We start from the raw sequence: 71065 nt of genomic DNA, 5'->3' as shown, positions 1-71065 counted from the left end.
GCCCCAGTAGACCTCAGCCAGGCAGGGCCTTGGTTAGCAGATGGTGGGGAGGCCGAGTTAGCGCAGAACTGGGGACGGATCCAACCAGCATCTTCATCACCTACAATAACGTGTTAGGACACAATGTCCAGGGGGAGACTGGGAGACCCCTCCTGCCCCTCTTCAAAGGAGGTGGAAGGGAGCATCATTGGCAATTCCTGTGAATCTATTCCTGACCTTAAAAGCAAGACATTCTGGGAAATGTGGTCTCCATCTGGTGGGCTCTGAGCATCTTGCCCATCTTTGCAGCAGGAATTGGAGGGGTTACGGAGTTTGGCTTTGGGCCAGTTACTTCCCTCTCTGTGTGCCTTGGTTTGCCTATCTGTAAAAGGGGAGTAATGATAGCACATTCCTCACAGGGTTGTTGCGAGAATTGAGCGAGTCAAGGCGGGTAAAGTGTTTATAACAGGGCCTGGTACACAGTAGGTCCTCAACACACAGTAGCCATTGTTATAATTGTTTTCATTATCTGGGCTGGGCCATGGAGGAGCTGCCAGTCGCTCAGCCTGCTGGCGAGCCTCTCCTGGGCTTGCTGTGTCACTGAGGATGCTGGCAGCACTCGAGCCGTTGTGTGCGAGGATGGGTGGCATGTCAGCTCGGCTCGCCTCTGACCTTTGCATCCAGCTGCCTTTCACTCGCCGAGGCTCTTTTCCGAGCCGCTTTCTGCTGCACGCTGTCGGGCAGATGAGTTGTTTTCCAGGCCCGCTGACAGCAGCCTTCAGTTCTCATCTCCTGAGCTGCCCTGAAGTTTGAAAAGGTTAGAGCGAGGAGGCGGGAGATGAGGCGTGTGTAATGGAAACGCCATGAGCCCCAGAGCTGGATGGTAGTGGTCTGACTGCTGTCTTCCCCTCCCAGTACCCATCCTGGAGTAATTATTGCTAAATGGGGTGGCTGTGCCGAGTCTGTCTACAGAGCTCCTTCCCTGTGGGAACCACTCTGCCCTACCCTTGTGGTTCTGGGAGGGACTGTCAATCATGACACTCATGCTCCTGGAAGATGGCCATGTGATCCAGGATGGCCAATCATAGAGCCCCAACCTTCTGGTGACATAATTCTAGAAAAGGGCATGTGATCCAAAGAGGGCCAATCAGATTCTTCTCTGGGATTAGTCTATGGATTTTGAAAGAGGGGTTCTCTTCTTCTCCCAGGCTTTCTAGGCCAGGAGGAAATGAGTTTGGGACCTTTACCCTGTCATGTGGATGGAGCCTGAAAAACAGAAACAAGCAGAGCTAACAGATGGGTAAAGAGAGAGTCCTGATGCTAGATAGCCTTCCAGCTCCTGGATACAGCCATGCCTGGAGCCAGAACCTCCTTTGAACTCCCCAGTTCTGTGGGTTTTTTTTAGCTTTGACTACTTTGGACCAGGTTTCTGCAACTTGAAGCTGAATGAGTACAAACACTGTAAGATTATCGAGCACTTGCCTCATGGCAGAGACTGTGCTAAGAGTTTAACATGCATTGTCTGGTTCATTTTGGAGACTTCATTTGCTGGTATGTCAAATGGGTGTAATATTGTAAGAATAGGATTGTCGTGAGGCTTGAGTGAAGTAAAGCATATGAAGCACCCAGCACATAGTAGGTCCTTATTAAATGTCAGATACTGTTCTTGGACTAGGGAACTCTGTGATGGATATTTTTGTATGTGCTTTTGGGAGCAATTGCCTCTCTACTTCCTAAAGTGGAACTGCAGAATCAAAGGGCTTGCACTTGTTAAGGTCCTCAACACACAGCACTGAAGTGCTCTGTAGGAGCATGCCAATTGTATTAGTTATCTGTTGATGCGTAACAAGCCACCATATATTTAGTGTCTCAAAAGAGCACATATCTATTATCTCAGCATTTCTGTAGGTCGGGAACCCAGTTATGACTTGATTGGGTCCTCTGCTTCACTGTCTTATGAAAGACAGTTGTGGGCTGGGGGCCTCATTTGAAAGCTCGACTGGGGAAGGGTCTGATTCCAAGCTCACTGGGTTGTAGGCAGAATCCAGTTCCTCCAGGGATGTTTACTGAGGGCTTCGTTTCCTCACTCGTGTTGGCCAGAGGGCCAAGCACAGTTCCTGACCATGTTGGCCTTTCCAACATGAAATGTGCAAGCCGAGAAGGCGAATAGAGAAAGTCTGCCAGCAAGACGGAAATTACAATCTCGTGTAATGTGACCACAGACGTGAGCCCCCACCACCTTTGCTGTGTTCTCTTGATTAGAAACAAGTCACGGGTCCCGCCCACACTCACAAAGAGGGGGATTACACAAGGCGTGTGGTTACCAGGAGGTGAGATCACTGGGGACCATCGCTTTTGTCTTTTATGAATTGTGCTCTCTGTGTCCTGCCTGAGAAATCTTGCTTACCCCAAGGCTACAAAGATTTCCTCTTATGTTCTCCCCTAGTCTTACAACTTCAGTTTTCACACTTAGGTCTGTGATCCATTTAGAGTTAATTTTTGCTTGTAGTACAAGGTAAAGATGGAGGTTTATTTTTACTTTTGCATAGGATGCCCGAGTGAGGGATGTAATTACAGTTGAAGTGAAAACTCCACAAGCAGTTTGATTACAATTCTAATAATATCATCTTACATATTGTGGGTGCATACTATGTTTAAGGTTCTAGCTAAGTGTTTACCTGCATTATTTCATTTGCTTCTCGACGACCCGATGGAGGAGGAACTAGTTAATAGTCTTCTCAGTGCTATGCGCCTGATAACTTAGACCCACCCTCGACAGATGTGCAAATATGTCACGGGATATTTTGTTAAATTAACAAAGCAAGGTGTAGAATATACTGGCATTTGTGTAAAAAGGAATGCGCGCACAGACACACGCACACACGTGTACAGAGCCGTATATTATCTTGCACAGAACATCTCTGAAAAGACACAAAGCAATCGCTCAGTGTGATCGCCTGTGGGCACCGGGATCGGGAGAGGAAGGGAGACCTACAGTTGCGCATTCTGTACCTTCCGAATTTTAAAACTTGTGTTGCTTACAACTTGCGTCAACATGACCTATGCAAGGAATACGCAAAGTAAGAGAAAAAGAAAACAGCCCCTGATGGTTTGCCATCAAAGCCAATACTCTTCTGCATCACCTTGGCTTCCACTTCCATTCATCTATGTTTCTATTTATTTATCCTTCTATCACTTCACCTCTCTCTGCCTCCACATTCCCACCTGTTGACTGGGAATGATGACAGCACCTACCTCAGAGAGTCGCTGTGAGGACTGAGACGATGCATGCAAAGCACTCAGTCCAGGGCCACGCCCCCCAGAGAAAGCTCAAAACATGCTATTGTCATCATCTCATTGACAGAAAAAAGAGTAGGAAGCAGTGCACCTGACATGCTAATAGAGGTTTCTCTGGTTGTGAGATAATAGACAACTTTTCTTTTCTTCCTTTTTCCAAGATTAAAAGAAAAAGGTCATGTACTATTATGCTAAATATTTTCCACTGCTTCCCAGCCTGAACCACCCCTGGAGTCTCTGATGGCACATTCTCTGGGGGATTCTATTCAGACTTTAAGTAACGGCCGAGGTTGGGTAAGGCCAGGCCTGTCTGGCCTGTGTCTAGATGTCTTATTTCCCTTGGCTGTTGTAGAAATGAGACACTTCTTAACACTGGAAGAATGTTTCTGAATAAACCTCGAAGCCCAGGGAGAAGACTGGAAGGAGATAAGGATGTGCTTAATGCTCTTCCATTAACAGGCATCAATTATGCCCATTTTTCGGATGAGAGACAGATGCTCATAGAGGCTTCAGACATTCAAACGAGTTGCGGAGTGGAGACGACTGGCTGAATCGTTGAAGCTTGCACCTAAGCTGCTATTTTTGTCTCGATGATATGAAACTACGGGGGAAATGGGTCTGGCATATTTTGGGGACATCAGCCATCCAGCTTCTTTCCCCCTACATCGCATGCATAGATGACACTCTGGGGAGCAGCAGTGGAGAGCGTAGCTAGGTGTCCTGCAGGCCAGCCCCAGAATGCCCAACATGCCCCAATTGCAAATGCAGTTTGGCCTGGGGCCTCCTCTTCCGGGAAGCCTTCTCTCACTGGCCTGCTCTGGCCTTCTTCCCACTGTCTTTTGTGGCAGAGTGGAGACCAGACCCTGCTCTTAGGGGTCGGGTAAACCTGGGTTCAAATCTCTGCTTTTCTTGTGACTTTGGGTAAGTTGCTTCACCTTTCTAAGTTTCCTCATCTCTAACTTGGGGGTGATAGTGAGTACCTACCTTATTAGGGTTTGTGCTGGGCAGAATCATGGCCCCCCAAAGATGTCCACATATTAATCTCTGAAACCTGTGACTACATCATTTTCCGTGGGAAAGGGGACTTTGCGCATGTGATTAAGTTAAGGATCTTGAGAACTGGAGATTCTCCTGGATTGTCTGGGTGGGCTCACTGTGATCACAGGGTCCCCATAAGAGGGAGGTGAGAGGGTCAGCCAGAAGGTATAAGGGGGAAGCAGAGGTCAGTGGGGAGAGAAGATGCTATGCTGCTGGTTTTGAAGATGGAGGGAGGGGCCACAAGCCAAGGAATGCAGGCGACCTCTGGAAGCTGGGAAAGGCAAGGAATTGGACGTCCCCGGGAGCCTCCAGAAGGAGCGCAGCCCTTCAGACAACTTGACTGTAGCCCAGGGAAACTGACTTCAGGACTGAAAGAGAAAAAACCCTTCTTATTTTAAGCCACTCAATTCACGATAATTTGGCACAGCAGCCACGGCAAACTCATGCCCGTGGGCTGCTGTGAAGATGAAATCTAATCAGCGTGACAAGCTGTGAGGGAGAGCCATTGGGGTGGAGGTGGTGGGGGGGGGGGCTATCTGAATACCCTGTTATGGGAGGGGCTTTTTTTCTTCTTTTTTTGGTGAGGAAGATCGGTAAGGAGAAGGACCAAATCTGTCTCTCATGGTCTCTCCTGGCAGGTCCCAGCCGGGAAAGGGAGTGACAGCAGCCCCAGCAGTAGGCAGTTTCAAGGAACATGATGACCTCGGAGGTCTGGCTGGGTGCAGACCCACCCCTTGCGATGTTCAGAATCTCTATCAGCCAATTTATAGCATGGCCTTTGCCTGCCCCAGCCTCGGAGGGCTGTGGGGAGCTGGCTGAAGGCTGGCACTGGGCACTGAGGTGGCAATTCTGGTATTAACAGCCTGGAGAGATGCTGTCTCCTTGGGGGCTGCAAACTCCTGCTTTCAGGAGGAAGTCTGGGGCAGGCTGGCTGCTGTCTGCAGCACTGGGGCCGGCCAAGAGGTCAGACCCAACTGTCTAGATTCATAACCAGGTAGTGGCAACAGCCCAGAGTTTGGAGCTGGGCCTGGGTTTGAAGGCCAAGTCCGTGCCTTGTTAGCTGTGTGACCTTGCTGGGTCAAACACAGAGCCGCTGTGTTCTGTTTTATAAAACAGAGACCCACGCTAATAGCCAGAGCTAATGTTTACTGGTTGCTTCTGTGGGTTGCCTGGGACTCAGGCTTAGTGAGGCTTTGGACCTTGGCCCAGGTCTCAGGCTAGGAAGGGTTGCAGGTACAGTTTGAACCAGCCTGCCTCCAGAGCCCACGTGCCGATTGGAGACCCCCAGCCTCTCTTAACGGCAGCCACCTCCCAGGATTACTGCATGAATGAAGTGAGGTGATGGATGCCACAGTGTGTGGCACATAGCAGGCATCCACTTTTAGTAACCAGTGCTGTTGTGATTACTGTCATCCTTGTCACCTCCACCACATTCCATCATAACCATTTTTTTCTTTTTTTTTTGGTGAGGAAGACTGGCCCTGAGCTAACATCCATGCCCATCTTTCTCTATTTTGTGTGTGGGATGCCACCACAGCATGGCTCGACTAGTGGTGCTAGGTCTGCACCTGGGATCTGAACCCGTGAACTCTGGGCTGCTGAAGCGGAGTGCGTGAACTTAACCACTACGCCACTGTATCACCATTTCATCAGCCCTGAGCTCTTCCCTTCCCCTTCCTTTTGTTCAGTCCTGGGCAAGTCTGACCTAAACTTTTACAAATTTGAATATATATATATTTGCATATATGTATATATAAATTCAATGGTTTTTAGCATATTTACAGAGTTCTGCAACCATCATCATCATCTAATTTTAGATCACTTGTTTCAGCTCCGAAAGCAACCTCACGCCTGTTTATAGTCATTCCTCATGTGATGGTGAATTTTGTGTCAAGCTGATTGGCTGTGGGGCGTCCAGATTCGACGTTCTCTCTGGGGGTGTCTGTGAGGGTGTTCTCGGAGGAGATTAGCATTTGTTAAGAGGGAAGATCTCAGGTTAAGCATTCTTACCACAAAACAAAGCCAAAATGCCAACCACAAAACAACAAAGGGGCACGAGGAAACTTTTGGCGGTGATGAATATGTTTATTACCTGTATCGTGGTGACAGATCGTGGTGATGGTAACACAAGTGTATATGTGTGTCCAAATTCACAAAATTGCAGACATTAATTTTGTGCCATTTTTTTGGTATACCAATTATACCAATTATAAGACTGGGAGGAAAAGCGTCTTTCTCTCAAAGAATTGGTGGGAAGACTCAAAATGGAAACACTCCTGCTGCACCTGCCACATTGATCCAGCAGGGCAGCTGTCGCCAGAGTAGATTCCCAGAAGGGGACTTGGACCAGCCCTTTTTACAAACGAGGAAAGCAAGGCTCAGAGAGGGCAAGTAACCAGTTCTGGATCTATCCGCAGGCTAGAGGTGCCGGAACCAGGCGCGCTGGCTCCTGGTCCTAGCTCTTTCCTTTGCCACATTGCTGCTGGGAGCAGCCTCTCTCTGGCTGAGAGATTTTTATTCCAATGTGGGAAGAGGTTTCCTGAAACAGAGCGAGGGGCAGCTCAGCCTTCATCTCTTGGCATCACGCCAGGCGTGTAATGGGAACATCAGACCAGTGGGTTACTGATCCCTTTTCATTCTAAACTAATTACGTCGTATGGGATATGAAGAATGGCAGCCAGCTCTCTAGAAGTCTCTAATGGACACATGGAGGCTGTGCACTTAGATGGTTATGCGCAGGTCACGCCCATGGAGACCGAATGGCCAGCAGAACATCATGACCTCACGAGGCTTAATAAACAGAGGCCGTTTCTCGCTAGTGCAACAATCCTAATCACTGAACAGATATCCTGGCCGTATGGTTGAGCTCTGACTTGGTTCCTCACGGTTTTGCCACACAAAATAAGCTCTGCGCTTGCAAGAAGAGACTTTTGGGGAGGATTTGCTTATTAAATCAACACATCTTTATTACGCATCTACTGTGTATCAGGCACTAACCTCAAAGCCAATGATATGCACTGGATAGGACCAACATCATCCCTGTCTGCATCAGTTCGCCGTGCATTCAGTCGCAAACACAGACAGCCATAGGGTGGTGGCTTAAACAGATAGGGGCTTATTTTTATCTTCCACCAAGAATTCCGGAGGTAGGAAATTTAAGCATTGGGCAGCCGTCCAACGATGCTGTCAGAGCTTCAGACTCTGCATCTTTTTGTTTTTGCCACAAACCCAGGAGGAGGTTTGTCCTCATGGTTGCAAGATGGCTACACTGCTTTCAGAGATCACATCTACATTCCAGGTGAACCAAATGCCTTCTCCTCCCAAGGTCTTGTCTTTTTTCTTGAGGGCTCCCTTCTCAGCAGATCCTGCTTCTACGTCATTGGTCTGAATTATGTCACGTGGATGCTGTTGGCTGAAAGGTGTCTAGCAATGTGAAAGGGAAGGTGGGTCAGAATGGTGTTGAATGAGCCATCCTATATTATCTATCATCGCGCTTGGATGGCAGGTCGGGAGCCAAGAACTTCATCAGTCAATTGTCCTTAAGTATTGTTAGCAGAGTCTCTGCGAAGAAGAAAGAGGGCTAAGATAGCACAAGTCTTAGCTTGGGTTTCTCTTCAAGCAGACCCTGAGATAAGGACTTTAGGGGAAGATTTTATTTGAGGGGTGATTGTGGGACTTACTGATGCAGGAGTGGGCAATCGAGATGCAGAAGGAAGAAAGCCAACATAAGGTGTGCCTTGGAGCAGGTCACTGCGGTGGGCAGCTGGGCTCAGTGCCCCTGGGGACTCTGGGAGACAGAGGAGAACTCGTCTCAGAGCTCTCCCCTCCTCTAAGGGCTGAGACAGCTGGGCGGGGCTGTTTACCCTCCAACCCCGTCCATCCTTGGCTGTTACACTCTAGTCACTCCAGCCCCCGCACTCAGAGAGGAAAGTCCATATGTAGAGAGTCACAGGTGTGTGTAGTAGGACGCTGTAGGCATGGGCTGGAGAACTGAGTGCCTGAGTGGATGCGGCGGGGCATTAACCACACCTGAATCAGCATCTTGCGCTCCCATCAGAGCCTTTAACCTAAGTTGGGGTGTCAGCTAAGCCCTTTCTGAAGAAGTAATTTTTAAGTTGAGATTAAAAAAAAAAAAAGTGGGGATAAGAGTGTTCCAGATAAAGTGAACAGCATGTGTGAAGACTCAGAGGCAGGAAAGAACCAAACGTGTTCAAGGAGCAGAAAGGCCTGGGAGTGTGAGGCTGGCGAGGCAAGCAGACCTGAGCGCTGCAGAGCTGTGAAAATCCAGGTCTCACCAATTACAAAAAATATCGCTTTTTCCACGATACCCCTATGCTTTGTAGTGAGAGGTAAACTTTCTTCCTGATATCCTGACATTTCCCCTCCCTTCTGCTCTCTTCCTCTTTCTTTTAAAATATTTCCTCTTTCCATTCTTAACATGCACCTCTCCCCACTTCTCAAAGCGTTTTCTACATGTTTTAATGATAACGTCGGTACCCTCTTCACACTCTTGTCCCACCTTCATAGAGCCCTTCTGGGATTCTTAGGTCTGAGTACCCCCATTTTGCAGTTGAGCAAGTGAAGCTCAGAGAAGAGAGGCGACTTTTCTGGGCTCACACAGCCTGAAAGATGCCAATTTAAGACTCAAAAGCAGCCTCTGGAATCCCCATTGATGTTGTTCTCTGTCACATCAGTACCCAGCCCGGTGCCTGGTGTGGCTTTCATTCTAGATGTCGTGGCTCATTTGGATTCTGCCCCAGGAGCCTTCAGGCTTCATCCTGCCTCTTCAATTGACCGGCTGAGTTATAAGGTCATCTGATGTTTAATGCGCTCCACCCCTGCCCAGATTCATTGAAAAACATTACTTTCTGTTCTTTTTAGAGTGACTGAGCATGATTCAGGTAGATTATATTAAAATCCTCAAGACAAATAGAAGGATCAGAACTACAAGAACTATCTTTGCAAAAAGTGCCTGGAAGAAGGTCTCCTTATGTAGATGAGGAAAGTGGGACCAGTGAAGGGACACACACGCTGGGTGTAGGGGCATCTGTGTTTGTGTCTGCCACCGTCCTCTCTCCTGGTTCTGGTAATAACACCTTGGTTTTCCTTTGGGGAGCCAGCTAGCTTTGCCAGATAAAATGCAGGAGACTCAGTTAAATGTGAACTTCAGATTAAACAACAACAATTTTTTTTTAGTATAAGTATATCCCAAACATTGCATGGGACATACCTATACTAAAAAATGATTCATTGTTTATCTGAAATTCAAATTTAACTGGGCATCCTGTATTTTCCTTTGCTACTTCTGGCAGCCATGACACCTCTTAGCTCAAACGGTTGGCATGGGACTGATCCACCATACCTTGGCTCCAGGAGCCGGCAGGTGATCCAGGCTCAGCCAATCGGCGCATTCTATCCCTCTCACCCTTAGGGATTATTTCAGAGATAGGGATATGAGCTTCAGTTCTGGAAATCTGGCTTGCACCATTGAAAAAGAGATTCTTTCTTTTTCTTGAGGTTGCTAAGCTGTGAACGGCAGCCCTTGGAGTCCAACAAATGAGAATCTGCTTAAGAATGAAGCCAAGAGAGAGGAAAACAGTCGAGAGATGGAGAGAAAGAGAGAGGAGATTAAACCTTAAAGACATCATTGGGGGTCCTGGGAACAGCCTCACTGAATTTTACCTTCATCTAGGTCCCTACTGTTGATGGAACAGTTAAGGACTGTTTCGTGAAGATAATAGCAATAGTGTGATGGAGTTGAAAGCAAAGCCATCAGTGGGGATGGCTGTGGGAAAGATCACTCTTAATCAAGATGGCGGCTGAAGGAGTGATGGAGTAGGATGGTGTGCAGAATCAAGGGGAGGCTGCGTTCTTGCTGGTCATAGCTCTGTTCCGGGTGCTGATGCTGCTAATAACAAAGATGAGGATGCCAATGATGAGGATTAAGATGGCGTTGGTAAGGGGGAATGAAGTAATAAGGAAAAGAATAATTCTCAACCCCAGTCTATCAACCAGGTCCTATCAATTCTGCCCCACTCAATTTTTAAAAATATCTATTCACTCCACTTCCTACCCACCGCTGTCACCACCCCAGCCCAAGCCACCGGTATCTCTTGCTGTGTCTACTGTCATGTCCTCCTAACTGGCCTCCTGGCGTCCCTGCCTGTCCCCTACAGTCCATGCTCCACACTGAAGCCAGTCAGGGGAGTGAGATTTTTAGAATGTAAATTAGAGCCTTTCACTTCTCTGCTCAAAACCATTCCGGGGCTTAGACTAGAATCCAAACCCTTTATCATGGACCTCAAGACCTCCAAGATCTGTACCCCCATCTCATTCCCTCTGCTCGCTCCTCTCTCACTGTCTTCTAGCCTCATTACTCTCCTTTCAGTTTTTCTAGAATGTACCAAACCCTTCATGTAAGCCATCCCCTAGGCATGAACTGCCTTTATATCCTTCATGTCTCAGCATCAAAGTCACCTCCTGGATTCTGAGTCCAAGTGAGACCTCCGCTCTGTTACTTTCTCCGACAGCACCCTGTTCTAGGCAAACTTTGTTGAATGCTTCCCTCTCCAGTTCAACTTTTGGGTCTTGGCACAATGTTTCCTTAAGAGTGTGTCAAAGGAATGCCAAGATTTTGAACTTTCGGCTGTAAGGGCAGCTCCAGGGGCTTTTGGTAGCTGCAGCTCCTGAGGCTGGTCATCTCCAGCATCTAGAAGCCTCTTCCATTTACGCCTGTGTGCCATACAAATATGATTATTTTCTCCAGGTGCCTTGCTTTGAAAAGCTGGGAGTCTTACACTATATACTTCTTAACAGCAGGGGCTGTGTTTGGGTTGTTCACGGCTATAGTCTTAACACACGCTATAGTGTCTGGCACAGAGTAGGTGCTCAAGAAGTATTTCTTGAAAGAAGGAAAGGTTTTATGGTGGTAAAGAAGGTGGTGGAATTGATAAGGGTGATGGTAAAGATGAGTATGGTGATGCGGCCGTCCTGATGGTGGTGGTGGTGACGATGATGATGATGATGGTGATGGTGGTAATGGTAGTAGTGCTGGTGATGATGATAATGGTTGTGATGATGATGGTAGTGGTGGTGGTGATGGTGGTGATGATGATGATGGTGGCAACGGTAGTAGTGCTGGTGATGATGATAATGGTTGTGATGGTGATGGTAGTAGTGGTGGTGATGGTGGTGATGCTGATAATGGTGGTGGTAATGGTGATGATGTTAATGATGGTGATGGTGTTGGTGGTAATGATGGTGGTGCTGGTGAAGATGATGATGGTTGTGATGATGATGGTGGTAGTGGTGGTGATGATGATTGTGATGGTGATGGTGATGATGATGGTGGTGGGGGTGATGGTGGCGGTGATAATGACAAGGAAAGTCTTCCCTGGTAGAAAGGATAGACTCAGAGGACCTGGTCTAGCTCATCGCTTTAAAGAACTTTTATAAAAAACAGATCTGCCTTTTCCTTCTGTAGCCAGCCTTGGAAAATCAACGGAAGATGGATTTTGGAGGAAGGGGAACTGAGGCTGGAGGGACAGGGGCTATTGAAGATTATCTGCAAACCCTGGGCAGGACTGTGAGGCGCCCCTCCTCCTCCTCCCTCAGCGCCTGTGAAGGCCGCCCTCCCTCCCTCACACACCCGGCCTCCCGCGCTGGGCTGGGCGCTGGGCACCACGGGGAGGGGCGCACTGTGCGCTGCGCCCGGGCGCGGAGCCGGAGCCGTGGGAAGGGCCGGCGAGGAAGACTCCTGGCGCCCAGGGTGGGAAGTGGGGAGTTGAGGCGGTGATGTGGGGATAGCAAGGAGGGCTGCGCGGAAAGGGAGCGGCAGGGCACAGCGGGCAACAGCTGGGCGTTGTGGAGGGTGAAGGAAGGGATCCGAGGGAAAGGGGTCTGGGGGAAAGTGAGGCGCGGGAGTGAGAGGGTGCGCTTGGGCTGGGAGCGGAGGGCTGCCGCGTGCTTCTAGGGGTGGGGTCCGAGGGCGCAGGTGAGGGGGTCTGAGGGGCGGAGCTGGGGTCGGAGGGAGGCATCGAGGCCCTAAGCCCGGGTTCCAGGTCCCTGCTCCAGTCTCCGGAGGCGAAGCCGGGAGCTCCGGGCTCGGCGATGCGGGTGCCCCTGGGCGGGCTGGCCGGCGCGGCGGCGCTGACCGGGGCGCTCAGCTTCGTGCTCCTGGCGGCCGCCATCGGCACGGACTTCTGGTACATCATCGACACCGAGCGGCTGGAGCAGAGCGGCCGGGGGGCGCAGGACCCCGCGGGGGCCGCCAACCGCAGCCAGCTGGAGCCTCTGAGCTCGCACTCCGGCCTCTGGCGGACCTGCCGGGGTAAGGGCGCACGCGGGGACCCGGGGCGGTGGCTGCCAACGCCCCCCGCGCGGTGCTCTGCTCTCTGGGGACCTGTTGCTTGGCGCGCACCCCTCCCCCAAACCCCAAAGCACCAAACGTGGTGCCTGGGGGCCGGGGGAAGATCGCCGAGGGCCGGGGCTGCCAACGCCCTTCTGAGAGGCGCCCAGCTCAGCCCGGGGCCGCTCCAGCTCTCCGCGCGCCCTCCCGGGTGGGGCATCTAGGGCGGGAGTGGGGCCGAAGCCGCGGGCCGGGACCCAAACTCCAGGGCCCCGCCCGGTGATTCCTCCACCCGGTCCAGTCCAGAGCCCGTGCGCGCCGCTGATGAACCCCTTCTGGCAGGAGAATGTGACGGTCAGCGACTCCAGCCGACAACTCCTCAGTGAGTCCAAGGAGGATGGGATGGGGGGGAACCCCGGGTCTGGCCACCACTTGTGGAGCTCTTCCTCAAACATCGGGTCGGGGCACTGCGGAGGGGGCGGCCCGGGTGGCCTCTGACCCCGGGCGGGAGAAGGGAGCGGGGTTAGGAGCAGGGGGCGGGGCCTCTCTTGCTCCACCTGTAACGTTGTGTGGTTTAGGATTCATTCGACAAACGTTGACTGCAGGCTTTCTGTGCGCCAGGCACCGTGCTGGTGCTTAAGACCCAGGCCATGCCCTCAGGGAGCTCACAGACTAGCCGGGGTGGAAATACGCAGCTATATTTCGGAGTGACAAGCAGTGTGAAGGAGGGTGGGCGGCACCCCAAGGAGACCCCCAAACCAGACTGGGAAGTGAATGTTGAAAAGAGAGGAGGTCTTATCCTATAGACCAGAAGGCACGCCCCAGGCCGGCTTTATTTTTATCCTCTCTGTTGAGAACAAGCGCTGGGCGGTAGCAGGGTTGTAATAAATATTTGTTGAATGGTTCAAGGAAGGCAATTAGGAGGCAGAGAAGGGCTCCCTCTCCCAGGAGCCTTCGTGTCTGCCTGGGTGACGGCTGATTTCCCAGGTGCCTAGGGCAGTGCTCGGACCTCCCTCGAGGTGTGAGGACCAGATGCAAGAAAGCAAACCCCGGCTGAAGGAACCTTTGAGGCAGGAGGGAAATAAACGTAATCGTTTAGTTCACTGAGGCTCGTGGTGGACCAGAGCTGGAGCTAAATGCTTTTCATCTGTGTCTCCACTGAATCCCCCCACGGCCTCCCTCTGAAGTTATCATCATCTCCATTTTTATCTTCATTTTCCAGTGAGGAAACGGAGGTCCAGAAAGCTACCCTAGAAAGCCCCTGAGGAGGGAATGAGGGCTGAGTTCCATAGGCCTGGAAAAATGTGGGCAGTTTTTGATAAACTTGCTGAGGTTTGTCCCTGGCACAGCCCCTAAGAGCTGCCAGGGCCCCTCTCCAACTCCATCCTCCCCTTTGCTCGCTCTCTCTCTCCAGTTCCTGGAAGATGCCAGGTTTCCTTCTGCCACAGGGACTTTGCACATGCCATTCCCTTTACTGGAGTCTCCCTGCTCCCATCCCGCCAGCTTGACTTGATCAGCTTCTACTCCTGTTACACGATGTGTGACATTTAGGGGGTTGAAATCGGCCTCCCTCATTAGACTGTGAGCTTCATGAGGGCAGGGACCACATCTGTCTTGCCACGGCTGAATTCCCAACATTTAGCACAGAGTCTGGCACAGAGCAGGCCGTGACGGGGCATGACTATATTATGTGAGAGGTGGAGCTTGATAAATCTTTGTGAATGAATGGATGAGGAAATGAATGAACCAGAACTGTTTCTCTGAAGTCCAGTGGCGTACTGGGAAACGTTTAACCACTGGCTCTCTGGGAGAGGGCGAAATCTTGACTTGTAGCGTTTGCTGATTTCCGTGGTATAAATCTTCCCGCTGTGGTCAATTTCAAGCTATCACCATGATGTCAGGTGGCTCACAAAATTACTAAATTCCTAACCCTTGGCTCTTGTGAGCTGATGCAATCCGGCTCCAGCGCAGGGAGTTGCACTGAAGGAGCCGTCCCCTAGATACCTGGGATGGCGGGAGGCAAGGAAAGGTGGAGGTACCAGGGACCGCCTCCTGAGCCCCAAGCTGCCCTGGGAGGAACCTTGGGTGTTCTCAGAGCATTGTTTCCAGAATAATCAAGCGTTCCTGCCTGTGAAGTGAGGGAGACATGGGTCAAATCCCGGCTTGGAGCCTTCCCAGGATGCTCTGTGATCCTAGGCTAGGATCTTAACCTCTCTGGGCCTCAGTTCCCACGTCTGCTGAAGGGAGATGTCAAAACTGTGAGGGAGTGTGGTCAGGATTCCACGAACTAGCTGGATGAAAGAAGTGGCCTTACGTGGGACCTCGCATAATGCCTGGTTGTGTGGGATCTTGATGTTGCACGAAAGAGTGATTTGATATCAAAGTGCCAGACGCATCGTCCGTGCTCGATAAACGTGGGTCCCTCCACCCTTCCTTCCAGCCTCTTTAGATGCCCTCACAGCTGTGGAGTGCTGACGCTTTGCTGGCCTGGGTGCTGGCTTTCAGCCTCACCACATCGAGGGGAAAGTTGGATGGTTAACTACAGCGGGCACTGGTCTGGCATCTTTGTGAAAGATGATAATGCGACAGCCCTGCGTGCTCCAGGATTTTGAGAACCAGGCAAAACTTACATCCAGAGTCTGTTCCTGTGCTCCCGCATGGGACCTAACCCCCAGCTTCACTGCCTACTAAGCCTGTGGCTTTGGGCAGCTTCCTATACCTCTCTGAGCCTCAGTCCCCTGTTGGGCAAAATGAAGGTCACTGTCATCCCTCTCATCAGGATATTGTGAGGATCCTGGGGGAGTGTATTTAAGGAGCCTCACGCAGTGTCTGACCCCTGTAAGTGTGTCTTAAGGGGTGGCTGCTGTTTTTACCACCATATTATCTGCGAAAGAGAGCAGGCTGTCCCTTCCGACGGGGCGCTCGCTGCAGATCACCCCCGGGGAGAGCTGTTTCCCAGAATCTCTTTATCCCCAGAATGAACTCTGAATTTTGCCCAAGCTCTTTTATCCTGTGAAGATGTCTCAGTCCTCTAAGGACCTGCTGCAGAGACCACAGAGGAGAGAAGCCACTTGACAAGCGGCGTGTTCTCCGAGTCAGCCTCCTAGACAAATCCTCGAGAACCCTTGATTTTTCCTCCAGGAAAACCCAAGCAGGCAGACCACCTTGGTGCCCAATAAAAATCCATCTTGCTGCGATGTGTTGTCTTCCAGATTAGCTCCGGGATGTCACGGGTCTGCCTCCTTGACTAGGGACTGGAATTATTTTTGGTGGAGAGGGGGTCACCAATTTCAGCCCAGTGTAAATAAAAGAGTCACGGTCTAGAGCCAACCAGGCTGCCAGAACCAGCCAGGAATCTTTTGGTGGCAAGTGACAGAAACTCAAATCATGCTTGTTTAAACCGGAAGGAAATCCCGGCCCGTGGAACTGGAAAGCTTGAGTCTGTTGGGATCCAGAGAGCTGAACTCAATTTCTCTCTTCTCCTCTCTGGGCTTGGCTTCTGTTTGGGGTCTGCTTTCACTTAAGTTGTCTCCAGTCTTAGCAACCTGAGCTGATTGAGACTTTCTATCTCCCACTAATTCTGCAAATCCTCCAGAAAGGCCTCTCATTGGACCACATTGGATCCCATGCCCAGGCCTCAGCCAATCACTGAGGCTGAGGGGATGGGATGTGCCGATTGGCCAGGCTGAGTCATGTGGTACTTGTAACAAGGGGTGGGGTGGGGTCAGCCTCATCATAGATAAGGCTTCGCCTCTTACCAGCTGCGTGACTTCTGGCGAGTTCCCTGCCTCCGTAAATGGGCTGCTTTGAGATGAAATGAGATCATATAAGCAAAGCGCGCAGCGTGGGGCACTGCACAAAGTAGGAGGTCCATTAACGTCTCCCCCTCCTGCTCGAAGTCATATTGCTTCCCTGAGCCTCCAGCTTCTCATCTGTAAAATCGAGCTAATCTTCGCCACAATGCCATGAGGCAGGTACTGTTATTATCATCCTCACTTTTCAAAGGAGAAAACCGAGGCACAGAGAGGTTAGGTAAGTTACCAAAGTTTGCACAGTAACTGTTCGATCTGGAATTTGAACCCAGGCAGTTTCTACGTTTTTAGAATGATTCTACCTTGACTATAATTTCAGTATAATGTGAGTGTGCTAAGACCAGAAGCCATGGTAGTCCACAGGAGGAACGCCTAGCCTGCTTCTTGGGTTCGTAGTCCCCCATCCTGCACAGCTTCCTTCGGACAGGGAACCAGAGACCTACACCATGAGGAGGAACAGCAAGTGCAGAGCTGTGAGGCAGGACTGAGCGTGGTGCGTTCCCGAGACAGTGCAAGCCCGGTGTTTCTGCAGCGTAGCACAGAAAGTGCTTCTTAGATGCCCCTCGAGCTCTCCCTGTGCCTTTCTTCAGCTGCCTCTCCCAAGGGCCCAGGGGGAAGGTCAGGCTGGGCATCCCACGCATAAGCACCCCAGACCCGGGGGGTCAAACGCTTGCCCAACACAGCACCCCAGTGGCAGAAGCTGGGCCGGGGGCCAGTGGCCTGGCCTGGCTGTCCTCTGAGGAGGTGAGGTTGGAAAATCACAGGGTTGGGTTTCCAGTCTTTCTGGGTGCCCGGCTGTTGCAGTGGCGTGGAAAACTAAAACCGGCCCTCCCACGAGGCCTGGCGCAGATCGCAAGAGTGGAGGTGACAGGCACAGACATGAAGGGGTAGGGGACAGGATGGCGTGAAGAGGCTGCCTGGGCCCGGGAGGGAGTTCTGGGTGTGGTTTATGCTTAGCTGGGCTGCGGGCCAGCAGGGAGGCAGCAGGTGCCCGGGGTCGCACATCTTCGGAGATGCACGCCTGGGCATCAGGCTGCTACTTGGGGCGCCCATTGAAAGTCAAGTACACACTTCAAACTAAAAAAATAATTATATTCAAAGTAATTCCACTTCTTGGTATCTACCATGTGAGGCTTCTAAGAAGAGATTCACCATGCCATTTTTGTGACAGTGGAGAACAAGATACGACATCAGTGCCCATGGATGGAGATGTGGCTAACCATTTACGTGTGGTCTATGGAATATTACATAGTCTGGAAAAAGAATATACTAATGGATAGAACACAGAGATACACTGTGGAATGAAGACAACAAGTTACAGAGGGTAATGGGCAGTGTGAGGCCATCTGTTATGCTTTCCCCCCAAATTCCCCAAAGTCTGTCTTTTCTACGGGTATATGCCAACATTTGGAGATGCTCCTTTCTTTTAAATGCCATTAAGAAAAAACAACACTGCATATTATAATTGTGAGATGCTGTGGATGGTCAAACATATCCTGTTTTCGGATATGTTGAAGTGTGACCGTGTGCATCTTAGAATTAGAGAAATAGGTAAATATCGAGGAAAAGAGGTAAATATATGGAAAAAAGACTGGAAAGATGTGCCTCCAAGCATTCATGGAGGTTCATTCTGGAGAAAGGGAAGGCTTTGAGATGGTGGGCAAACAGGTCTTGTTTTAACTTTTTTTCCGAGAAGAACGTTCTCGGAACTTCCATGAGGGCTGCCGTTATGGTTAGACTTCTCCTCAGTGTGGCTCAGGGAGCTCTCTGGGACCCTCGCCCACCTCTCCAGCTGCAGGAGCTGAGACCCGCGTGGGCTTCCAGATCCCTCCTGCTTTGGGGTCTTGGCACATTGTATCCCCTCTTTCAGGAACACCCGCCCCCACCTCTCAGCCGTCCAGGTCTCAGCTAAGTGCTCCTCACCCCGCAAGCCCTTTCAAACTTCCAGGCTGGCTTAAACGTCCCTTGTCTGCCGTTCCACCACCTCTTTGTCACCCTCCTTTGTTGTTCCATTCCGGTTCTGACACTCATCGCTGTTCCATCTTGAGCAACTGACGTAAATCCCTTGAACCTCAGTTTTTCCCATCTGGGAAATGGGAATTAAGAACTCCTACCTGGCGGAGCCTAAGGTGTTTGAGGTCAAGAAGTAATTATTCTCACGTTCAGTGCCCACAATGGCTTGGCCAAGTCGGAGCCCAGGTCCCGCTGACAGGTGGGGAAAGAGGCTTTTGCGAGAGATGTGATTTGCGTGGGAAGATGTGAGTCAAGATCTGAACCCAGGGGTTTGCCCGGAGAGGCCTGCTCTCCCCATATCACAACGACGGGTCTTGGAGATCACGATAATCAAGATGCAGCCCCCATCCTCCGGGGGCTATGTTCCAGTGACAACAGACCCAAGAACAAATATTTACAAAGATTTTAAAAATCCCCTTCCTTGCCAGGTGACATAGGACTGAATATCTCTGAGCACTTCCTGAATCTCAAAGTCATGTTGACAAGGTTCGAAAATAGAGACGGTGACATTTTCCCCTTTGCGAAATGGTTCCTGAGACTTTCTCCTTTTGTCAGAGCTTTTGATGTCTCTGAAGAAAGATGGGCCCTGCTGTCTTTAAGAGCAGAACTATTACTTTGCTAACCGTGCCGGGCTCCCTGACCTCGCCAGCGTTCTGGAAGCCTCGTTTTCCATTAGGCAGTTCTTTGAACTGTGTGATAATGGAGCAGCCACAAACACAGTTCTCCTTGGTGTGAACATCTTGGCTTCTCTCTGGGTTTGCTGTTTCATGTACTTGCAACAAAGCGTTTTTTTTTTTTTTTGAGGAAGATTAGCCCTGAGCTGACATCTGCTGCCACCCCTCCTTTTTTTTTTTTTTTCTTTTGCTGAGGAAGACTGGCCCTGAGCTAACATCCATGCCCATCTTCCTCTATTTTATGTGGGACACCTGCCACAGCATGGCTTGATGTGCAGTGCGTAGGTCTCTGCCCTGGATCCAAACTGGCAAACCTGGGCCGCTGAAGTGGAACATGTGAACTTAACCCATATGCCACCTGGGCTGGCCTCTGCAACAAAGCATTTTTGAGTCAAAAAGATCTCTTGGACTTGGATATACATTGCCCTTGATGAAACAACGCCAGGTCAACATTATTATTATTATAAATTCTATATAGTCATCTCGGCTATCATCTGTTGAGAGCCTGCTGTAAGTGCTGTAGTGGATCGGAAGATGTTACCCCCCAAAAGATAGGCCCACGTCCTAACCCCTAGTACCAGTGAATGTGACCTTATTTGGAAAAAGGGTCCTTGCAGACGTGGTTAAGTAAAGATCTTGAGACGAGATTATCTTGGATGAACCAGGTGGGCCCTAAATCCTCTGACAAGTGTCCTTATGAGAAAAATAGAATCTCAGGGGAGTGAAAAGAAGGCCCTGGGAAGATGGAGGCAGAGATTGGAGCGATGCTGTCACAAGCCGAGGAATGTCAAGGATTGCCGGAAACCGCCAGAAGCTGGAAGAGGCAGGAAGCTTTCTCCCCTGGAGCCTCTGGAGGGAGTGCGGTCCTGCCGACACCTTGATGTTGGACTTTTGGGCTCCAGGACTGTGGGAGCAAATTCCTGCTGCTTCGATGCCATTTAGTTTGCCGTAATTTGTTACAGCAGCTGGGGGAAACCGATGCAACCACCTTTTCTGGAGAAGCACCCCCTGCACACTGCTCACCCCGTTCTTCCGCATCCTCATCATTATTTCCTTTGTGACGCATCGTGGTCTATAACGACCTCCTTTCTTTCCTTGCTAGTCCATCTCTTGCCCTGGACTGCGATCCCGTCAGAGCAGGGACCTTGTCCACTGTCGTGTCCCCGGGCTCCGTGTCGGAGCTCGGCCCTCATTGGGGGCCCACAGATACTTGCTTCTGAATGAGATGTCATTGGAGATGGGTACATTTCCAAGGAGAACAGAACTCAGAAGCAATATTCCTGTCCCAAGGCTGCAGTCCTGAAAAATAAAAAAATAACAAAGACTAAGGCACACGCACACGAAAGAAGCGAAAGCAAATTTCAGCAGCAGATTTACAACTCTCCCAAGGGGAGCCTGTTCTTGCCCAGACATTTAATTGAACGTGTAGTCAAGTCAGCTCACAGTGTGTCTGGGGAACTCACAGGCCGGGCCACCAACTCCAGGAAACCTCATTAATTTCTAAATGAGAAATGATTTCATTTCTCAGCGTAGTCTGGAGGCGATGCTATGCAGGGAACAGGTTTTCCAGGACCAGGTCCTCACACCACCTGCCGTGCTTTCTTGACCAAGATTCTTCCTTAATAAAGAAAGGAGGGCAGGCGGGAAGGGAGGAAGGAACGAAGACCACGAGTGTTGTCCCCTGTAACCGCATTTTCTCCTGTGACCGTCCTGGGAGGGAGATCCGTCTTGTTTCCCTGACTCTCCAAGGCTGGTGGCATTTAGCGGGTCGAAGACAAAGTGATTAGGTCACAATGAAAGTCAGACTGAATGATTGTCGTCTCCATCTTTATTATTGGCAGAGCTGTGATTTATTTAGTGCTTGCCCTACAGGACACGACACTGAACGCCTTACCCTGCCCCCTGTTGCCCTGTTGTTTTTACGCATATTGTTCTTATAATTTGGGGAGCCACAACCTCCACCCCATAGACGGGGAAATGGCGGTTCTGCTGGATGAAGCGATGCCAAATGTCCCACAGTCAGAGCCTCAATCCAAACGCAGAGCATCTGGTTCTGAAGCTCATATTTTTAACCACCATGAGGTCATCTCTTAAGCTTCCGTCGTTTCTTGGTTATTTCTTAGGAACTGCCATATTTTTTTTGCCTTGGAGTCACACTGTCTAATTAGTTCTTAATTAGTTAATTAGGTCAACAGATGCCCGTTGAACACTCGCATAACCTCAGAGCTCTACTAGAAACTCAGGGATGCGGTTGTACAAGAGGGGACAAGATGTCCCTCGTCAAGGCTCACGGTTTCACAGTGAGACAGAAAGGTGACCAAGAGGCACCAACGCCAGGGAGCAAATGCCAGGATGGGCTGACCCTGGGGAGCTGAGGGGGCACAGAGCCAGAGCAGACTGTGTGGACTGTGCGGTGGTGGACATGGCCATAAGAAAAGACTTCACAGAAGAAATGATGCTTAGCTTGCTCTGAAGGATGAGGAAAGTATTTGTTTTCATGCCTCTGTTGTTGCCAAAAGGATTTAAAGAGGCTCCGTGCCCAGCTCATGGTAAATGACCGATAAATATTTAGTAAATGAATGACTGGTGAAAAAGAACTTTGTAATTGTTTCCCTTTCTGCTTTGGCTGCCAGGAAGCTCAGAGCCAAAGTGGTGGCAAATGTTGAGACCTTGAGACCCCCAGACTTCCTCCATTCCTCTCCCCTCCCCCTGCCGCTATTGGTCTTGACGTTCTGGTAATTCATCCTTTTCTACGTCCTGATTTTGTAATGTAAGTTCTAATCACGCCTTGTACTGTAATGTACTTCTGACTCACAAGACATCTGTGGTCTGGGGACAGGAGAGAGGGGTAGGGGACCGAATCCAGTTGCAGACTTTTATGAGATGATCTTTCTCTGGCCTTCCTCTCCCCTCACCTGCTCGTCTCTCGCCTATCAGTGTTCTCAGCTCACCCGGGGGAATTGAATTTCAGATATCCATGGAGCAAATATTCCACACCTGAGGGGTGGGTTGCTGTGGAGAGTGATGGGCAGAGGCTGGAGCAGCAGCCTGTGGGGGACGAAGAGACTCAGCCTGGCCCTGCCTGGGATGGGGAGCCCTGGGGAGCTTGGGGCAGGCAGGGGGCGGACCAGGGAGAGATCTGCATGTGGAGGAGGAAAGGCAAGTTGGGTCTTTAGAAAATACCGTCTCTGAAGCAGAGGATGCTTTTAGGAGCTGGGAAGAGAGGGGCCGGGCGTGTTTGGGGCAGCCCCTGATTTTTCTTTGCAGGATATGACCTCCCTGCATCCTTGCTGGCTTTGCTCCCTGCCCAGTCTCTGGAACCGAGAGGTGCTGGGTAAACACTTGTTGCCTGACTCTCGCCTCTGTCCTCTGTGGAAGCCACACCTTTCTTCCTGTCTTGGCTATGGCTCCGCCCCCTCTGAGGGGAATTTCTCAAACACCTGGCTGGGTTAGGGCCAGGCTCTGAGCTCAGTCTCTGCTCCGACCTCTGTAACAATGGTATCATACCGACACCCCCATGGCAGACCTCCCGCCGAGCTCGGGTCTCCCGTGAACCACTGTGTCTGGCGTCTCTGACTGGAGTGCAACTGGCATCTCACACTGAACGAGTCCTGACGTCCCCGCCCTCCGCACCCCTCTTCCCTCATCTTCCCCATCTCGGCAGAGGGCCCCTCATCCGTCCAGGGGCTCAGGCGCCGCATCTCCAGATCTCGCAGCCTCATCAAAGCTGTTGCTTGTTTCATCTTTAACATATGCGTGGCGTCTGCCCACTTCTCCCCACCCCACGGCTGCCGTCCCCGTCCAGGCGGCCCTCGTCCCTTCCTAGGATTAAGGCAATAATCCCCCAGCGGTCTTCACGCTTCCAGCCTGCTCCCTTGGATTTGTTTCCTCGGGCTGGTGAGAAATTACCGCAGGCTTGGTGGTTTAAGACGGCAGAGATTTGTCCTCTCACGGTTCTGCAGGTCCGAAGAAATCGAGGGGTCGGCAGGGTCGGTCCTTCTGGGGGTTCTGAGGGAGAACCCATTCCGTGCCCCTCTGCTGGCTTCCGGCGGCCGCCGTCCACCCTGGGCGTTCCTTGGCTTGTGGACGCATCCCTCCTTTCTGCCTCCATCTTCACCTCGCTCCTCCTCGGTCTCCTTGTTCTCTTCCAAGGACATCAGTCACTCGATGTAGGGCCCACTCCAGTCCAGGGTGATCTCATCTGGACCCCCTTAACCTAATTACATCTGCAAAGAATCTTGTCCCAAGCAAGGTCACGTTCTCAGGTTCCCGCTGGACGTGAATCTTTGAGCCACCATTCCATCTGCTACACCCTCTGCTTGTCGCCTCTCAATACAGCAACCAGCGCGACCTTCACAAACTGAACCTAAACCTGTCATTCTTCGGCCCCTAACTATCTGGTGGCCCCTCTCCTTCCGAGAGCAGGTGAGACTCTTCCTGATGGCTCGTGAGCCCCACACGGTGTGCCGTCAACTCTCTGTCTTCACGTCCTGCATCCTTCCTCTCGCTCTCTCCACGCCACCCTCACCCACCTGCCCAGGTGCCTCCATCTCACCAGGCACAGAATGTTCCTGCTCCTCCCTCGGCCTGTGACATCTCCCTTCTTGCCGCCTCCCTCGCCTCCTTCGGGTCTTCACCGGAACATCCTCAGCGGAGCTCTGGCCTTAGGCCCCCTCTTGGCTTGATTCACTGCCCCATGCGTTTCTCACCATCTCTCAACTTTGTCACTTATTTACTTGTCCACTGCCTGACTCCTCTCACTAGAACATCAACCCCATGAGGGCGGGATTCTGACGTATTTGCCCCTGAGTCCGCCGTGCCGAGAACGCAATAAACATATGCTGAGTCGGTAAGTGAATGAACCGTGATACCCACCTCACAGGGTGCATGAGAATTAAGCGACATGATGCTCAGACAGCCTGACACAGATGAGCCTCCATACTGTTGTTATTAATATTGTTATTATCATTAGAAGTAGTAGCAGTAACAGTAGCATTGATGTTTTCCCCTGGCGTTTGCGTGCTGCCCCCATCGGAGGCGCTCAGGAAATGTTTGTTGATTGACTGAGGAGTGTTAATAACCCTTCTCCGCCTCATGTCTCTTCGAAGCCATGCACGGGACGTTCGTGATTCTGCTGCCGCTCAGCCTGATCCTGATGGTCTTTGCGGGGATGACGGGCTTCCTGAGCTTCCTCCTCCGAGCCTCCATCCCCCTCCTGCTCACGGGAACCCTCTTCCTCTTCGGAGGTGGGTGCCCACCCTGCGCACACACCCTCAGCAAGGGAGGGGGCGGGGGGCCTGTCGCCTCTTGGGGGCTCAGTTTCCCCATCTGTGTTGTCACAGCTGGAAGGGATGAGCGGTTTCCAGCCCGGGCTCCCCGGGTCTGTGGCCCCATGAGAGAAGCAGAGGGCGGGGAGCACGTTCTGAGAATCATTTTCACGATTTCACAAAAGAAGCCACATGGAGATGGGGAGACCCTCCCTCGGCTGCGCTCCCTCCCTCCCTCTGGCCCCCTGCTGTTCTGACCGATTAAAAAACAGGCAATGCCTGGGTTCATACCCTTTATTTGGGGACCACGGTGGCTGTTCTAGGGCCTCTGTCCTTCCTGCGAGCTTGGAACAATCCCTCCTTAAAAAAGAACGAGAACAAGGATGAAGACACTGGGAATCCAGGGAGGGAAAAATACAAGGGATGTCTGGAGGCGGAAATACTGTGAGGCTCTGATTTCCAACCACCACCATTATCATTAATATCGGCACTAGTCATTCACCCTTTCTTGAAACCAGCCCCGCCCAGTTGAACTTTCTGCCGCTGGCGACAAGTTCTCCTATCTGCGCTGTGCCGCGGGGGAGCCACGAACCAGCCTACGGAGCGCTGGCCACGTGGCAGGTGCCCGCGAGGGGCTGAGATGTTCTCTTGAGTTTAAATAGCCACGTGGGACCAGTGGCTCTGGGACTGCGCAGCACAGCTCCAATCCCGTGTCCATGGAGACCTACTATGTGCCGGGTGCTGTTCTGGGGGCTGGGGGATCCAGGTCGAGCGCCCTGGAGCTCACAGCCCGTCTGTCGAGGGAGAGAGACATTAGCTAAGTCCTTTCAGAAAGGAACGCAGAATCGCAGTTCTGAAGGAGCAGGGTGGGGACGGAGGGCAGCATGCTGCTGTGAGGTCATGGGGCATTTGACCTGTTCAGGGAGCTTCCTGGATGACGCACAAGCTGAGATATGAGGATGGCTAAGACTTACCGATGGCAGGAGGGGAAAGGAAAGGAAGGAAGGGTGCACTGGGCAGAGGGGCCAGCTTGGGCAAAGGCCGTGTGGTGGAGGAAGCATGGATGCAGGATGAGGCCAGTGTGGCTGGGCTGGGCTGGGCAAGGAGGGGAGGGCAGTGCTGGGGAGTTTGATCTTCTCTCCTTTTGCCTCCCCTGCAGCCTTGGTGACGCTCGCTGGGATCAGTGTCTATATCGCGTACTCAGCTGCCGCCTTCCACGAGGCGCTGTGTCTCCTGGAGGAGAAGGCCCTGCTGGACCAGGTGGACATCCGCTTTGGCTGGTCCCTGGCGCTGGGCTGGATCAGCTTCACCACCGAGCTGCTCACTGGGGCGGCCTTCCTGGCAGCAGCCCGCATGCTCAGCCTGAGACGGAGGCAGGACCAGGCCGTATGAGCCCAGCGTGGGGTCCTGGTGGGCAGGAGGCGTGTGGCCTGGGGGCTTCATCGACCAATCATGGTGGGCTGCAGCCTCCTGTTCCACAGAGGCTGCCGGTGGAGTCAGGGGTCCAACCTGAGAACCGCTGTGGCCTGAGCTCCTGGCCACTGTCCTCCCAGTGCCATCCGTGCTGCCTGGCGTGCTGTGTGTCATGTCTGTGCACGTGTGTGTCTGTGTGGGCTAGCGGAGGCCCGAGGGAGCACAGAACCCATGAAATAACCAAAACAACCCTTAATCAGAAACAGAACTCACAGATGGCGACCTCCCTGTGCCTCTTCTGGCTTCATCTCCTCCTCACCCCCGCCCTGTGGATTAGCTCTTCTTCTTTGTTAGGGAAATGGAGGACCAGAGAGGTTAGGTAAGTTGCGCAAAGGCGCACAGTGAGCTAGTGGTGTATTCCCTGTTCCAAGAACAGTGCTCTCTCGTTTATCGCAGCTTTTCTGAGCAGGCTCACAGCCAGCTGGCTGCAGTGTGGTTACTGTGAGTGGAGAATGCTCCATCTCAGACGCTGGGCCTCAGGCTTCACATGACCTGGGACCCAGGCCGGAGCGCACAGTGGGAAACCCCGAGGGAAGACGGCAGAATCCAGGCTTCTCAACAATGAGGCGTCGGGAGTTTCCTCCCTCACCTCCAGGCTCATGCTCGTCCGGTCTAGAGTCCCGAAACTCGACAGCAAAGGCTCACTTCTACATTGATTCTCGGTGACCAGGAGCCCAGAGATGAAGGCCGCTCTTGAACACCAGGTGGTCAGCGTGCTGCTCCCCTTAGGTGTCATTTCATGATTGGCAGGAGGCCTCCACAGGGAGAGAAGAGCCATCAGTGTGCTCAGAGTTAGCAGGGAGGGCGTCAGCAGCCTCGCAATTCATGAGACAGAGCAATCAGCAAACTCCTGTGCAGCAGGAGAATTACCAGCACACTCCCTCTGCCCGGGAAGAAGGTCCCCAAGGACATAATCAGAACTCTGACATGCTCATCTCGGCAACGAGTCTGCAATCCGAAAGCCAACTGTTAGCTCACGGCACCCTCCAGCCTCTGATAAAAGTAATTAGCACGGGAAAGTGTTGACTGAGCCTGGTTCCCTGGTGTAAAGTCCAGGCTGATGAGATTCAAACACACGGGGAAATGCGTGAGCAGAGTCATCTGCTAAGTCCTCCAGCATCCCCTGAATAAGGCCTGCGCGCTGGGCTCGGCAGGTCTCAACCCAAACTGCCCGCTGGAGTCACCTGGGGAATTAAAAAAATGCCCGGGTCCCACCCCGGGCCAAGGAAGTCGCAGTTTCTCAGAGTGGGGTCCGAGCGTCATCAGCTTTCGGGAATGCTCTGGTCCAGCCAGAATTGGGATGAGCCACGGGCTGGCTTCGAACCCAGACGGATGCGTGCGTGTGGCTTTATAACCACAGGTTTTCTATATCTTCTGTGTTTCTACTATATATACCCTGTTGTGATTTTCTCGATTCCACAGGAGGTTGCATCTGAAACAATCTTGAGAAGGAGAGTGGCCTGGGGTTTGCTTTGTACCAGGGTGTCTCAAATTCACGGGCATCTTAGCAAATGCAGCCTGTGAGTCGGTAGGTGGGGGGCGGGGCTGGCAATTCTGCATCTCTACCAAGCTTTGAGTAGGGAGGGTTTGTGAAGTACACACACACACACACACCCCATCTTCTGTCCTCCTTCAAAGCAGCAGGGTTTTTAAGTTGCTTTTGCACTGACAAAGGAGGTCTGTACTCAGTCATGGGCCGAGTCCTGGTGACGCTATTACCGTTCTTCTTTTGGGCGATAATGACGCGCCACAGCAGCCGTGTGGCCTCGGTGGCTGTGGGCGGGGAGCGTGCCCCCCTCCTGGCCCTGTGGGCTCTGAGTGCTGTCCAGGGAAGCTGTGGCTGCTTTTGGGCAGAAATAACTCTCGGTGTGACGCAGGCTTTTTGCAGCGTGGGTGGTGGGGGTTGGTCTAGAACCCGAAGCTGACAGATGCCCATGAGTTGGTCAATTGACAGGACGATCATATCCCTCGGCCCTCCTTTCATCCTGGCATTTGGCCCACGGGAATGGGGGTCTCCTAATTGGCTGCACATCTGAACCCCCCCGGGGGGTGCTGCTCTCGCTTCAGGGTGCCAGGACTTCCCGGCTTGCCCAAGCCCACCTGGCTGGACTCCACCCCCAGGGGTCTCCGAGCCAGTAGTTCCAGGTGGGGCCCGGGGACGCCCATTTCTAACCAGCTCCCAGGTGATGCGGAGGCTGCTGGCCCGGGCGTCCCTTTGCATTACGTGACCGGAGGAGCGTGTTAATCCACAGGGGTCGTCGTCACCTTGCTGCACATTAGGATCCCTGGAGTGTCTTTGGAAAATCCTGATGCCCGGGCAGAAGCTCCGATAGTCTCTGGGGTGAAGTCCAGGCATCGGTATTTTTCAAGAGCTCTGCAGGCGATTCCAGTGTGTCGCTGAGGTTGAGAGCTTGTTGCTGTAAGACTCTGAGTTGCGAGATGCGGGGAAGCCTGGGAAGCCTCAAGTTTACTAAACTCCTCAGAAGTACTGACGGCTCAGGAGGCTTGGGGACCACGGGGTGGGTCATGAGATGGTAACACCATTATCAACATCACGACATCCTCACCACGACATCATCATTTTCACCATGACATCACCATCTTCACGAGGGCTTCACTGCCCTCACATGACATCATCTTCTTTACTTTGACGTCATCATCCTCACTATGACATCATCCTCCTCACTTTGACCTCCTCACCCTTACCATGACATCGCCATCCTCACCAGGACATTATTACCTTCACTATGACTTTCTTCTCTTCACCATGGCATCCTCCTCCTCACCATGACATGATCATCACTGTGACATCATCATCCTCGCCATGGCGTGGTCATCATTGCAGCTGACACCCATTCAGTGTTTTCTCTGCTCCTACATTATTTTACATGTGCATCAATCAGTCCTTCAACAAACACCCGATGGGAGGCCATTACTTGCTAGGAGGGACGGGCAGTGACCTCACCAGAGCAAGCCCTTGCTCTCTGAGCTGCCACACGATGGAGGAGACACGTGAGGACTGTGGAGATAAACGAGGCAGGGTCCAGATGAGGAAACTGAGGCACAGACAGGTTGAGTTAACTGGCCCGAGGGCACAAGGAGAGAAAGGGATACAACTGGGACTGGAATTTCGATCGGCGTGATTCCAAGATGATTTTCTTTCCGCTCCAGCCAATACCCACGCCCCTCGGCTGTCTGTCAGCTTGTGGATTCAGGACACTGCCGCCGCCTCCCTTTCTGTCTGTCCTGGAAAAGTGCAGACTGAGTGGGTTGCTCATAAGGCCCCCCGTGGGCAAGTGAGCGCGGTTGCAGAACGTGTTACCAGGCTGGGAAAAGAAAGGAAAAAGTTTTCAGGAAGAGGCTGCCTTGCTGGCGAGAGGGCGGTCTCTGCTGCCACCTGCTGGTCATTTGGTGGAACTGCGTCAGAGGCGGGACTTGATGCTCAGATCAGGCCCAGGACGTCTGTTTTCCGCCCTCCGGGAGCCCAGCAATGGGTTCAACACCGCAGGTCAGGGGCGCTCAGCTAGGGCGATTTGCCGCCCCTCCCCACGTGGGACATTTGGGGATGTCTGTAGACGTATTTGGTTGTCACAACTGGGGATGGGTGCTACTGGCATCTAGTGGGTGGAGGTCAGGGGTTCTGCTCAACATCCTGCGATGCACAGCACAGCTCCACAATGGAGAGTGATCTATCCCACGTGGCAGTGGTGCCCTGGCTGAAAAGCCTGGTTAGGGGACTAATAACAGAAAGGAATAATAGCAGAAGAAAGCTCGTGTGTGCTCCAGGAACCGACAGCGTGGTTGACCAGGATCTCGTTCATTCAATAAATATTATCAAACACCCGCCGTGTGTTCAGACTTGTCCTAGGGCCCGAGGGCACATTAGTGGGAATGGATGACAAGATCCCTGCCCTTCCTAGCTTCCGTGGAAACAGTCGATGAACACATGAACCAATAATACATATGAGAAGTTTAGAGAGTGACTAGTGTTAGTAAGAAGATAGTAAGAAGTTAGTTAGTTAGTTAGTAAGAAGATAAAACAGGATGATGAGCTGGAGTGTGGCTGGGAGAGATGCTCCTCCAGGAAGGACAGTTAGGGAGGGCCTCTTGGAGGTGGTGGCCTGGTGCTGAGACCCGAATGAGGAACCTGCCATGTAGGGAAGCGGCAGAGCAGGCAGATGGCAGCATGTGCAAAGGCCCTGAGGTGGGAACAAGCTTCTTATGTGTTTGAGGGAAAAAAAGAAGAAGAATTGAGGGAGAGAGGTAGGAGGTGAAGTCAGAGAAGTGAGGAGGAGGGAAAGGAGGCCAATGGAATCAAAACCCCAAAAAGTGAGCCTGGCCTCTGGTATTTTTAAAAAGTTTCCCAGGTGACTCTGCTGTGCAGCGGGGGTGAAAACCACTGCTTTGCATCCTTGGGTCTGGGGAGCGGAGAGCAGATGGCTGGAGAGAGAGCACCTCTTTGTCCTACCTGCATATCATGAATCGGTTCGATCAGCATTTTCCGGGCCCTCCTGTGGGCTGGGGGAGGAGGGTCTCCCTGGACTCTCGGGGCTGAGGGAAGACCCAGCCTCAGTCTCCCCAGGCGGACTTTGCTGCCTTTTCCTGGAGATGAACCTCGGCGCTGAGATGGCGTCCGGGATACAGCGAGGGGAGTGAGTCTAGGGGAGCCTGGGAGGGTGCAGAGAAGGCACCATTCCCCTCATTTTGCAGATGAGAAGCCTGAGGCCCCCAGAAGGGTTTGACTTGCTCTGGGGGCGCTGCAGCTGAGGGAACAGGGACCGAGACCCAGGCTCCAGCGTCGTCACTCCGGGTCCCTCCCTCTGACATCCTGGGTTGCTCGCTCCCTCCCCCGAGAGTCAACAGCCTGGATTTCATTTACGGCAAAAAAGGGGAGCAATCCGTGGTCTCTGCTTATCCTCTCAGTGAATTTCCACTTTTCATTTTCCCAGCACATGACACCCAATAGCTGGGACCCTGACAGTGGGCCTCTGTGAATGTTGGAAGCAGATTCATAATCTTGCTCTTGTTCCAACAGCAGCCTCCGCGTTTTCAAATACTTACAAGTTAGGTCCCCTCTGGAGTGTATGGAGGGTGGGGGGTGAGGGAGACACACTCACACAGAGCAAAACCAGAGAGACCCAGAGAGACACGTGGAGGCCCAGGGAAATCTACACACTCAGCGAGAGAGATAAAGACAGAGGTAGAGATGGAGGGAGAGGAGAGAGGGCAGAGGGACACAGAGGAGGAAAGAGCAGTGTGCAGAGAGGAGCAGGAAGAAGAAGCAAGAAGAGAAGGAAGAGACTGAAGGAGGTTCAGAAAACGTGGAAAGAAAGGGATAGAACCCGAGAGAGAAACATAGAGACAGAAAAAGCCAGCAATGCAGGGGAATCGGGTGGCAGAAGAGACCCTCGGAGCCAGGGGGTGGTGGGCAGAAAGGTGGCCATGTGGTCCCTTCCTGGGCTGCAGACAGGAAGGGCACTCCGGGACTGTTTGGGGCCGAGGGAGGGAACTCAGGGCAGGGCCCCGGGTCCCCCCCCCGGACTGAGGGACAGTCGGGGTGCAGGGACAACTCCCTGGTGGGTGAAGGCAGCCCTGAGACAGCAGCGGGCTGGGAGCAGAGCCCGCACCTGCTCCCCACCTCCTCCTGCCCTGGGGATGGAGGCTGGGGGCTTTGGGAAGCTACTGGTGGCCATCTGGTCCTCTACTGGCCGGGGTGGGGGGCGGCATGGACATCATGTAGGCACATCTTAGCTATAAAACGGGGACAATAACTCTCTCGCTTTCCTTCTGAGTTATCTTCGGAAGAGAATGCTCAGAACCCTCGCATGGCTCCCACCTCTCCTGGAGGGAAAATGGAAACCTCACCGTGACCTAGGAGGCCCCCCTGTGATTGGGCTCTGCTTCCCTCCCCAGGGCTGCCAGACAAGATGCAGACGCCCAGTTCAACGGGAATTTCAGAGAAGTGACATACTTATCCCACGCTATAGATGGGACATACTTATCCTGGACAACGGTGTGTTGCTTCTCTGGAATTCCAGTTTCACTGAGCGCCCTGTGTTTTAATTTGCTAACCCTGGCAGCCCTGCCCCTGCTGTCTGACCCCACTGTTCTTCTAGGTGTTCACGCTGCTCCAGCCACACCAGCCTCCTTGCTGTTCCTCAGACGCCTTAGGCACGGACTGTTCCAGAGTCTGGAACATTCTTTTTTTTTTTTTAAAAGATTTTTTTTATTTTTTTCCTTTTTCTCCCCAAAGCCCCCCAGTACATAGTTGTATATTCTTCGTTGTGGGTTCTTCTAGTTGTGGCATGTGGGACTCTGCCTCAGCGTGGTTTGATGAGCAGTGCCATGTCCGCGCCCAGGATTCGAACCAACGAAACACTGGGCCACCTGCAGCGGAGCGCGCGAACTTAACCACTCGGCCACGGGGCCAGCCCCTGGAACATTCTTTACCAGATATTAGGTAGACCGTCCCTGGTGCCCAAGCTCAAAAGGCAAGCCCTTCCCCCAACTCACACTCCCCACTCGGTTCCTCGCTTCCTCCATCTCCTTGGCACTTACTGCTAAGATGCTGTATTCTGTACACACCCTGTTTGTCGCCTCTTTCCCCTCTAGATTCTGCGCTCCGTGCAGATCTGAGTGTTGTCTGCTTTATCCCTTGCTGATTCCTGAGACCACACCCGGCACATAGCAAGTGCTTAAGAACGACTCATTGCGTAAATCTGTAAACCCCAGACTCTGCCCTCCAGCCTCTTCTCTGAGCAAATTTTCCACCCAGCCCCTGTCCCGGGCGCACTGGCTGGCTCACTGCTCTGTCAAAAATTCCAAGACCCAGGCTTTTTTGGTTGTGTTGGGTGTGTCTGCGTCCCTGTGCTCCCTGGTGAAGTCAGACACATGCATCCCTTCATTTCAGTAAGAATTTATGAAGCACCTACTGTGTGCTAGAAACACGTGCATACGGTGGTGAAGGAAACAGACTCCCTGGGACCCCAGCCGAGGAGGGTGCTTCACATGAAATAGGATTGCACTGATCATTTGAGAGAGGCAGGGAGGAAGGAAGAAGGAAGGAAGTGATGCATGAACAGAAGGAAAGATGACATTCAAAACAACAAGGCGACTTCTGTGAACACTGTGTGCAATTCTGTCCTTTAAAGGAAGGGTTGACATGATTCCTGCTGGTGAGGAAATAGATGGGGACCCTGCTGGATTCAGCCAGGATTCGCAGCTGCAAGCGACAGAAACGGATTCTGGCTGATGTCGGCACAAAAGGAGAGACAAGGATGCTGGGTGGCTCTTAAAACCTTTGGGAGGGTTGGGGAACAGGTTTAGGGTTATGAAGATAGGACGATGTCCCAAATCATGCTGTCAAAAGGATGTGCTGAGGGCAGCAGTGCTCAACACCACAGCTTGCCTTGTTGACACTGCCTCTACTGGCTGTCCCCAGCACTTGATCTTGTCCCGTCAGCTGTTGTCAATGTCTTTGTGTCCACGCCCCTCCATGGCAGCTGGATCTGATTGGCTGAGCCTAGGTCATGTGCCCGTGCCCTAGCTGCAGTGGCAGCTGGGAAATCAAGGATCTGGATTTTGAGCTAGCCTGGTGCAATGCGGGTGCCATGCCTCCTCTGGGAGTCACAGAGTGCGCATCCCCTGCCTAGAAAAGAGGTCAGATTCTGGGCAGCCGAAAGGAACGCCAAGTGCCCCAAACAGCACCCCCTTTCCTTCAAAGTCCGTCAGGGGAGGAGAAAGGGTGAGACCTCGAGTCCCGCCCGCCCGTGGTGTAGCACAGCTCGGCAATGACTCCTTGGTGGATGTGGAGAGAAGGATCCAGAGATGAGCTTGGATGTGGGGGATGAATGGAGAACTGAACTGCTCTTAAAAATAGAGCAACTTTTCTTAAGTTTCATGGGGGATGGAGGTGGGCGGGTGACACCACATCCTTGAGGGGCTTTGTGAAGCTGAGGGAAATCCCTTCTTCACTGAGGAGTAGCTGCTGCCTCCCACATCAGTGCCTCTTGGTGGTGAGTCCTTTTTTCCTGAGGAAGGCAAGGAAGAGCCTGAGTTTCTGATGGTGGGGGGGTGAAGCGGGGGGCAGAGAGAAGGGGCCAGCATGCAGGCTGTTTGTGAATGCTGGAGAGTCCCCAACAGGAGGGAGGGGTTGGACGTGACAGGCGAAGGAAGGCTTGGGGCTAAGTACACATACCAGGCAGGACCTCAGAGGGGATTTGAGGCCGTGTCCAGGAAGGAGGGAATGGAATTGGCTGAGTGCCCCATCCCACAGGAGCCCTGAGGTCTGCAGAGCTGGAATGACAGCTGACGGTGGGGGGGGGGGGAAGCTTTGCTTTCATAACTCTGTGTTTCTTGGAATTCACCGGCACCCCTGGGGGCCCGGGATCCCATTGCCCGTGGGGCACAGGGCTCTGCAGAAGCTGTGACCCCTGAACTCAGCTGCTGCGCCCACAGGTGCCCCGTGAGCTTGTGCTCCAGCTGGCAGGTGACATTCAACCTCCTTCTGCAGCCCCTAAAGCAGCGCTCAGCTTCTGGCCACAAGAATGGTCCCTGGAGCCCCTGCTTCTTCCCTTCCGGGGAGCATGGGTCACCTGGCTCCCTGAGATTTGACGGTCTCCTAGAGTATAGATGCTACTGTATGGGGAGGGTAAGAAAGAGGGAGAGAAAGCTGGGAGAAGTAGAAAGACTCAGAGGAGGGAGTGCTGAGAAGCAGCTGGCATCTATTGCACACCTACTATGCACCAGACCCCACATAGCCACCGGATGGGATTTAATTCTCACGACAGCCCTGTGAGAGCAGCAGTGTGGTCCCTGGGCTGCTGAGGAGAACACAGAACGTCCAAGAGGTCCATGGCCCGGCCGGGGTCACACAGCACCTACGCGGTGGAGCCAGGATTCCAAGCCAGTGTTGTCCGCATCTTTGCATCGTGTGTTCCCACCTCCATTTCATCTCTTCACGGATTCTCCTGGGCAGGAGTACATTTTCTTCTGAATCATATTAAAATCAACCGTAGGGGCCACAGGTCTCTTTCAGAGGGCTGGAGGGAGCACACAGCTCGACAAGGACGTTGTGCACCCTGGCTTTTCTTTTGAGACTCCTTCTGCCTATCTCTCATGCAAAAGGAGCTGGGCAGGGTCCAGGTACCTGGAGGAAGTTTCCTCCAAGGTGAGTGGGAGGGGAAGATGCTTGTCCCAATCTCTCTCCATTGTGGTTGCCTTAACCTCTGCCCTAGAGAATAACAGACCCCTCTCTAGCAGGGGGTTGGAGACCCCCAGGATCGCCTCTCAGCCCAGCTGGGACTTGGCCGTGAAAAATTAGGGTGGAGAGGTCTGAGGAAGGCAGGGAACAGCCCGATGCACCTGAGCTTCCAGCCCTCGCTGTTCAGCTCGATGGTGCAGCTTTGGGGAAATCCCTGTCTCCCTCTGGGTCTCAGTCTTGTTACCTGTAAAATGGGCCCACAGATCTCTGCCCACTGATCTTCCTCCCCAGTCCGTCTCATCCAATACAATCCCACCAATGTCTCCTGGCAGCCTTTTCGTGCCAAGTCCTCTGCCAGGTATTGGGGATGCACCAGTGAACAAAACAGACTGTCACGAGGTCCCGATGAAAAAGCAGTGGTGGATGTGAATTTGGGGTCTAGAAAGTCCAGCTTAGGGAATGGCATCCCCTGTCTGCTGCTCCGGGGGCCAGGGCTCTCCCATCCTGTTCTCTCGCGTGCGCGGCCCTGGCCGAGAGAGACTTTGTAAGTGGGGCTGAGGCTGGGGATGGCGGGTGGAGGAAGTGTGGTTTGGGGAGAGGCAGGCCGGGGCAGGGTGGGAGGGTGGGTGTGCAGTCAGGCAGCTGTGTGCCTGGGAACTCCTTCTTCTGCTTCCCAGACGTGTGAGCTGAGGAAGAGCCTTCCCGTCTTTGAGGCCCAGTTTCTCACCTACCCACTGGGTGTATGCTTGTCACGGGAGGACTGAGGAATGGCAAGGGAGGACGTGTGTGGAGCCTCTGTGTGATGCCACCTCGCCGATGCTCAGATGTCTCTGATTGTTTCCAGGTGGCATCTCTTTTGCGCTTGGCTGAAAGTCATTGTCTTCTTCTCTGGCCTCTTCTAGAAGCCCCCTGGGGACACTGTTAAGATGGGTCATGCGGCACGAATGCCTTTCTTATGCTGCAAAGAGCTTTAGAGTTTCCAAAGCATGCTCCCAGATCTCGTCTGATCCTTTCACTGTCCTGCAAGGAGGGGGCATCCACCATCATTGCCACTGATGGTCGAGCCCACAGAAGCCCAGCAAGGCCAAAGCCGTATCCAAGGTCATTATCCAAGGTCATTAGCCAGAACTGAGACTCAAACTTGGTCTTCTGACCGCTGAGTCAAGCCACGAGATTCTGCCTCCCCATCCACCATCCTTGGTGGCACTTGATTGTGATCCTGATGCTGATGCTGCTGTGCCTGGGGATTCCTGGGCCTCACAGACAGGCCGCTCTTTCATCAGCAACCACAGTAAATAGACAGCATTGCAACCGCAGTGTGTGGGGACCTCCCCCTGTAAGGGTGACATGGGGATTCTGTTCCATATTCATTTCCATTTCCTCAATTAGAAATGCTTAATTTAACGGAATACTCAGAGCCCCAGAGGAGGAACAACCATCTGACGACTAATAAAATATTTATGCATTGGGAGAGCCAGCTCCCCAGCCCCCTTCCACTTTGTTCCTTCGCGCGGCTTCCTCCCTCCTGCGCCCCCAGGAAAGTAGGGTCCAGGCCTGGAAGCAGCAGCCTCAGGGACCCCAAAGGGCGAGCTGACGGCTCCTCTGTAATTCTCGGAGTCAGCCATTGATTTTGCTTCTCGCCTGGGTCTTGGTCTCAATTCCACACCATGGGACCAGGTGGTGTCAGACCTGGATGGGATGATGTCCACCTCTGACCTTTGCCTTTTATCAGTGAGGCCCTGCGAGGTGACATGCATGCTCAGGGCACTGTAATTGCCTACCTGAAAAGGGGACTGTTGTGGGTTCAAGTATATAGCCCAAAAGATACATTGACGTTGTAATTCCAGTAGCTCTGAATGTGACATGATTGGGGAAAAAAGTCTTTGTAGATGTAATTAGTTAAATGAAGACAGGCCAAACAGGATTAGGGTGGGCCCTAAATCCAAGGATTAGTGTCTTTATAAGAAGGCCATTTGGAGACACAGAGACACAGAGAGGAGGCCCGGTGAAGACGGGGAGAGATTGGAGTGATGCTGCCATAAGCCAAAGACCACCTGGAGCCACCAGGAACTGCAAGAGGCAGGAAGGATCCTCCCCCAGAGCCTTTAGATGGAGCATGGCCCTTCCAACACCTCGATTTCTGACTTCTGGCCTCTAGAACTGTGGGAGAATAAATTTCTGGGGTTTTAAGCCACGTGGCTTGTGGTCATTTTTATGGCAGTCATTTTATGAGAGATTACTACAGGCCCTATAGCACAGGGTTGTTATAAACATCAGAATAATAATAACAGCTACACCATCAAGTGCTCATCTCATGCTGAATATGCTTTATCTTCTTCATCTTCCCAAGATGCTTGTGAGGCGGGTGCCGTTACTAACTCACCCACAATGAGGAAACTGAGGCTTCGGCACAGGACACAATCGCCCAAGCAGGCAGCCCTGGCAAGATGTGGGTCTCGGCTGGCTGCCCAGCATCTGTGTGCTCAAGCCCCGCATCTGCCCGTCTTCTCTGTTGCTGCCTCAAAATCGCCCAAAGTGTAGTGGCTAAAACCAGCTACCATCCGTTTATATCTCTTGGGGTCTTTGAAGGTTGGGAGTTCAGGAATTCTCGGTGGGACTATCCTGGTCTGTTCTCTCTTCTGCAGTGGCTGGAGCTGGAATGGCAGGGGCAGAGCAGCCGGGACAGGCTGAGCACTTCTATTTCTCCATGTCTCCTCAGGGCCTCTCCGTAGAGTCTCTCTGCCTGGGCGACATTGGGCTTCCTCACAACGTGGCGGCCTCAGGGCTCCCGTGGCAGCTCAGGGTCCAGTGTAAGTGCCCGGTGAGGAAGGCAGAAGCTGCCTTGTGTCTTGTGACCTAGCCTCGGAGGCCACAGGGGGTCACTTCTGCCTCAGTCACAAGTCTGTCCTCCCTCACAGGCAGGGAACATGGACCCCAAGCTCCCCAGGAAGAGCGTCAATGTCACGTTACCAGAAGAGGGTGGGGTTTGGAGGCGATGTTGGAGCCATCCTTAGAAAATATGATATGCCACCCTCTCCCAGAGTCACCTGCTTCTCGGGCTTGCTGGTTCACTGTTTCCATCTTCAGGACCTCAGCCACCCCCTTGCTCTGATCCCCAGCAAAGTCCAGTGATTTATTTGAATCCCCAGCAATAAGGGAGGCTGGAGGGGGAGCAGAGGCCTGATCACAGAAGCCACAGAGAGGAGCACAGAGGCCAATGGGGAGGTTTTGTCATTGTTTTTAAATTGTGGCAAAATACATTGGAGTAAAATTCACTATTTGACCATTTTAAGATGCATAGTTCAGTGGCGTGTCGTACCTTCACAATGTTGTACCACCATCACCACCATCCAGTTCCAGAACATTTCCATCACCCCAAAAGGAGACATTTGGGGAGTTTTTATGGAGAAGGTGACACTTTTGACCTCTAGAAAGATCTCTCTGCTGATTGCTTGGATGATGGGCTGGAGGGGGTGGCTGGAGAAACTGAGGAATAAAGGCCAGCAAAGAGGCTGTTACTAGTGAAGATAAGAGAAGGCAGTGGCCTGAGCCAGCGCAGAGGTCATGGGAAGGCAGGAAGAATTCACAGTTGGCATTCACGTGGCAGAAACGCTGGACTTGGTGAGCGCTTGACGTGGGGAAATGACGCCAGATTCCCAGGTGAAATGTTAGTGTGAATGGTATTGGGATTTACAGAGCTGGAAAATGCTGGAAGGCAAGCCAGCTGGTGGTGTGGGGGAGAGGAGTGGATAATGGTTCATTCTGGAGGATACCGAGTTTGAGACCCTGGGGGATGTCCAAGTGGACATGTCAAGGAGGCGGCTGGAAATCTTTCTTAGGACGGGGGGTTGGGTCAACCAGGACTTCTCACCCTCAGAACTAGAGACATCTGAGGCCAGATGATTCTGTGCTGTGGGGGGCTGTCCTGTGCCTTGTGGGTTGTTTAGCAGCGTCCCTGGGCCTGACCCACTAGATGCCCATTGCACCCTTCCCCAGTCATGACAATCAAAAACATCTCCAGACGTTGCCAGATGTCTCCTGCGAGGCACAGTTGCCCTGGTTGAGAAGGACTCAGTCTGATGCACGGGGTGTCATCGACATCTAGATGGTAGAGTGAGCCCTTGGGATGCACGAGATGCTCAGAGAGTCAGCGTGGTATGAGAAGAGGAGAAGGCCCAGGATGTGTCCATGATAAACCCTGACTCCAACGGAGTGAAGCCAGAGGAGACCACAGGTTTATTAAGAAGGAGGGACCAGGGAGGAGGAAGGAGGGAAAATCCCAGAAATGGGCAGATCATAGTGATGAACGCTACCTGCACCTTCCTTTATCCAGCTACCCCCGAGCTCCGCATTTCTTCTTTTACCTTTGGGGGGCTGCAGAGCATGACGGCTCAGAACACAGGCCATATGTGTAACTAGGGGGCAAATGGCTTACGTTCCTGTGCTCCACTTCCTGATCCGCAAGCCAGGGCTAATATCAGTACCTGCCTTCGGGATTGTTGTGGCGATCATGTGAGTTAGCGCATGCACAGGCCTTAGGACAGGGGCTTCTCGTCTGTGAATCAGTGTTCCTGTTCTTACTATTCTACTCATTTCCAGACCTCGGACCTTGCCTCACCTCATGGATTTAATTAACTCCATCATTCGTACACCCAACAAATACGTCTGGGAGACTTACTGTGCGTGACCCCTGGGGGCAGAGCAGTGAGTGGAATGGAAGCAGAGCCGCCCCATGGAAAGCATGTTTTGGGGGGCATGGGGAGGCAGATACGGATCAAGTGTCACCCACATCATTACAAATGAGGCGAGCACCATGATGGAGAAGCGCACGCGGAAATGAGAGACCAAGACCGAGACGCTCTCTGTGCCCAGCTTCTACACCTGCTTGCGGGACCCAGACACCCAAAAGAGGGACCAAGGAAAGGATGGAAGCCCTCTTGAACGCATCTCATAAGGTCCTGGCTGAAGGATTCCTGTGAAGCAGGCTTAGGACCTGTTATTTCTATGGAAAGGGGCTCAAGCCCCTCAGGTTTAGGTTTGGTGTGAAAGACCCCTAACGTGGATGAGAAAGTAGAAAAATAGGGCCAGAGTTAAAGACGCTTGCCACATGTCTCGGTTTTTCTGGAGAAAACAGCCTGCCCGTACAGGTTGATATTAGTCCTGACGGTGGGGACAGAGGACACACACCAACCTTCCTCTGAAGTATCTTCCTGGCAGGGCTGGTGCCACCCAGTGTGACAGCAAGCACTCCTGGTTAAGACTCTGGTTAAAGGTGCCTTTAAGTTCTGGCTAAAGGCTCAGAGATTTGGGCTCTGGTCTGGGCTTGACCTCTTATCCCATAGAATGACCTTTAGCTCAGGCTTCTCCTCCCAGACGCTAAAAGTTCAGTCACTCCCACACCGGAGTCCAGGCCTTGGGGTTGAGACCGGGGTGACAGGTGAGGCGGTTTTGCAGAAGTGCAGAGTCAGACCCCGTCTTTGTTGAAAAATGTCGATATTCTGTTCATCATGGATTTTGGGGGTGTTAATTTGGATCTTTAAAAAAGCATTGCACTGCCGTATTGCCCATCCGGATGATGAGTCGCTGGCTGCTCCCTTACATTTTGCCCCCAGGGCGAGTGCCTCACCTTCCTCAGCCTAGTTTTCACCCTGGTGGGGCTCTTGCTGGACCCACCCTTCATCTTGGGGTATTTGGGTTGAAATGTCCTTCCTGTGTCCATAGCATCTTAGGGCTTCCAGAGGGAAACCTTTTTCACTTGAGATCTGTTTTGAGCCTTTGAATGCCCGAGAAAGCACCCAGGGCAGGGGGTATTGCTGACCCATTCACAGATGCAGAAACCGAGGCACAGAGAAAGAAAATGCTTTGCTCTAGTTCACAAATCCAGCTTCCAAACGTCAGAACTTGGGCCAAATTCCAGCAGGGGGATTTTTCTGCTCTGTGCCCTGGACAGCTTGACAGGTACAGTGTAGCAGATTGATCCAGATGACTTGAACAATATATTATTATTATTATTTTTCACAATCGTAATATGTGCTCATTGTAGAAAATTTGAAAAATACATATAAACAAGAGAAAGACAGTAAAAATCTCCTATAGTGCAACCAGTCAGGAAAGACCTATGTTAGTATGGAGTGCATTTCTTTCTAGTCTTTATATCCACTTAACTTGCTTGATAAAAACACACACACACAAACGTAGTCAACTATCTAGATGGTTTCCCCTAATTCTTCCAGCATCTATGTGTTTCCCTTCTGTCCTCAGGCATGTATTTACATTTCACTAAAGTATCTGCTTATATAAATGAGGCCACCACCAGCCCATGCAGTACCAGCCAGTGTGGCACCAACTGGCACGGCACCGTTGTGTAAATTTGCAAAAGGTGCCCCCTCCAGGTATGGACCTGGCTTAGCAGGTGAAACCAGAAAACATCCTTTTGCAAACCAGCCAGGCACCAGAGCACACAGTCTGGTGAGCAGGTGCAATTTAGATTTTATCCCACCCTGGCTCCTCAAAAGGGTGCCTTTGTGCAGTGCCCAACCTGCCCAACGATAGGTGGTAGCCCTGTGCACAAAAGCATTCTCGAGCAATGTAGATATTTCTGAATCTTTTTTAGAGACACACGTATGAATCAAAGATTCACACAGAATTCATGCAAATTACAAAATTACAGTCAGGATAAGTAGGGCGATGAGCTCAGACACTTTTGACTCCAGAGTTGGTCTTTAAATCTCTTTTCCAAATGAGTGGCCTATTTCTGTCTCCCTGGTCTCTAGAAAAGTATCTGGCATAGAGGAAATGCTCTGTATTCGTAAAACTGAATTGAAATGCATAGTGTGGTGGTTTTAACAGATGTCTGCGGATTCCTTGACTCGCCCCCTATGAAAAAATGGAGTCTAACTCCTCTTCTATTAAATGTGGGCTGGACTTGATGATTCGCCTCTAACCAATAGGTGCCAGCAGCATGGATGCGTGATTTCTGAAGTTAGGTCATAAAAGATGAGACATCTTCTGCCTGTTTCTCCTCTGCCCTTCTTGACGTGTGCCCTTGGAAGTGAGCCACCGTGTTGTGGGAAAGCCCAAGCAGTCTCATGGAGAGACCACGCGTAGTATTCCAGCTCCAGCCCAGGCTGAGGTCACGGCCGACAGCCAGCATCAACCTTGGGACACGCGAGGGAGTGGCTTTCAGGTGATTCTAGACCCCAGCCTTCAAGCTGCACGCTGAGGCTGAGTGGAGCAGAGACTAGCTGTCTGTACCCAACTGTGCCTACCTGTAGATTCATGAGCAGAGGAAATGTTGTCACTGTGACGTCACTCACTTTTAGCGTGGTCTCTTAGGCAGCACTAGATAAATGGCACAGTTTGGCTGTGGAATATTCTGCTTACAGCAGGTGCCATCTCCTCTTGGCCCTCACCATTTTCTCTTCTGCGCTGAGGGATTCGTACCGCGAGCGTCCATGACCCTCCACCTGAGGCATTCTTTGGCCTCAGGAGTCAGCTTGGCGAATGCCTGGGGCAGGCTGGAAGTGCTGGGGAGCTAGGACCCCTGGGAGCAGCTCTTCATCGGTGATGGGTGGCGTTGGTAGCTGCTCTGGCTTCCTTGCCTTTGGGGGCCCAATGATACATCACGTTGATGGGATGGTGAATGAGGCAACCCAGAAAGTGTTCTTGGAGGAGGAGGATGAAACTTGAGTAATAAAATTTTACACCTATTTGCAAAGTGCTCTCCTCTTTGCAGATCCCTTTCTAGCTGTGATCTCATTAGAAGCTCGGAGTACATCTGTAGGGAAAGAACGGTTGTTTCTATCTCCAGGAGAGGAAAAGAGACTTGGTAAATGAGGCTGCAACGACTTGAATCCCCACCTCCTGGCTCTTTCAACTCCATGACCTTTTTCATTCTCCTGAGTGAGTTCTCTGGCCACAGATACCCACAGAAGGGACCACCTGTTGCCAGATTTTTCCAGAACTCCAATTTCAAAGTATTATGAGACGATGCCAATTAAATCACAGGTCTTCGTTTGGAAGGCAGGATCACTGAGCTGATGCCCCAGGGTCCGCTTAGGGTTCCTTGGACTGGAGGATGAAACGGTGGTGGTCAGCACTCCTGTGCTCCCATGGCATTTCCATCCTGGCCTCTCTGCTAAGCAAAGGGCCAGCAACAAAGGAAACGATGAGAAGTCGGAAGAAAACCTGGCGGGGAGCAGGGACCTCAGCTGGATTAGCAAGTGACCGGAACTAAGTCATCAAAGGACGTGGATGAAAGGATGGAGTTCGCTCAGGGAGAGTTGAAACACAGACAGCTTAAGAGGTAAGAGACCTAAAGTGCGGGATCAAAGACGACTTCAGAATCACAGCTCAGCCGGCCCTGGGAGCTGCGTAAGTGTGCAAATCGAGAGCTGTAGAAAGGGCGGGGAGGGGTGTGCTGACACAGCAAGGCTTCACCTTCAAGCTGGGAGGCAGGAAGTCCGAGTCGGAGAACTCAGGAGCAGGTAGGATTGCAGCCATTGTCTTTTTTTTCCACTTTGTATTTTGAAATAATTATAGACTCACAGGAAATTGCAAAAAGGGTACATAGACTCTGGTGAACTCTTCCTCTTGCTTCCCCCAGACTCCGCCAGTGGTGACATCCTATGTAACAGCAGTACAATATCAAAGTCGGGCAATTGACATTGGTGCAACACTGTTAACTAAAGATCTTATTTTTGGGTGTGTGTGTGCATAGTTCCATGCAATCTTCTCCTACCTGTAGATTTGTGTTACCACTACCATAATCAAGATACAGAACTTTTCCATCACCACGAAGGAGCTCCCTCCTGCTCCCCATTTACAGTCGCACCCCTACCGCAACCCCATGCCTGATCCCTGGCAAGCTCTGATGTGTTTCCCATCTCCAGAGTTTTGTCACTTTGAGAATATCACATGATTGAAATCATACAGTGTGAAACCTCTTGAGACTGGCTGCTCCTCAGCATAATGCCTGTGAAATCCCTCCAGGTGTTGCATGCATTAAGAGCTCATTCCTTTTTCACTCCTGAGTAATATTCCATGGCACAGATGTGGCACAGTTTGTTTATCCATTCACCCGTAGAGGGACGTTCGAGTGGTTTCCAGTTTTTGGCAATTGTGACCATTGTTTTCACAGAATGGCACACGGGGTTGAATGGGGGAGGCCCTCCAAAAACATCCCAAAGGAACACACGGTTAAACGGACTTAAGGGTGTTGGTTTAAATGTCCCCACGATGTCAGCTGTGCCATTCTTTACAAGAGTCTGCAGGAAGAATTTCTCTCATGCCTCAGGAACAGAAGGCGATGGTCCTCTTCAACCTTTAGTAGGTTTTTATCCTGGAAAACTGGGAATCTTGTCACTTATAGAGTTTCTCTCTTTTTGCTTTGGCCACCAGGAAGCTGACTTTGGGGCCAACAGGAGAAGACTGAAGGAGCAGGAAGGTGGGAGAGAGGGGTCACCTTGGCTAGACTTTGGGCACCTTGAATGTATGAACCGTGGACTGTCCACCTTTGTACCTCCAGATGCCCAGCACACGGCAAGGTGCAGAATAGCTGTGCCCCTAATGCTGGGTCCATGCTTCTTCCTCTGCGGTTCCCTTCTGAGGGGAGCAAGGGACGGTCTATCCAGTGGGCCCAGCTGGGGCCAGAGAGCGAGGGAGGGACCGTGAGCATGTGTGAATGGGCGAGCAGGAGGGAAGTGGGCCTTCGGAGCCCTGAGAGCCAGAGGGCTAAGAGGGACCCAGATTTCAGATTTCCCAGAACAGGAAGAAAAATTCTGGAGACCAAGGTTTTCCACCTGCTTTTTGCCTTGCCGAATAAGTGCATCACTTAAACAACCATCCAAACACACAGACACACAAACCCTCGCACAAAAGGACAGTCACTACCATTTCCTGTCCTGACCATGTCATGCACGGGCACACACACACACACTGGAAGGGAAATATTTTGGAACCAAAGGCTGAACTTTAAATTGAATACTTGTGGACTTCCTTATTTTTCTCAGTTCACTTGGAGATCCTGCTTTCTTAACATGACTGAAAATTGGATTTTTTAAAAAAAAAATTAGGAAACGCTTTATTTCTTTGAACACTACTTCCTCCACTGACCATGTAAATATTTTACATTGTCACATCCATCAATTAAAGTAAAACTAACCATAGTCCGTATATGTGTGCATATGCTTTGCACATGGATGTACACAGTGACTCTTAGCTCACTTCCCCGGGGGCAAGAAAAACAAGAAAAGATGTGTTTAAGATTTCATCCCTGCTTGGAAAATTGGCTCTTGGGGAGTGAAAAAAATCTTGGCCAATACCATGGTTTTTGGCTCTCCAAAGGACCACGGTGCATACGCAGACACGCAGCATAACTGTGTTATTAAAACTTCATGGGTGGGGATGGCAATTAAGAAAAAGAGTCTAAAAGGACTCTTTAGGGAGGTGATACTGACTCAAGGCTTGTAAAGCACCGCTGTGGATGCACACAGGCCTAAGGGACTGGCATTTGGGAATTGCCGATCTTGACCGACTGCAGGACACAGCGTAAGTGCCACCCGGAGCTTGAGAAGCGTGTGTGATAATTGTCGGAGTTTCCCAGGGGTCAAGCACGCTGCCAAGCCCTCCAAATGCGTAGATTCACAACTCCCCTGAGAGGCAGATGCTCGCACTCTGCCCTTTTTACAGACGGGGATGTTGAGGGTTGGGGAGGGCACGACACTCGCAGTCAGTGTCCCACCGTTACTGAGCGCTGGGGCTTGGATCAAATTTGGGGCCTCTGACGTACTTATTGGAAGATCAGGCTTTTTGGGGTCTTGCTTGCTGCAGCTCTGAAAGCATGGAGCTTTCATTTCCCCTTCCTCATGAAATTAAAAAAGTCTGGCCAAATGTTCTGGCCGGGGTCTCATTCCTGGGATTCCTGTCACCCAGACAGGGAATCATTTCCATGGCTCCAGCAAGTCCAGATGTTGGAGGTTAGAAAGAGCAAGCCACAGGCCCATCAAAGGAACGATGGGCCTCCCACGCCCAGCAATTAAGAGATGGGTTCTCAGCTGTGAGTGTGCCCTTTGGCTGCCTGATGAAAGTTACGGTGCTAATTAAATAACCACGCCAGTGGCCTGCTGCTGCACACGGCTTCACACCGAGGCCACGCAAGGACCTGCCTGGGAAGACAATGATGCCATCCTTTGTGATCAGGAATGCAAGCTCGGCTCTCCCAGGGCAACAGGAATGCATTTCAGCACGGGGAACATCTCCACTATAGCGATGGAATCTGGACTAGAGCTCTTGTTCAATCCCCTTAAAGAAACCCTGGTTGACAAATCCTGACCTTGCCTCCTCCCCATCCTCCTCACAGCTTCTGGGATGATGTTTTTTTTTTTTTTTTTTTTATTAATGTTATGATGGATTACAAGCTTGTGAAATTTCAGTTGTACATTTTTGTTAGTCATGTTGTGGGTACACCACTTCCCCCTCCGTACCCTCCCCCCACCCCCCCTTTTCCCTGGTAACCACCGATCAGATCTCCTTCTCAATATACTAATTTCCACCTATGAGTGGAGTCATATAGAGTTCGTCTTTCTCTGACTGACTTATTTCGCTTAACATAATGCCCTCGAGGTCCATCCACATTGTTGTGAATGGGCCAATTTTGTCTTTTTTTATGGCTGAGTAGTATTCCATTGTGTATATATACCACATCTTCTTTATCCAATCATCAGTTTCTGGGCATGTAGGCTGGTTCCACGTCTTGGCTATTGTAAATAATGCTGCGATGAACATAGGGGTGCAACGGACTCTTGACATATCTGATATCAGGTTCTTAGGATAGATACCCAGTAATGGGATGGCTGGGTCATAGGGTATTTCTATTTTTAACTTTTTGAGAAATCTCCATACTGTTTTCCATAGTGGCTGTACCAGTTTGCATTCCCACCAACAGTGTATGAGGGTTCCTCTTTCTCCACAACCTCTCCAACATTTGTCGTTCTTGGTTTTGGATGTTTTTGCCAATCTAACGGGGGTAAGGTGATATCTTAGTGTAGTTTTGATTTGCATTTCCCTGATGATTAGCGATGATGAACATCTTTTCATGTGTCTATTGGCCATACTCATTTCTTCTTTTGAGAAATGTCTGTTCATGTCCTCTGCCCATTTTTTGATCGGGTTGTTTGTTTTTTTGTTGTTAAGCAGTGTGAGTTCTTTGTATATTATGGAGATTAACCCTTTGTCGGATAAGTGGCTTGTAAATATTTTTTCCCAATTAGTGAGCTGTTTTTTTGTTTCAATTCTGTTTTCCCTTGCCTTGAAGAAGCTCTTTAGTCTGATGAAGTCCCATTTGTTTATTCTTTCTATTGTTTCCCTCAACTGAGGAGTTACAGTGTCCGAAAAGATTCTTTTGAAACTGATGTCAAAGAGTGTACTGCCTATATTCTCTTCCAAAAGACTTATTGTCTCAGGCCTAATCTTTAGGTCTTTGATCCATTTTGAGTTTATTTTGGTGTGTGGTGAAAAAGAATGGTCGATTTTCAATCTTTTGCGTGTGGCTGTCCAGTTTTCCCAGCACCATTTGTTGAAGAGACTTTCTTTTCTCCATTGTAGGCCCTCTGCTCCTTTGTCGAAGATTAGCTGTCCATAGATGTGTGGTTTTATCTCTGGGCTTTCAATTCTGTTCCATTGATCTGTGGACCTGTTTTTGTACCAGTACCATGCTGTTTTGATCACTGTAGCTTTGTAGTATGTTTTGAAATCGGGGATTGTGATTCCGCCGGCTTTGTTTTTCTTGCTCAAGATTGCTTTAGCAATTCGTGGTCTTTTGTTCCCCCATATGAATTTTAGGATTGTTTGTTCAATTTCTGTGAAGAATGTTCTTGGGATTCTGATTGGGATAGCATTGAATCTGTATATTGCTTTAGGTAGTATGGACATTTTAACTATGTTTATTCTTCCAATCCATGTGCAAGGAATGTTTTTCCATCTCTTTATGTCATCGCCTATTTCTTTCAAGAAAGTCTTGTAGTTTTCATTGTATAGATCCTTCACTTCCTTGGTTAAGTTTATCCCAAGGTATTTTATTCTTTTCGTTGCGATTGTGAATGGGATAGAGTTCTTGAGTTCTTTTTCTGTTAGTTTATTGTTAGTGTATAGAAATGCTACTGATTTATGCACGTTAATTTTATACCCTGCTACTTTGCTGTAGTTGTTGATTATTTCTAATAGTTTTTCTGTGGATTCTTTGGGGTTTTCTATATATAAGATCATGTCGTCTGCAAACAACGAGAGTTTTACTTCTTCATTACCTATTTGGATTCCTTTTATGTCTTTTTCCTGCCGAATTGCTCTGGCCAACACCTCCAGTACTATGTTGAATAGGAGTGGTGAAAGTGGGCACCCTTGTCTTGTTCCTGTCCTCAGAGGGATGGCTTTCAGTTTTTGTCCATTGAGTATGATGTTGGCTGTGGGTCTATCATATGTGGCCTTTATTATGTTGAGGTACTTTCCTTCTATACCCATTTTACTGAGGGTTTTTATCATAAATGGGTGTTGGATCTTGTCGAATGCTTTCTCTGCGTCTATTGAGATGATCATGTGGTTTTTGTTTTTCATTTTGTTGATGTAGTGTATCACGTTGATTGACTTGCGGATGTTGAACCATCCCTGTGTCCCTGGTATAAATCCCACTTGATCATGGTGTATAATCTTTTTGATGTATTGCTGTAATCGGTTTGCCAAAATTTTGTTGAGGATTTTTGCATCTATGTTCATCAGTGATATCGGCCTGTAGTTCTCCTTCTTTGTGTTGTCCTTGTCAGGTTTGGGGATCAGAGTGATGTTGGCTTCATAGAATGTGTTAGGGAGTTCTCCATCTTTCTCAATTTTCTGGAACAGTTTGAGGAGAATAGGTATTAAGTCTTCTTTGAATGTTTGGTAGAATTCTCCAGAGAAGCCGTCTGGTCCTGGACTCTTGTTTTTGGGGAGGTTTTTGATTACCGTTTCTATTTCCTTACTTGTGATTGGTCTATTCAGATTCTCCATTTCTTCCTGATTCAGTTTGGGGAGATTGTAGGAGTCTAGGAATTTGTCCATTTCTTCCAAGTTGTTCAATTTGTTGGCATATAGTTTTTCATAGTATTCTCTTATGATCTCTTGTATTTCATTGGTATCTGTTGTGATTTCTCCTCTGTCATTCCTGATTTTATTAATTTGCGCTTTCTCTCTTCTTTTCTTGGTGAGTCTGGCTAGGGGTTTGTCAATTTTGTTAATTCTTTCGAAGAACCAACTCTTTGTTTCATTGATCCTTTCTATTGTCTTTTTTGTTTCAATATCGTTTATTTCTGCTCTTATTTTTATTATTTCCCTCCTTCTACTGACTCTGGGCTTTGTTTGTTCTTCTTTTTCTAGTTCCGTTAGGTGTCGTTTGAGGTTGCTTACGTGAGCTTTTTCTTGTTTAGTGAGGTGAGCCTGTATTGCGATGAATTTCCCTCTTAGGACTGCTTTTGCTGCATCCCAAATGATTTGGTATGTCGTGTTCTCATTTTCATTTGTCTCCAGATAATATTTGATTTCTTCTTTAATTTCTTCAATGATCCATTGTTTGTTGAGAAGCGTGTTGTTTAGTCTCCACATTTTTGCACCTTTCTCTGCTTTTTTCTTGTAGTTGATTTCTAGTTTAATAGCGTTATGATCAGAAAAGATGCTTGATATTATTTCAACTCTCTTGTATTTATTGATGTTTGCTTTGGTTCCCAAAATATGGTCAATCCTTGAGAATGTTCCATGTGCACTTGAGAAGAATGTGTAACCTGCTGTTTTTGGATGAAGTGTTCTATATATATCTATTAAGTCCATCTGGTCTAATTTTTCATTTAATTCTATTATTTCCTTGTTGATTTTCTGTCTGGATGTTCTGTCCATTGGTGTTAATGGTGTGTTGAGGTCCCCTACTATTATTGTATTGTTGTTGATGTCTTCTTTTAGTTCTATTAAGAGTTGCTTTACAAATTTTGGTGCTCCTGTGTTGGGTGCGTATATATTTATAAGTGTTATGTCTTCTTGGTGGAGAGTCCCTTTTATCATTATATACTGTCCCTCTTTATCTTTCTTTATCTGTTTTGCTTTGAAATCTACCTTGTCTGATATTAGTATAGTGACACCTGCTTTCTTTTGTTCATTATTAGCTTGGAGTATTGTTCTCCATCCCTTCACTCTGAGTCTGTGTTTGTCTTTGGGGCTGAGGTGTGTTTCCTGGAGGCAGCATATTGTTGGATCTTGTTCTTTGATCCATCCTGCCACTCTGTGTCTTTTGATTGGGGAGTTCAATCCATTTACATTTAGAGTGATTATTGAGACGTGGGGGCCTACCACTCCCATTTTGTGTCTTGTTTTCCGGTTTTCTTCAGTTTCCTTTGTTTCTCGTCCCATGGTTTAATCTGTTCTGATGTAGAGCTGCTACTCTCTGTTGTTGTCCTTCTACTTATCTCCTCTGCTCTTGGTTTTGTAGCCCCTTTCCTTTTTTGGATTTTTCAGGAATGAGGGTTTTCCTGAGGATTTCCTGAAGAGGAGGTTTTGTGGCAATGAACTCCCTTAATTTTTGTTTATCTGGGAAAGTTTTTATTTCTCCATCGTATTTGAAGGATATTTTCGCTGGGTAGAGAATTCTCGGCTGTAGATTTTTGTCCTTCAGATTTTTGAATATATCATTCCACTCTCTTCTAGCCTGTAAAGTTTCTGCTGAGAAATCTGCTGATAGCCTGATGGGGGTTCCTTTGTAGGTTAGTTTCTTTTGCCTAGCTGTCCTTAATATTTTCTCCTTGTCGTTGACTTTTGCTAGCTTCACTACTATATGCCGTGGAGTTGGTCTTCTTGCATTGATAAAGTTTGGAGATCTATTGGCTTCTGTCACCTGAAGATCCATCTCCCTCACCAGATTTGGGAAGTTCTCAGCCATTATTTCTTTGAATAGGTTTTCTGCCCCTTTCTCCTTCTCTTCTCCCTCTGGTATACCTATAATCCTTACGTTGCATCTCCTAATTGTGTCTGATAATTCTCGGAGAGTTTCTTCATTTCTTTTAAGTCTTGCTTCTCTCTCCTCCTCTGCCTGCAACAATTCTATATTGCCATCTTCCAAATTGCTAATTCTTTCCTCCATATTATCGGCCCTACTGTTCAGAGCATCTAGATTTTTCTTAATCTCCTCTATTGTGTTCTTCATTTCCAATATTTCTGTTTGGTTCTTCTTTATCGTATCAAACTCTTTTGTGACATAGCTCCTGAACTCGTTGAGTTGTCGGTCAGAATTCTCTCTTAACTCATTGAGAATCTTAATGATGGCTGTTTTGAAGTCATCGTCATTTAGGTTATATATCTCATTTTCTTTGGGATTGTTTTCTGTGTATTTGTTGCTTTCTTTCTGTTCTGGAGATTTAATGTATTTTTTCATATTGCTTGATGTTGTTGATTTGTGCCTCCGCATGGAGATAGAGTTTAGTTGCTCCTTTCACTTGTTTCAGCTGCTGCGGTGGGAGGAGCAGCTGTTTATATTTCACCAACCAGGAACCCTGTCCGTAGTTGCTAACTGGGCCTGGGCCCCTCTTTGTAGCCACAGTGGCCCTTTGGATTCCCTCCTCTGCCGTGGGGGCTGTCACAGGGGGGCTTCAGGCTGCAGGTGCCTACTGTTGCAGCCCACCTAAATGTGCTCTCTCCTTGGGGTCTGCAACGGTGTTATGGGCTTTTCCAACGGCCAGGGGTGGGATCACTTATATTTGTTGCTCCGTTGCTGTCGGCACCCACCAAATCTCACTTGTCCTCTATGGGTCGCAGGAGAGCTATTGGCATCTTCTACAGTCTGTGGTTAGTACACCTAGCTATGCTGCTTTTGCCCTGGGGTCTTCCAGCCTTGTGGCTGGCGGCTGGGTGCCTTCTACTGGTGCTGTGCAGAGGCTTTCCCTAAGGCTGCTGTGAGCCTGTAGGGTTTCCCCCTAGGCTACTAAGCTGGGTCTCTGGAACTCTCTCCAGCCCCAGTCCTCTCTGAGATCTCCGGCAATCCCTAGCCTCACGGGGTGGGCAACGGCAGCTGGGGGTTGCCCCGCCCTCAGGGCTTCTCTCCGGGCCTCTGCCGGAGCCGTGAATGCTGGGCGTGGCCCCTCTGCTAACGGCAGACAGAGAGTTTTGTCTGCTGCCTGGCGGAGCTCCGGCGCTTCCCCTCTGGGTCGCAGGACCGGCCTTTGAAAGTTCCCCCCGCCCCGGTCCTCTCCGAGATCTCCGGCAATCCCTAGCCCCACGGGGTGGGCAACGGCAGCTGGGGGTCACCCCGCCCTCTGGGCTTCTCTCTGGGCCTCTCCCGGGAGCCCTGAATGCTGGGCGTGGCCCCTCTGCTAATGGCAGACAGAGAGTTTTGTCTGCTGCCCGGGCGGAGCTCCGGCGCTTCCCCTCCGGGTCGCAGGACCAGCCTTTGAAAATTCCCCCCGCCCCGGTCCTCTCCGAGATCTCCGGCAATCCCTAGTCCCACGGGGCGGGCAACGGCAGCTGGGAGATCTCCGTGCCCTCCGTGTCTCTCTCTGGGACCCTCCGGGCGCCCCGAGTACCAGGCTGGATCCCCCCGCCAATGGCGGGGAGAGACTCTCCCCGCGGGCTCAGGTGTGCAACTCCAAAGTTTCCCTCTGCGTTTAGGAGTAATTGCAGGGGGTTTAGGTAGGGTTCTGGTCACCTGTTTCCACCGTCGCTCCTCTGTTGTGTTCTCGCTCCTGCCCTAGATGTGTGTGGATCCTCTGGGGGCGTCCGTTGGAAGAAAGCCGCTTGCGGGTACTAGGCTGCCCGTCGGGGTCGGAGAGTTTTCACCTATTTCCACATCCTCCCGGAGGAAAGTCCATCCGCCTTCCGATGTATAGTCGCGTGGGTGTCTCAGACGTCCTGAGATGCTGTCTGGATATCCTTTGTCAAGCGATAAGTGTCCAAATAATTGCAGACTCGAAGGGCGAGAGACAAAGAGGACTACTCACGGCGCCATCTTCTGGGATGATGTTTTTAATGCATAGATCATGACACATCTCAGCTTAAAAATTCCTAGGGGGCTCCCCCGTGCCCACAGCAGTGGTTGCCATCACCAAGGCCACACGGTCCTTCCACGTAATTACGGAAAGTGGCCTGAGAACACACATGCACAGCAACCACTGTAGGTAGACTGGAGAGACATCCTACTGGGTCTTGCACGTGTAACTTTTCAGGAAGTGCCTAGAGACACCTCCCCAAGGTTCGGTTGGCTGTGGCTTTCCTCTGGGTCCTCCAGCTAACTGTGGAAACAGACAAAGACCGTTGAATGAGAACAAGCAAAGGCTATGCATTCAGAGCTCGCCAAGATGCAAGCGATGGTGGCTGACTCCCTCGCATTTTGGCAGAGACTTAAGCGCAGGCAGAGGAAGAGGAAAGCTTTGAAGGGGAAAAATGGGAAGGTGAAGGTGGGCCCCGATCGCAGGCTGTTGGCACAGGAAGGGAGGCAGGCTACCTAGAAGTAAGGCGTCCTGTGGGGTTCACTAGGGGTGTATATATCTGGCTTTCTCTGATGAGTCTCAAGTTGGCAGAAGGGACAAAAATTAGGAAAGCTCTCAGTTGTTAATCGAGTCCTGGCCATTTGGGGCCACTTGTTACAAAGGTTTGGCTGCCCGGACTGATGGCTAGAGACAGTGGCCTGACTTCCTACAGCCTGGTTTATGGATAGCAGGCTGGATGCCCGGGCTGGTGAGTGTCGGCAATGGGCTGGGTGCTGAAGATTGTGAATCAGAATTCTATTTTTAAATATGGTGCGGCCATTGTCTGCTTGTGTATTCACTTACTCATAATGAATATAGAAACATAGAGTGATCATATGACAGTCTTGGCTCTTAATTTATACATGTTTACATTTACGACAGGCGACAGAGGTAATGCAAATTATATGCATTTATTGATTGAGTTTGAAATGAGTTAAGAATTCCTATAATGTGTGTACCATCCACCTAAACATCATGCAGATGTAAGAGTTTATAAGGATTGTATGCATTTCTGGACATTCATTTGTTAATCTCATTATTTTATATATTTTGAACATTTCTTTATGAAACCAAGGGCTTGAAAATTTTAAGAAAGGTATAAATATGTAAGAAACCCATAAGACCACAGATGAACTGCTAATATAGTGGGAGGAGAAAGATAACATAAATCCGTGCTTCTCAAAGTGTGGTCTCTGGACCAGCAACAGGACCTGGGAAGTTTTTTTTAGAAATTCAGATTCCCAGGCCCTACCCCAGACTGGCTGAATCAGAAACTCTAGGAGTGGCGCCCAGCAATCTGTGTTTTAACAAGCCCTCTAGATGATTTCAATGAGCATAAAAGTTTGAGGACCACCAAATTAAATGAACACAACAGAATGTAACTCAATGACAATAGATATTGATAAAGAACACTGGAGAAAAACAATTAGAAAGAGAAGGGAAAGGGTGCAGCATGGGCCAAATTGAATAAAAGAGAGAGCATCTGATAAAAATAGTCCACGAGTTGGTATCACAATGGAAGTACATGATGCAGACACTATATTTCACTGCTCAGCATCACGCTGTGAGGTATCGGAGACACGAGTAACCACGTGGAAGAGACACAGTCCTATTTTATTTATAGCTGTGAGGAGAACAGCGTATGTTTTTCTGGGTGCAGCTATTTTTCAAACGTCTGTAGATTTGATTGGGCTGAACAAAGTACAAATTAATTTAAATGCATCACTGAACTTACCATAACTTTTGCCATGACGTGTTTTCTCAGACAATTTGCGTTGAAACTACTGCCATGACTTTTCTGAACATTGAAAAGAGGTCACCAAATGCAAAACAGTTATTATAGACCAGTGGCCTGGGGGATAAAATCTAAACTCGCCAACAGGGTCTGCCCCTGTGTGTTTCGTGATCTAGTTTCCTTGTCTTAACAGGTGGGTCGTCCACCAACCCCCATGCCATGTGTGTTCCTCCAGCAATATCAAATCACTCCCCATTCGTGAAGTTCAGCACTTGTTTCTTCCACTGGCGAACTCCTACGTATCCGTTAACGCTCTGCTGAAGCATTGCCTGCTCTGGGCAGCCTCTCCCCATCTCCCCAGTAGACAGGGAATTTTTGAGTGAGGGGACCATGTTTTTTTATTCCCTGTATGCACAGGACCCAGCTTAATGCCTGCATCACAGTTAATGCTCAACAAACTATTGCTGAGTGTGTGCTTACTGCTTAGATGAATTATGCTCGTTAAGTATCTAAAAGGTGTGTTTATCTGTTGTTAGACATAAAGCCAGCATTACAGAGCATAGTCTTTACTTACCCTTTACAGCCCGACTATTTGAAGTTGTTTGCAATACCAAGGATGGATAAAATGAGAAGATAGGGCTGGTAAGTGGAAATAGGAAACAACAACAACAAAAATAAAATCACAGAGAGGAAAAGAGAAAATTATTCAGCAAAATCCTAGACTAACACTGTCATGATGACTAAGCATGACATTTAATTTTGAGCTTCCTGACAGTCGAGGCAAAAAGGGAAATAATGGGTTCTATAAGTTGATCTGATGAATGAATCAAAGTAGTTCATTAAGAGAGATGAGTGGTTTCACACCAGGAATTTACTGTAGAGGTTTCTGTACAATGGGCGTCCACAAAGTGTTGGATTAATCTAGTCGTTATAGAGAACATTTATTTGTTCATTCTCCAGATATTCTGAGACATATTCTATTTCAGACACTGTAGATGCTGGGTTACAGAGATGAATAAGCTACGTTCACTTCCTGATGGAGGAGAGAGAGAAGCCGACTCGTGATACAGTGTGATGTGTTCTGTGTTAGAGGAGAGGTCAGGGCCGAAATCTCAGCTGTGGGGGAGGAGGAGGGAGGGCTCCTGGGAGGAGGTGACATCCAAGCTGAGTGTTGAAGGATGAGTTGGGTTGGCCAGATGAAGAAGTGGGTGGGGAGGGGTTTGGAAGGGATGTCCTGGCAGTTTGAGCATCCAGTGCAAAGGTTTGGAGGAACGAAGGCGCCATGGGCTGAATGCTTGCGTACCCTCCAAATCCGTATGTCGAACTCCTAACCCCAATGTGGTGGTCTGAGGAGGTGGGGCATTGGGGGGGGGCAATTAAATCATGGGGTGAAGCCTTCATGAATGGGATTAGTGCCCTATAAAAGGGACCCCAGAGAGCTCCCTCGGGCTCCTTCCACTCTGTGAAGACACAACGAGAAAATGGCAGTCTGCAACCAGAAGGGGCCTCTCACCAGAACCAGACCATGCTGGCACCCTGATCTTGGACTTCCCAGCCTCCTGAACTGTGAGAAATAAATTTCTGTGGTTTATAAGCCACCCAGTCTGTGGTGCTTTGTTACAGCAGCCCAAACAGACCGAGACTGGTGCCCTGGAAAAATTGCAAACAATTTGGTAAGAATGGGGCATGTGGGGGAGGGGCGAGAGGTGAAATTGACAAGGTAAGCAAGCCCGTGCCCCACCGGGAAGCATCCTGAATGACACCAACGGACCTCGGTCTTTGGGTTCCTTAGGGCAGGAAACGGGGAGCTAAGAAAGAATTTTAAACCAGGAAGTGATACAGCCTAAGTTGTGTGTTTCAAAGATGCAGAAATGCCCCCTGTTCCTCCTCCTTAGTCCCCCACCATGACCCAGCTTTGCTCCGTAGTCAACCGGCACCGGCTCTAAATTTCTTTGCTGTGAGGCCAAGCCCTGTGAAAACATTGAAGCCTGAACTGACATCAATTATGCTCAAAGGGGGAAAAATTAATTAAAAGTTTTTGAAGGGCTCTATTCGGTATTCTTCTCTCTTTTCATGTTATCAGCAACAGCGCTTTTTCTTCTGGCTGGGAGTTATTACAGTATAACATTTTCATGTTGCTTGTAGGGTAATTATGTCAAATATATGGGAGATGATAAGCGGCAGTTTGTATTATTCTGTGATTAATCTCCATACATTCTGGCATTTCAATCTGGCCTCGGAAGACTAGGTTTGCTAAACTCTGGCGTAGAAAGGGAGTGTGGGGAAGAGCTGGGAGGATTGGGGAGTTGACACTGAGGTGGTTCTGGTCAGAAATATCCCAGTTTCCCCAAAGAACCACTAGCCCCTGGCTCCACACCTCATATTCTCATTCAGCCCGGTGCTTCTGAAAGCGTGGTCTGCAAACGGCTTGCATTAGACTCACCTAGGATGCTTGTGTACAAGGCAGAATCCTGTCCCTCCTTCCCCAAGCCACGGAATCGGCCTTAATAAGACCCAGGCCCAGGATTCTGCATTTCAACCCCCTTGCTCCCCCTCAAATCATTCTTACATCCTTAAAGTTTCCGAACAGCTGATCCAGGTCATGGTGAACTGATTCAATCCTTTGTAACCCTCAAATCGAATATGAGGGTTTTCCAAGATGGTGTTGAAGAAAGGAATAGACTTTGGGATTAAAAACTAGCTTGGGTGACCAAGGGAGATCCTAGCATCTCCTTCTCTGGATTTCTTTAAAATAATGAAATAGATGGGGCCAGCCCCATGGCTTAGTGGTTAAGTTCAGCATGCTCCACTTCAGTGGCCCAGGTTCATGGGTTCGGATCCTGGGCATGGACCTACACCACTCATCAGCCATGCTGTGGCAGTGACCCATGTATAAAATAGAGGAAGACTGGAACAGATATTAGCTCAGGGCAAATCTTCCTCGGCAAAAAAATAAAAAAATAAAAATAGATGTATTTGGTTTATTGCCACCCAAAGATAGGGTAAGGCATCTCTTGTAAGGCTTCAAAAAATTGAAAACAAAATTTTAGTGGAGGTTCAGGAGGAAAAGTCTGGGAATGGGCCCTAAATTTGGAACAGCGTCTGGAGCAGAGGAAATTGCAGTGGAGGAGGTAAGAGGGGACTGGCTTTACGTCCTTCTGCCCTGGACAGTCCCCAGCATCTCCACCATGAAGAGGAGCATGGGCGACTTCTCCTGCTGGGCAATGTTATCAGCCTGCTGCATTTCAACCTAATATTAAGGGTCTCTTCCCTGACGACCATGGTGTCCTGGTGGAAGCTGCCCAGTGTGGTGAAGTCCATGTGGGGCCATTGTGCCTCATCTCTCCAAGGCATCTCCATTGTGGTCAGCTCCTGCTTCTCTTCTTGCCTCTTGGGTCCTGCAGAATTCCAGAGTCTTCTCAGATCTCTAACAGAACCCTTCTGTCAAGTTAACTTTGGCAAATTCCAGTAACCCCGACACTGACAGGCAAGAAATATTGTGGCTTGTGTTGGGTTCTCTTTGGTCTATGATTTATTGATGGAGAGTATGAAATTTTCATTAAAACAGACTGCTGTTTCTCACTCATTTGTCACATTTTTAATTTATACTTTAAAACATTAATAAAACCAGCACAATTAATTATGTTTTGAAATATCAAATATATTTAAGACGTGGGCCTGGTAGAACGGGGCTTCCTCTTGTAGCCGAGGGAGAAATTGGTTCAAGAGAGCCTTCTTCCGTTTACACTGAGACCTTTCCCGCCTCTGAACCCCACGGTCAGCTTTGTTGTCTCTGGTCTCTCTCTCTTTTTTTTTTTTTTGAGGAAGATTAACCCTGAGCTAACTACCGCCAATCCTCCTCTTTTTATGCGGAAGACTGGCCCTGAGTTAACATCCGTGCCCATCTTCCTCTATTTTATATGTGGGACGCCTGCCACAGCATGGCTTGCCAAGCGGTGCCATGTCTGCACCCGGGATCCGAACCTGCGAACCCTGGGCTGCCAAAGCGGAACATGCGAACTTAACTGCTGCGCCACTGGGCCAACCCCTCTGGTCTCTTAATGGATGTCATTGTTTAAAAATGCTCTCATTTTCTTTATCTTGAGATATTATGCAGTACGGCTTGGCATGCTCCTGGTTTGTGTCTGTGGTCCTGGCGTTATTAATAATGCACCCGTTTGCTGCTCCTGTTTGTGCGACCAATCCTATGGGGTGCTGAGTCCAAGATGGAAAGGGCTTTTGAGCTAGACATAACTGGGTCAAGTTCTTGGTGACCGCCTCACCTCTCTTTAGCCTGTTTCCTCGTTTCAAAGTCGGGGATGATGTTGTCATGATATGGTCATGAGTTTAGATGAGATAATGGAACACGCCCAGCACAGTGCCTGGCAGAGAGTGACTGATCAGCATGTGACTGCTGCCATCATATTGGTGGTTATTATTATCATTAGAACCTGCAAGGGTCTCACCTCACACGCCCTCCCCTGTGCAGCCTCTCTTCAGCAACTATGGACTTCTTTCAGTTCTTCCTGCACGTCGCATCCCCTCCGGCCACAGGGATCTTGCACCTGCTGTTTCCCCTTTCTACCTAAACCATCCTTCAGCTGTCGGCTCAACCGTCACCCCCAGGGGAGCCTGCCCCGACTCCTCTCATAAGAGCGAATCTCCTGTTGTCAGTTCTTGAAACATCCTCCACCTGTTTCCTGCAGCACTGTCACTGTAGCCATTTGACATTTATTTGTGTGACCCATTGGGTCATGACCATCCTCCTCACCGGAGTGTGAGCTCCAAGGGGGCAGGAACTGTGTCCACTTTGCTGTCACTGGTTCCCATACCTAGTGCAGTGCTGAGGCATAGCGAGTGGTCGGTAAGAATTGGTTGAATGAATACGTTGACCCTCATTGCTTGACTCTCTGCTTTCTGCTTCATCTGTCCCAGTCAACGCCCAAGTCTCCCATTCTCTTTCTGAATCTTTCACTAACTCCCCAACCTTGGATAAGACGGATGCTACTAAAATAGGCAGAAAAGCTAAGATTTTCTGAGTGCCTACTACGTGCTAGGCATCTTACTTGAATTATCTCCTTCAAGACTTGTGACAATCTGGCTGCGTTGGATGCAATCAACATTACTCCCATTTTACAGATGAGGAAACTGAGGCTAAGGTGACAATCCAAATAGCCAGTGGGTGAGTGATGAAACTGGGATCCCTCCAGAGAAGACTGGACCCCAGAGCTCTTGCTCCTCCCTGGGTATGGTCCCCTAGCAAGATGGAGAATCTGGAAGCAGGGTTCCAACATGAGACCTGTTTACCCAGAGCATCTGCCCGTGGCCCTGTGAAAGCTTCGTCTGCATAAAGGCTCCTTCTCTCAGCCTTGACGGACTTCAGTGGAGGCTCTGCCTCCTCCTATGAGAAGGCTCCAGGCACTGGGCAGGTCTGCCCTCCACCAGCCCCACCCCATCCTCTCCTCCCATCCACCCCTCCCCCCAATTCCCTTCTCAGAGGCAAATGACTCCTGAATCTCGCGCGTCCCCGATTCTATCTCAGAATTTGGGTCACACCAGTGAGAAGGACCCTGAGCAAAACCAGCCCAGGGACTCTCCAACGTCTGTTCACCCCCACAGACAAGGTGGGCTTCGTTCATATGTGTGACCCACTCCCATGGCGATCCCCAGATTGTGACAAAACTTCCAAATTGGGAAATAATGGAAGTAACCATGAAAAAAATCAAAACACACATATGCTATCTTAACAATCAATATATTGATTTATTCAGTTATTTGTTAAATATTTATTGAGCTCTTCCTTACATCCTAGGTGCTTGGCTGGCGACTGGGAGTATAGTGATGAAGTATTTTTTAAAGTCACAAATACATAAATTATAAATTCTATGATTTAAATACAAGAAATTTATCTCATATTAAAATTCTACACACACACAGTGAAGTATATAAAACATGAAAACACAACGCACACTTGTCTTATCTACATTAATATAATAATGTGGCCCCCAATTCCACAGATACAATAGACTGTGCAATGAAACGTCGCTCTCCTGCCTCAGGTCCCTGCCCTCCAGGTCTCGTCCCAGAAACAGCCAGAACCACCAGTTCTTTGGGTTCTTCTCCAGAGCAGACCTGTTTATATATTCTTCCCCTCCATGTTTCCTTTTATTTTGTTTTGTTTTTTTACACAAACGAGAGCAAAGGGAACAGTGATCTAATCTTGCTTTCTACACTTAACCAATCTTGGAGGCTGTTCCATCTGAGTACACAAAAAAGCTTTCTTGTTCTTTTTACAGCTGCTTTTGGAAAGCTGTATGGATGTCAACAGTGAGTTATTAACAGTAAATCAGCACAATGGAAAACTTCTGCAGGCCTTTGCTGTAATGGAAAGAAATCCCTGGCACCGAATAGAATGGGGAAAGAACCAGATTACAGTGTAGCACATGTGACACCATGTTTATGTAAAAGGGGATCTACACGGATATCCATCTGCATGGATATCTATATGAATTAGGAAGAATGTTCATTAAGATATTAGCATCAGTGTTTTAGATCATTTGAATTGTTATGACAAAAATACCATAGACTGAGGGGCTTGTAAACAACAGAAATTTATTTCTCGCAGTCCTGGAGGCTGGCAGATTCGCTGTCTGATGAGGATCTGCTTTCTGGTTCATAGGAGCCTGACTTCTCGCTGTGTCCTCACCTGGCAGAAGGGGCGAGGGAGTTCTCTGGGGTCTGTCTTAGAAAGGCACTAATCCCATTCATAAGGACTTTATCCTAATGACCTGAATACCTGCCAAAGACCTAATTACCTCCTGAGACTGTCACATTGGGGGTTAGGATTTCAGCACATCAATTTTGAGGGGAGACATTCAAGTCTATAGCATCGTGCCCCTGGCCTCCCCAAAATTCACATCCTTTTCACATGCCAAATACATTGATTACATCCTGACAGCCCCCGGATCTTAACTCATTCCAGCATCAACTCTAAAGTCTGAAATGAAAAGTCTTATTTAAATATCCTCTAAACCAGAAATAGGTGAGACTTGAGGTATGATTCGTCCTGAGGCAAATTCCTCTCCAGCCATGAACTGTGAAACCAGACAATTATCTGCTTCCAAAATACAATAGCGGGACAGGCATAGGGTAGACATTTTCATTCCAAAGGGGAGAAGTAGAGAAGAAGAGAGGGTAACAGGTCCCAAGTGAGTTCAAACTTATAAGGCAAACTCCATGAGGTCTGAAGGCTGGAGAGTAATCCTTTTTTGCTCCATGCTCTGTCCCCCAGGTCCCCTGGGGTGGTGGTCCCACCCTCCAGACCCGCTGAGCTGCCTTCTACTCCAGGCTGAGGATGGACAACGTAGACGGGGAACAGTGGCGATCCCCAGAACCTCAGCTGTGAGCTCCCCTCCGTCCTGCTCCTCATTTCCTTAGCTCGGTGCCCGGCATATCGTAAATGCCTCAGACACGCAGCAGATAAAAGGAAATGCGTCTGAACATAAAGAAGCAAGAACGGCTTTGTCAGAGGAACCTTGGAATCCACTCTAATTCGTTTTAGAGACTCACTCGTGGACTTCGTTACTTTACCCGATTTTAGTAATGAATTAGCGCTGACTCCCCCCATCGCTAGCCGTGGTTCACCGATGTTGACACGCCTCTGCCCACATCAACCTTCTCATCTTACAGATGATGATGTTTAATCCCCACACGGTTCCCAGAGAAGAGTCCAAGGCTTGGTGAATTTAGTGATACTCAAATTATTATATGAAGAGCTTTCAAAAAACATACAGTCCCTAGGGGAGAAAAAGAACAAAATGGGTTCTTAGAGATGAAAGAGTTGGGATCCAGGATCTAGTCCAACCCCTTCATCCAATTTTTCTTTCTGCCTTTTATTTTACAGTGAGGACCGTGAGGACCTGAGAAGGGAACGGACCTGCCCAAGGTCAAACCAGAGAGCCAGGGCTAAATTCTGGGCATTATTATTCCCAGCTCTGGGACTTTCTTCGGCATTGTGTTCCACACACCCCAAGAAGCACATGAAAGAAGGCAGGGCTGACTAAGCAGTGGGCCTTCTGTACGCACACTTTTATTTGACTTGATGAGAATTCTGCAGGAACCACAATTTGCAGGTGATGTCCCCCAGATGAAGGATTCAGTGCGATGCCGCATGCATCACAAAATTCATAAGAGCAGCGCCTACAGTTTGGAAATCCTTTTTCTGTGACAAATGATATATTTCATTTATTTCCCATGATCTTCTTGCATTATTTCAATATTATTAATACTCGGCAAATATATTAAAAAAGTAATAAACTGGCAATTATGATTGTGCTATGGACCCCAAACTGCAATTATTCATTACGTTTCAATTATTAACTCCACTTCAAATGTCTTTCAGTGAAGATTGCAAAAAGAATACAAACACCCTGATGAAGCTCTCTACCTTGGCTCCTGGAGAGCCATGTTTCACTCTGACTTGACATTTCTCTGATTTATCTGCTATCTCAGGGCTGGAGGAATCGAAATAATAACAAAAATCTTCCTCGCTACTTAATAAACAATAACCATCAACATCTTATATTTATAGAGAACTTTTTAAACTCTACTTACTGCCTTAGTATCTATTATTGCATTTTATCTAAAAGCAATGCTAATGAAGAATGCAGGTCCAATCTGATGCCCGATTTGCTAGTTGGGGAAACTGAGGCATGGAGAGGCTCAGGGATTAGCAGATACCTGGATGGCGAGACTTCCCACTGCCTAGTCTCCCCACGACAACTCCCCCAGCCCCCAACAACATCTTAGCACCAGCCCCGGTTCCAAGACAAATCTTGACCTGAGGAGAAGTCAATCACTGAAGATGATGGAGATGATGAAGATGATGGAAGCAGCTCTTCACTGGACTTGCACACCATCCTAAGTGCTGGGCAGGCGTTACCTTGTCTAATCTTCCCAAGAGCCCAATGGGGAAGAGACAACCACAATCCCATCTTATGGAAAGGTCAAGAGATTCGCCCAAAACCCCACAGCCAGCATCTAGTGGTACAGCCACAACTTGGCACCAACACCACCAATGGCAATGACAATAGTTACATCAATCCAGTGTTGACCATGTGCCAAGCTCAGTACTCGGCACGTTGCATGCACCACCTCGTTCAATCCTCACCACCGCCCCGTGACATAGGTCTTCCTCTCACCCCCCATTTTATAAACGAGACTCCTGAGACTTAGAGAAGACGAAAGGGTTTGCTCAAAGTCAACAACCACCACCTCGCTCACCCCCCCACCAGCGTCTCTACCCCCAACACCCCCGCCAAGCTCTTACATTTATTATCCCATCCTTCTCGGAGGAAAAAGGGTGATGAGAGCAAGACAGAGGACCTTCCATGAATGCAGCTGCCTTGGAGAGACCGTCTCTCGAGAACTGGGCTCAAGATTCGCCCTCAGAGCGGTCCTATACCCTCCACCTCCGTCCTCTCTCACATTTTCCATGTAGGATAAGTGATAGCCATAAAAGACAGGAGGAATCCCATTTTTTAAAAATAAGCAAATTGTATTAAATTTTAATGGCGGTCATTATGGGCTGGTTTGTCTCTGGCACTTAAGCGAGTCCTTCAGTCCCCTCTGAAGAGTCCCATTTACACAGATTAATTGTCTGCAATTTGGTCCCATACGTCCTCCTCCCAGTCATCGGCACTGTGAAGGCTTGTCCCCATCTGGGCAGAGCTCGATGATGTAGTACTTTGGCCTTTAAAATATGCATAATAAATATTTTAGATTTGCTGACAAATGACTTGCTCTCACTACAGGGCTGCTGAGTTTGCAGAAGGAGGAGGAAGTTGGGCAACTCTCGAAACGAGAGGCACTTGAGGCTTCACGAAGAGGTGCTGGGTGCCAGGCAGGGGTGGTGGCTTTCCATCAGACAACACTGTAGCAGAGGGCACACTGGCTTTCCGAAATGCCTGACTGCGTGGATGGGCATCACCCTCCCAGGCTGACTCTCTTCCAAGAGCATAGAGTAGGCACTTCGTACTCCACTCGTTCAACAATTCAATTTTCCATGAAGCATCCAGTGGGATCTTTATAACTGTGGACCAGATCATGCCACTCATCTGCTTAAAACATTCCAGAGTTTCCCGTCACATTTAGAATAAAGTCCTACTGCTGACCAGGAGCCTATAAGGCCCTGCACGATCCACTCCCACTGCTCCTCTGACCACGTCGCTTACTCATGACCTCTTGCTCACAATACTCCATCCACACGGGCCTTTGCTTGTCTTCTGTGAACACACAGAGCATGTTTCTGCCTCAGGACCTTTGCACTTGCTGCTCACTTTTCCCAGAATGGTCTGTCTCAGAATCTTCCCATGGCTGGCTTCTTTTGGTCATCTAGATCTCAACTCAAAGGAGAGTTGAGATCTATACCACTCTCCACCCCATTAACTTATCTTATCAGCTCTAGTCACTATTTGAAGTTATTTGTTTGTTTTGTGGATTTACGTGTCTCTTCCACTCTAATATAAGCCTCATAATGATAGGGACTTTATCTATGTTGTTCATCACTGTATCCTCACTACCTAGATGGTAGCCCATCACATTGCCAGTGCTCAGAACACTTCTGCTGACTAAAAGAGTGATTATTTCTTGAGCACTGATGACGTGCAGGCTGTGTTCTGGGTGCTGGAACACAGCAGTGAATGAGACACATGTGGTCCTTTTAATGGATCACTTTACATTCTCATAAACTGTTTGATCTTCTAGAAGCTCAGATAACCAGCTCTGAGAGAGACACACCAAGACAGGAGTGACCAGTGTCCAATTTTGGTCGTGAACCAGGGTCAGATCTTGAAGTCCTGGAGGTTTCAGTGTTGAAAGAGTTTTTAGGGACCATGACATCCAAACCTCCCTATTTACAAGTCTCAGAGAGAGGACACGACTTGGACAAGTTCACACAGCAGGTTGGAGGCAGAGCGAGCATGAAAAGCCCAAGTCTTCTGACTCCAGGAATCGTGTTCGTTCAATTTCATTGTCCTGACACTTGAGTCTGCGTCCTGAAAGGTTCTGGTTTGACTCAGTAGCCTACATATAATTTCAAAAGAAAAGATTTATACCAGCACATTGCACTACCACCTATCAAACCAAGCTAGGTGTGTTGGAGCTGAGCCCCAGGGAGAATCCCCAAAGACACCTTCTCTTAAGTGACACCTGAGCCAGGGAACCATTCCCATTGGCTCTTCCATGAACAATCTATTTCTCTTTTCTTTCCTTCGACAACTTTTTCAGTGCTTCCCGTGGACTAGGAAACAAAAATAACGCGGCATGCTGTGAATCCAATTTGGCCCTTTGTATAGATGAAGCAGGGTCCCCAATTCACAGCAGAGATAATGGCCAAAATAAGGTTTCCCCATTTCCAGTTCACAGAATATTCTACAGCCCTTTCCATGAAATATCTGATGGACTATATTTCTGAGTGTCCCATGGATGATTCAACTGAATGTTGTATTGACCATTTCAGGGAATTCGCCACTGACTATTTCACTGGAAATTACACATCTCTTTCAGCAGGAATTTTGGTCGCAGAGGGGGTTCCCGAAGTAGAGAAGGCAAAGTGCTCAGAGCCGCCTCCAGCTCTGTTGTCTTACCGGGACAGAATCCTTCGGTGTCCTCTCCTGCAGAAAAAACAGCATAGCTTTCCCTCCTCACGACTCTGACAGCAGTTCCAAACTTGGCCATAAAGAGCGTACTTGATTTCCCGGCTGAAACGCTTCTTTTCCCAGTGTCCTAAGGAGGGGGTTAGAATGGGATAAGTTATGTCTTGTAGTTTTAGGCATTAATGAATATGAGAAACTAAATTATTGAATTTTGCAATGCAAATTATATTTTGAACACAAATTCTTCATTTCTGAATGCTAAGGACTCATAAAGAATGTCAATGGTTTATGAATTAGGCCATTAGCATGCAATTTGTGATTCAAACAGCACACCAGCACCGTGTAATAAGTAACTATATAAAGAGTAGTGTTGTCTAAATTTTCAAAATATTTTGCTTGAGGCATTAGTGAGTTCTCAAAAGGCCCCAATGGCCCCTCCTTCCTCTCTCCCTTGATTCCTTCTTTTCCTCCTTCCTTCCATCCTTCTTGTCTTCCTTCCTTCTTTCCCTTCCTCTTTCTTTCCCTCCTTCTTTCCTTCCCTCCTCTCTTTCTGTCTCCTTCCTTCTCACCACCCCCCCCCCCATTCTCCTTCCATTGGCTGACTACATTAGCCATTTTTCCTACCCTTCCCAGTCCTTTCCCAGATTAGACTGTGGGAGCTGGAAGAGTCCTAAGAACTAATCTAGATTAATCTCCCAGTTTTAGAGATTAAAACTGGGAGCTCAGAGACCCAGAGAACGAAAGGGTCTTGTCCACGGTCCTACAGAGGCAGAGCCAGGCGGAGGCAGGTCTCCGATGTCTACTCGCCCCCTCAATGGACTCATTCACGCTAGTGTGCAATTGACTGATCTCAGACACCTCCTTGAGGAAGGTTTTCACGGAGGGACAGAAATTTGAGCACTGCTTCCAGGTGGGGTTAGAGAGTGGAAAAGTGGTGAGGGAGCTGGAGAAGCAAAAGGATGTAGCAGGACAAAGCGAACGCAAGTTTCATCAACTCTACAGTTTGTCCATTGGGATGACCTGATCTCATCCCAAGGCGGCTTGGAGCAGCAAGTGGAATCAGTACAGAGTGAAATTTCAGTTCAGCTGGAGGAATAAGTTCTTATAACTAGAGCCATCAGTCAAGGAACGAACTACCTGGTGAAGTGGGGAGCATGCCATCACCGAGAGAAGTTCAGGCTGAGTGCAGATGCGAATTCACAGAAATCTAAGAGCCTGAATTTCCTCCAGCTCGGTGGTGGCCAACCTTAACTGCACCTCGGAATCCATGGGGGGAGCTTTTAAAAATCTCCATGCCCATCTCACAGTTCCCATTGATTCAATCAGGATTTCTGGGGGTGCAGTCTGGGGCATCAGTACTTTTTCGAAGTTCCTCTTTACAAATTCCAATGTTCAGAATTTCTATATAGCCCAACAGTTCTAAAATTTTAGTGTGCACGAGCACCGCCATGCAAGTTCATTATACATGCATGCTCCTCGTTTCCTCTCCCCAGATATTCTGATTCAGTTCATCTGGAGGGGGCTCCCGGTCCACCTCTCCACGTAATATTTGACTGTCTTCAACAAACACCCCTGCCTGCTGTCCAGCAGTCTCCTCTCTTCTTCCAGTGACAGAAAGAAGCCAGCTCCGGTGATGGGTTAACTTCCGTGGGCTGGAGCTCTGACTCAAGGCCCACAGTCCCAGATGGCGTTTGGGAGTCCTGATCAGAATCATTCGGAGCAGCAGTACTCAACATTTAGCTCCAGGGGTGCAGACATGATCCTAACCTTGAGTAGGAAGTTAGGGATACAGAGGAAAAACCAACCTTCTTCTGAGTGTAGCATTTCTTCTCTCCCCAGATGGACTGAATCTCGTCGTCTTTGCCTCTCACCTGGGCCAGCGGCAATCTCTTCCAGGAAGCAGAGAAGCTGGGCGTGCTGCCGCTTGCCCAAGGGTGTTTCTAAAGTGCTCACTGAGAATCCCTCTTAGCCCCTTGCAGGTTCTCCTTTGCCTTCCAGAGATCCTTGCCCAGGGTACCCTCAAGGAGATCCTCAAAGTCAACGGTCTCTTGCTCCGTTCTAGTGAACAAAGGGCATCCAGACTCAGTCGAGGATGCTCGCAGCAGCCATCTTTCAGGAAGATGCTGAACAAAAGCGTTATTCTAATGACCAGCGATGAAACAGATCATGAAGCCCGCCCCCACTCCCGAGCAGTGCCCCGCACGTTTGAGAACAGAGGGTCTTCAGAAGCTCGCACACCTCGTGCCCCCCTCACTGGCTGCATGAGCGACGGCTATGAGGCAAACAGCTCACCTTGGGCAGTAAAATATTTAGAAGTGAACGTAGCACCCCCATGCTTTATAAAGAAGATGGTTCATGCATTTTTAAATTATTCTGTAAATCACGTTGAAGGCTGACAATGCAGATTTACCACTATGGCTGCAATTTGAATAGCAGGTTATCCCCTCATTATGTTAACAGAACGAAGCGCGGCAGACTCCTTCCCTCTGAGCCTGTTGTGCTCTGGTGGACAGAAGCATCGCCCCTTGCTCTGGCTCCCGCGGGGCACTCCCCCGTGGTGTGAGAGGTCGAGGGAGGGACGATTGGAAACTGTGGGACAACTGGCTGTGTCTGGGGGAGCAGGTCAGACGGGGCGGCAGGATGCTGATGCCTATTAACTGGAACAGCATGGGGGCGTGGGCAGAGGAGGGGGGGGGCAGCGGGTGGATGTGAAATGCATCTTCTTCCTTCATCAGAATTCATGGATTCCTTCAAAAGAGAAAGTGTGTGTGTACATTTTGGGTGAACAAATTAGAAATTGTCAGGAAACAAGAGACCTGGCTTGGCAGGTATCCCCTAGGTGATGGGATGGGAAATAACAACTTGCTAAAAATAGCTCACGAACCCCCCACCCCTTATTGGAAAGAGACAGGGTAATGTCGTGGATTTGGAGTCAGATCCTGTTTATCAACTGTTTACAGCTGTGTGACTTTAGGCAAGTTACTTCACCTCTCTGGGCATAGTTTCCTTTTCTGCAAAGTGGGGCAAAAACAGTACCTTCCTTAATGGTCTCATGTGAGGATCAAAAGACACAGCACAAGAGAGGGATTTAGGTAAGAGCTCATTGTTGGTTGGCTAAAAACACACAAAATCCCATGATGAAAAAAAAATCTTACCACAGACCAGGCATCTTGTTTGGGTTTTACCTACATTATCTCATTTTGTGCTCACAACTAAGCCACGGGGAATTGTCCATGTCATGCCCATTTCACAGATGAGGGGGCTGAGGCTTGGGTAAGTACTGAGCCCCAAATTACATGGATAGTAATATGCAGAGTTGGAATTTGAACTGGAGTCTCCCCGACACGAAAGCTGGGGCATTTCCGCCTAGCAAGCACAGAATAGCCAGTGCCACAGTGTCTTCATTAATTCATGTGGCAAACAGCCTTGACGCTATACCTGGCTCCCCGAATATGTGTCAAGTACAAGGCTAATGTGTCAATCACACAGATTATCTAGTTTCATCCTCACAACAACCCCAAAATCATACCTGTATTACCTCCGGGGAAGCAAGGCCAAAAGAGGTGCAATGATCTGCCTAAGACGGCAGAGTGGGTAAGCGGAAGGCTGGGACTCGAGCCCACATCAGAACCCCGATCTCCACCCCTACCCTTGCCGTCTCCAACTCGTCCTCAGAGTTCCTGCTAATTCCCGAGAGCCCCACTTCATCTCTGACTTTCCTCCATTTCCTCTTCCCTCTTATTTCCCACTTCCCACTGTCTTCCTCTCATTTTGTTTTTTCAAGTTTTTATTTTTATTTTTTTTGAGGAAGATTAGCCCTGAGCTACCTACTGCCAATCCTCCTCTTTTTGCTGAGGAAGACTGGCCCTGAGCTAACATCCGTGCCCATCTTCCTCTGCTTTATACGTGGGACCCCTGCCACAGCATGGCTTGCCAAGTGGTGCCATGTCGGCACCTGGGATCTGAACCGGTAAACCTGGGGCCGCTGAGAAGAGGAACGTGTTAACTTAACCACTGTGCCACCGGGAAGGCCCCCCTCCCATTTTTTTTGATTGATAGAATTCACATATCATAAAATTCATCCTTTTAAAGTGTACCATCCAGTGGCTTTTAGTGTATTCATAAAGTGGTGCAACCATCACTACTATCTAATTCCGGAACATTTTCATCACTCCAAAAAGAAACTGTGCGCCCATCAGCTGTCAAGTCCCATTCTCCCTTCCGTCCAGCCCCGGCAACCACTCATCCACGTTCTGTGTCTACGGGTTTGTCTAGTCTGCACATTTCATAGAAATGGAATCGTCGTGTATTTGTCCTTTTGTGTGGTATCTTTCCCATAACGTCTTCATGTCCCAAGTTTAAAGCGATGATGGGAAAATGTGCATGGGTTGGCGGGAACCTAACTCAACCCACATCCATTCACTTTTCTTGTACCCCGGGAATGAGTGGGTATCATTTTGCTGTGGCTGGATCGGAGGGCACGGTGGAGGTTGGAAGGACGGATAGGCTGGAAGTGTAGGTTTCAGGTCAAGGCTTGGATGTATGCAG

General features: G+C 49.6%; 1 protein-coding gene across 1 annotated transcript; it reads left to right on the top strand.

Annotated features, from left to right (window-relative positions):
- Positions 1-12423: 12423 nt before the first annotated feature.
- TMEM114 (transmembrane protein 114) lies at positions 12424-25819 on the top strand. Its single transcript, XM_046665710.1, has 4 exons — positions 12424-12643; positions 12963-13043; positions 24269-24406; positions 25587-25819. Exons 1-4 carry the CDS (start codon positions 12424-12426, stop codon positions 25817-25819), a joined length of 672 nt encoding a protein of 223 aa, XP_046521666.1.
- The last annotated feature ends 45246 nt before the right edge of the window (positions 25820-71065 follow it).

Source organism: Equus quagga, chromosome 7 (assembly GCF_021613505.1).
Source record: "Equus quagga isolate Etosha38 chromosome 7, UCLA_HA_Equagga_1.0, whole genome shotgun sequence".
Taxonomy (NCBI): Eukaryota; Metazoa; Chordata; class Mammalia; order Perissodactyla; family Equidae; genus Equus; species Equus quagga.
The sequence above is the reverse complement of the archived record's forward strand: the minus strand, read 5'-3'. Positions and strand labels throughout refer to the sequence as shown.

Excerpts from the sequence above, each read along its gene's own strand:
- TMEM114 (XM_046665710.1), top strand. The coding sequence starts at position 12,424 with ATGCGGGTGCCCCTGGGCGGGCTGGCCGGCGCGGCGGCGCTGACCGGG. Across the intron at positions 13,044-24,268 it reads CTCCAGCCGACAACTCCTCA|CCATGCACGGGACGTTCGTG; the intron begins GTGAGTCCAAGG and ends GTCTCTTCGAAG. Across the intron at positions 24,407-25,586 it reads AACCCTCTTCCTCTTCGGAG|CCTTGGTGACGCTCGCTGGG; the intron begins GTGGGTGCCCAC and ends CCTCCCCTGCAG.